The sequence below is a fragment of the Apodemus sylvaticus genome, chromosome 21 (genome assembly GCF_947179515.1).
Source record: "Apodemus sylvaticus chromosome 21, mApoSyl1.1, whole genome shotgun sequence".
NCBI classification, from domain to species: Eukaryota; Metazoa; Chordata; class Mammalia; order Rodentia; family Muridae; genus Apodemus; species Apodemus sylvaticus.
In genome coordinates this window covers 55514292-55586380 of record NC_067492.1, presented here as the reverse complement: position 1 = coordinate 55586380, position 72089 = coordinate 55514292, and the positions used below count along the sequence as shown (strand labels likewise).

The window sequence follows — 72089 nt, the reverse complement described above, 5'->3', positions numbered from 1 at the left end:
GGTGGACTGCCTCGGGCAGAGGAGCTGAGACTAGACCTGCCTATGTGTTTGCAGCCCTGAGGTCTCATGATCCACTGGGAGCCATGCAAAGCCCTTGACATGTAAAAACTCAACGGATCTGTGTGTGGGATCATTGGAACTATTCTTGATAGTTCCCCAGCTCGGGTTGGAAGCCTAGAGTTCTGTTTACAAGGGGCAGGGAGAACACACACACACACACACACACACACACACACACACACGCAGAGCACACTCACGTGTCTCCTCTCTGTGTCTACCACCTAGTCTCCCCCTCCCCACCAAGTCCATTTGGCTTCCCCAATCTTCGTTTAACTATGAAGAGTAACTAATGCTCCAGCCCTGTCCTTATCTAGCCCTCTCAGGTTTTGTTACTTTTGGCAGCGGAACACAGAGGAGTTGACATCCAGAGTAGGTTACATGCAGACAGATTCTTTCACTCGGAAGTGGGTTGCTTTCTAAAGGTCATCTCATGAAAGAAGTTGCTGGATCAGTGCAATGCCACGTCAGCTCGATTGCTGAGTCAACAGAACCTGGCAGGATAGCACACCAGAGGAGGTGGCTATCTGCCCTTGCTAGGTGACAGACCACTTGTCTTTTATGGGTTCAGTAAAGACTGCTCTCAAGGTAGTCGAAGAAAGTCATCATGGGACAATGGGCTGGCTAGAGGGTTTCATGGAGATGAGAGGAAGGAGAGGGTTTTGTAGTCATTGGTGTTTGCTTTTTGAGGCAGAGTTTCATATAGCCCAGGGTGGCCTCAAACTTGATATGTAGCTGAGGTTACCCTCGATCCTCTGATCTTCCTGCCTTCACCTCCCAAGTTTTGAAATTACAGGTATGTGGCACCACGCCTAAGCTATGTGGTGCTAGGGATGGCACTTAGCATGCTAGGCAGGCACTACCAAGTGAGCCATGCTACCAAACCTTGGTTCTTTTTTTCATTTGAAACCAGAGTTCACCTTGTTATAGGTCTGGGCTATACAAGGGCCATAGAGACAGATCCTGGTTTGTGTGGGACTGAGTACTGTCCTCCTGAGGCACAAAACATCCTGGTTTGTGTGGGAGTGAGTACTGTCCTCCTGAGGCAGGGTGGAGGGTGGAGGGTACTGGGTCAGGGACCAATAGTATGGGCTTCATATAGAGCTGTAGAAGCTGGCTCCAACTTGGGAAATGTAAGCCTGACCAGCTAGAAGGCTTGCTCCTGCTTACCATCTGCTGAAGAAGAGGCATAGACATACCACCTGGTTTCCTGGGGGAAGATAGCATCTGGGAGACAAGCTAGCTCCTCTGGGAGATGCTTGGCTTGACTCAACCATAATTTATTCAACAGCCTTAGACACCCGTACTCTGGGGCCAGTGCTAGCCTTGGCTATTATCCAGAATTCGGTTCTGGATACATGCCTGTCTGTTTATCTGACCTGGGGATGTGAGATGTGGGGCAAAGGCCATCCAGAGAAAACACCTTACCCTACCTTGAGCCGCTCGGATGAAGGTTGGAAGGGGGAGTTTGTCTTGAGTCCTAGGTAGCTCAGTATGGCCCAGCATGCACTGCATACTACAGAGGGGACAGTAGAGGACTTGGTGGCCATGAGTCCTAGCACCTGGCCTATCCCAGGACATCCTCTTTGCAAGCCTTCTAGTGGTCTCAGGACAGACTCATGATACCAGGCTCTTGACAGAGCCATTCCTGCTGAATCTTCACACCTGTAGAATGTAGAAGGCCATCACATTCCATCAGTCTAAATCAGGATCAGATACTTCAAGTAACATGCCTGAAAAACACAGATGGCATCTGAGGACATGTGCTACCTCTTCAGCTGCTCACACCCTCATATGTGGGGACATGGTCATGAGGTGGCCCAGAAGAGGGTTTCCTGCCTTGAGGACTGATCAAGGAGAAGGAAGTCACTCCATGTTCCTCCTGTGGCTAGAAGAACACAGGCTTCTTTGGTCATCTGAGCTTCAGGTCTGAGTACACACCCAGGTGGCCATGAACAGCGTTGAACTTGCTAGTCTAATGATAGTTTTGTTTACCAGGTTTTAGCATTTGACTAATGGTTGACCAGTAAGCCAGGAACTCAGCATTTGGCACAGTGGAACCTGATGCTCTTTCCTTATCACATCCGGCTCCGATGGCTTGTGTGGCAACTCCCTCCAAGTTCAGCGGCTCTGGTTTCCCTGATGATAGCAACCTTTGTGTACAGGTGCACACACACATATAAAGGCTAGAGGTAAACATCATCAATTATTCTGCACTTTGTTTTTTGAGGCAGGGTCTCCCACTTGAACATGGAGCTCAACAATTCAGCTAGACTGGTTGGCCAGAGGGCTCCAGGGGTCTGCTTGTCTCTACCTTCCAGCTCTGGGATTAGAAGTGTTCATCACCACACTAGTTTCCCTACGCAGTTTCAGTGGATCAAAACTCAGGTCCTTATGCATAGATGACAAATACTTTAGTGACTGAGCCAAGTCCCTACCTTCTTTTTTTTTTTTTTAAGCTGGTCCTAAGCCAGGCACTTTGTAGGCAGGATCTCAACAAATTGGGACAACAACATAATGAGATCAGTATTATTTTCATCTTGCAGGTGAGGAAACAGCTTGGAGAGGTTCTGTGTATATATGTGTACTTAGAGTTGTAATAGCAGGAAGCAGTGGTGCCAAGAGCCACTGCCAGGTAGTCTGTCCCCACAGCCTGGGAAGGCAGCCCTCAGCTCTGCTGCTCTATTTCTCTGCAACTCTTGCTACTAAACCACAGTCAGGACCCTGCACTTGTGAGGCTGATGGGAGGATGGGTGAGCTGTGCATGTGTCCAGGGCAGCTCACACCAAGTTGGCAGGCCCTTCATCTGCATTGGGCTTCCCAAGGCCGTTCTGACTGTAGCTCCATTATAATTTTTAATCATCAAGTAGCAGCGGTTCCTGCACAGAAGGAGGAAGGTGGCATTCCCAGCACCCAGCGTGGGCTTCATCTGGTCTTTATGTAAGAGTAACTCCGATGTCCCACTTGCCTGTGAGGCAGACATTTGAACATTTGTTTTGTGTTTATGATACAGGGGGAAAATTCAGGGCTCCCAGTGGACAGGAGGAAGCATGAGAGAAGCCAGGAGTGCCTCCGGGCCTTGTGGGCTCCATGGGGGGAGAGCAGGCTCTGGACGGGTGTCAAGATAAAGAGGAGCAGGTGGCCTCGCAGGGCTTTAGAGGCCAATGCAGGATTCCATGCCAGTGGGAGGTGGGGGAAGTCCCTTCTGTGATGAGCTGTAGGGCCTGGTGTGAGTGTGTGGGCACAGCCTCTACCCCAAGCATCCCTGTACACGGGAGACCAAGGCCTGAGGAGCTGAGGAGACTTGGCAGTGTCAGGCGTTCATATGCATAGATCTGGCCTGGGATGGTGGACTGCATCCTAAATGGGTGTGTGTGTGTGTATCCACATTTGATCCAGCTCCTGAGACATTTTTGATGAACCAGCTTCCGTAGGGATGTAGGGACACTGAAATCTAACACCCCGTTCCCCAGCTGTAGCTTCTAAACTCAAGTGTCTTACAAGTCCAACATTTCATTGTTCTGGAACTTTCACCAGGTTCCTAGAACCTGGATTGGAAGAGGCCTCAACTAGATCTCAGGCTCCTGACAATGAACTCAAGGCTTGCCTGAGGTACAGAGTGAGGACCAGGTAGGGTCAGAAATCTTAGATTATAGAAAAAAAGAAAGAAAGAAAGAAAGACAGACAGACAGACAGACAGAAAGAAAGAAAGAAAGAAAGAAAGAAAGGAAGGAAGAAAGAAAGAAAGAAACATCAGGTTCTAGTCTTATCTCTATTCTGTTTGAGATGTGACCCTAGGTAAGCAGGGCCTCACTAGGCCTAGTTTTTTTATGAAAACTATGAAACCATTTCAATCTATGAAAAGACTGGTTCTCTGGCTTTGCAAATGTTCTCATCCATTTGGCTCCCAGCGCTGACATTACAGGCATGCACTACCATACCCGCGTCTCTCTCCTGTGGAAGGAATTTCAGGCCTCCACCTCCAGTCACCACTCCCAGACCTCCTCTAGTGCTGTTTGGTAATTGAATGACTGATTGTATGGAAATAGAAGACATCTCCCACAGATAAACTGGCTCAATTCCTTGTCAGAGAGGCAAGCTGTGGCTAGGCCCATGCCCAGGTTGAGGCCATGGGCCACATGTCCTGTGGTTGGCTTCTCCTTGTCTCACCAAGTTCATTCACCTAGTTGCTTACCCACCAAACTTTCCTGGAGGCAGGTCCGATGATCTCAGAAATGTGTTATGGGAGTGGGCAGGAGCTAGGAGAAGGCCCCTGTGAAGCTTCACGGCTCACACATGCAGGCCTAATGGACTCAGCTCACCCCAGTGGGTGACATATTTATGTACTGGTCTCATCACCATTGCCGAGATGTATCACTCTTAGGGGCAAGGTAGAGGTCACCAGCTTACAAGGGATCCTTCTCCACAGTTGTTCCTGTAACAAATAGAGTGTCTCTCGTTGCCCCCATCCCGTGGCCCCTCTACATAGGGCTACACTTTTGCTGTGCCATGGAAGGTAATGAGAATCAGCAGAAGAATCACTCCAGGCTCTTGTAGCCTTGAGCAGGCCCCAGTCTCTGCTCAGAATGCATGCTAATAGTATTCTAGAAGATTAGCAGAAACCCACGGGTTTTATGTAATTTCTCTAAAATCCAGCAAGGATGCTGAGTGAGTATAGCCAAAGGAGGATTACAGGGATTATTGGGGCGCTAGAAGCAGGGAAGAGCCAAGGGGCTGAAGTTACCCCAGGACTCTTGTAAGGCAGAGCTGGCACAAAATAGCAGCAACTTGCTTGTTTGTGGTTGGTACTGGGTCAGTACTTCAGAGCAACAGTGACACTTTGTAGGACCCAACACAGAGGCACTCAGCTCCATTACTTGATTGGGCGAACTGTGTTAGTTGGTCTTACTCTAATGAAATGCCTGAGGCCATGAACTTATGAAAGGGAAAGGGTTATTTAGCTCAGAGTTTGAAGGGTATAGTCTAAGACCTGTGGCTTTGTGGCTTGAATCCTCACTCAGAGGTGGGGTATAGTGGTTCTGTGAGCAAGCACGTACTTCACGCATCAGGAAGCAGAAACCCAGTCCCAGCCACGAAGACAGTTCCACTCAGGGCCACACTGACAATAATTTAAGGACATTCTTTAATGTCCTACCACCCACAGCTCTACCACGTTCTGGTAGTGCCACCTGGGAAACCAAGCCTTTGACACTTGGGCCTCTGGGGAATTTCAACATCCTAGCCATAGCATAAGCTTTCTTTTTGACATGGGCAGCTTCAAACACCACTGTTTTCTGAGTTTCCTCTGTTCTGTGGCAGACAAGGTGAGCTACTGCTCCACATCATCACGTTAAATGTACACATAACTATGTTCAGCGGCTGGCTGGGAGATTCTGGAAGGTTCTAGAAGGTCTTCTCTCTTGAGTTTTTCTCACAATATTTTTTTCCCCCGGTTAGGACAGGTTCTTCTTGCATTCCCCATGGTGACTGGATTCGGGGGTCTCGGTCTCTCAGCCTCAACCGTGTTTTTCCCAAGGCTGTCAAGTCCAGCAGCCTCCAGGGCTCCAGGCAGAGGAAGTCAGCTCCAGCTCTCTATCAGAAGAGGAACCACAGGTGGCCATATTTGCAGATGAACATTCACAGGAAGTGGTAGGATTTGGGAACTGAGATGGGGACTGAGGTGTGAATCGCTCCAAAGCCAAGTGGCTCAGCCCAAGGGCCCTGCATGGGACCTTCCAGGGCTTCACTGCCTCCACCTGGCTTTCCCAGCACTGCCCGCCTTTTCTTCATGCAACCCCAGCAGCTGGACATCCCTTAAAGGAAAGAAACCACACCGAAGCTGAAGTCATTACCCCCAGGATCATTGGGTTCTATTTTGGGTGGATGTGAGGTCTCTGGCCTTGATCCTCACTCTTCAGCCAGCACTTGGGGCAGATTATCCTCTATGTGCTATACGCACAGGAAACCTGGTGCCAGCGAGAGAGGAACAGCGTCTGGAAGGGCAGCAAGGAACGGCCTCTGTTGGGCTGGGGTTCGTCCCCAGTGTCAGAGAAGGACTACTTGTATTGAGCATCTATGATTTACTGAGTTCTGGGCACATCTGCCCCTTGCTTTCCTTGAAGCTTCATTTTCTGGTCTCTGCTTCCCAGGCAACATGGAGGACTATGATTTTTCAAACATGCCACTTTTTCTCTTACAGCCTTTGTATGTTCTGTCGCTTGTCTCTAGTCTTGTGAACCACAAGGCCTTTCTGGCCTCTCTATCTTCTTTGCTAGATTGTGGACTCTCAGAGCTATATTTCCTTAGCTACTGCTTAGTGCTAGCCAAGTAGTCTCTGTTTGCTGACTGACTGATGGAATGAACAAGCAATTCCCATCCCAGCCCATTTGACAGATGAAATCACTGAGGCTCATAGAAAGCTCATAGAGCTTACCTAGAGCAAGGCAGGGTGAGAAGTAGAGGTTGGACTTGAACCCAGGTATGTTTGGTGATTAAGTTTATACCTTTTCTGCTAGAGGTGACTCTCAAAGATAAGAGTAAGGTCTGGAAACATTTGTCCCATTACTTCTAGGTAATGACCCTACAGGTGGGGTGAGCCTGGGGCTGGACACCAAGGCACCCACTGAGTAAGATACCACAGCCTCTCTGGAACTGAGGGCTTATGGACGCCTAGTCTGCAGATGAGGGGCAGGTCCACAGCCCAGCTGGCTAGCAGAGTTTTCAGTGCCGGGGTGTTGTTAGGTCATAAGCATTGTCTGGTTATGGGGATCTGGGAAAGATTCCATGTCAGAAACAGGCCAGGAGGCACCATGAGTCACATGGACAACAGCACGCGTGACAGCAGCACCTGTGACAGAATGCAGTTCAGCTTGTGTCCCCTCAAAGCTGTGAGCCTCAAAGTAGGGCTGCCTTTGTTCAAGCTGGGGCATTTTTTTCTGCCTTGTGCAGAAGTTACAGAGGGCCTGGAAAACATCTACATTGTTTGTAGTGGGGTTCATTCATGAAGACCAAGATAGAGCCCAGAAGCTTGTGGTCCAATATGGCTGCCGGACAGAGGCAGAAGCTGCTGGCTGACTACTTATTCAGCTATTCCTGCATGCTTACAAATAACATATACCTTCTGCTCTCAAGATGAGGTACGTGTCAGGTCATCATCTGTGTGTACAGTGACTCCAGACAGCTGGCATTCTGAGAGCAAGCTTAGGAGAACAATGCACACTGTCCCCATGTGTTTCAGGGACAAGTGACGGGGGTTCTGATGGCAAAGGTGTGCCCCAAGGTAAGGCATGCCACAAAGAGAGCTTCTCTGCACAGAGAGGGAGGAGACACTGCTCTACCAGGAGCCCTGCATGTAAAGGCCACGCGCAGAGAGCCCAGAAGTTCACAGAGAACTACCAATCAGCAGCACAGGCAGCAGGCATCAGACATGCTAGGAGGTGACAACCAGAGAGGTTAAGTAGCTGACTTAAGAGGTACACAGCCATGTTGACTTGTTGGGATCCTGATGAGTTGGAGTCTGTAGGGCCCACGAGACCCATGGGGCTGGAAAGGTTCCCTATGCAGTCAGTTGGAAGAGAGGGAGGGGTACATGCCTTTCCTGCTGCTTCCTGGTGCCAGGCACTCTACCGCCATTTTTGCTTCACTCTGGGACTGTGTGAAGGACCTACAGGCCATACAAGGCCATGCAGAGCTGGTCTGGCAGCCATTGCTTGCTGTACTGACCTTTGATCCAGAGCTGTGCTCACCAATCTATCTACCTCTGCCCAAGTTCAAAACTGCTTCATATGCCTAGCTATGAAGGCTGTCCATATGGCTGTCCAGCAAGAAGACTGTGCAGTCAGTCAGCGGGAAGGAGCGAGCACTGTCCTGGGGGTCAGCCCTGCCTGCAGGTTAGCGCTCAGCAGGTGGTGAACTGGGTTAAACTACAAATGAGGTCTTTGCAGAACAAGAAGGCTGGGCTGAGTGGCCTCCAAGGCGCTGTGGTTCTCCCTACCAGAGGTTCTCGGTCTGAGACATATATCCAAGACCCCAGGAGGGCAGGTACTTCACAGTGGGTAGGTGGATGGGGCTGGACTCGTCATCTGTAGCAAGTCACAGCTGTTCCAGGTTTCTGTATCTTAAGAAAGGCTGCTCCAGCAACCCTGGCTGTGCTGGCTATGTGCTGGGATCACTGGGGGATTTGCCCAATGCCAGAACAGCTAAATTAGCTGTGGAGCTGAAGCCAAGCTCTGCTTCATTTTAATGTTGCCAGGGTTAGGAACCACTGTTCTGCTGGGCGGTGGTGGCGCACGCCCTAGCACTTGGGAAGCAGAGGCAGGCGGATTTCTGAGTTCGAGGCCAGCCTGGTCTACAGAGTGAGTTCCAGGATAACCAGGTGGCTACACAGAGAAACCCTGTCTCAAAAAAAAAAGCCAAAAAAAACAAAAAACAAAAAACAAAAAACAAACAAAAAACAAAAAAAACCCAACCCAAACCACTGTTCTAGAAAAACATCCATGGTGTGTGTGTGTCTGTGTGTCTGCGTGTGAGTGGGAGATGGGGCATGTGTCCAAAATGTGGCATGACACTCAGTCTATAAGGAAGTCAGACTGGTGCAGACCATTCTATAGTTTATTTTCATTCAATCCCATGAAGTCACTACTATTTTAGCACCTACTCCAGAGACAAAGAAGAGAATGAATGGGTGTGGTGGTATAGCCATTAGTCCAAACATTCAGGAGGCAGAGGCAGGCAGCTCTCTGTGAGTTCTAGGCCAGCTAGGACTTCATAGAGAGACCCTGTCTTCAAAATCAATCAATCAATCAATCAATCAATCAAACCAACAAACAAACAAAACCAAAGACTCCTCCCAACCCCCTTCTCTGCTCAAGAAAATATCAGACGTTGATAGAGATGGGGTTAAGAGGACCAGGAAGTCCACACTATCAGAAATACTAGAAGAAAGCCATGTGGGAGAAACCCTTCGGGAGTCTGCTTTGAAAGATGTGTCGTGTTCAACCTTGGGAAAGTGTTATAGTGATGGCGGGGACCCATGCACACAAAGCTAGCCATAGTGACACCCTGTTTCTTTTTAGAAATATGGGAGTGATGTGATTTGTGTTGAGAACCAGGTGGAGAGCCTTAGACTTTTATATCTCAGGTAATGGGGAGCTCTTGAAAATCCTGGAACAAGGGTGGCACTTTAAGAAAAGGTTTTAGCATGGCCCACAGAACGAACTAAGCAGGGATGATAGGGGCTCACAGAGACTGGTGTGACAAGCCAGCCGTCTGCACTAGGTCCTCTGCATGCATGCTGTGGCTGTTTAGCTTGGGGTGTTTGTGGGAGTGGTGTGTCTCTGACTCTTTTGTCTGCTCTTGTGACTTTTCCTCCTGCTGGGTTAACGTGTCCAGCCTCCATATAGGGGTTTGTGCCTAGTTTTTTTATGTCATGTTTGGTTGCTATCACTGGGAGGCCTGCACTTCTCTGAAGGTAAATGGAGGAACAGTGGATCTGGGGGAGCGGAGTGATGTGGAGAAGGGGCAGAGAGGTATGGTGGGAAGGGAGGCTGTATTTGGAATGTATTGTTAAGAGAAGAATAAATAAATTTTAAAATGTAGCTGTGTTAAAAACGTTTTAGGTTTAGGGAAGATAGGGAGCCTCAGGGAGTGCAGTGGAGGGAGGCTTCAGCCAGTGGTCAACCCGGAGACGCCTGGGTGGAGGGAGGGGTAAGACATGGGGGCATGTGGGTGGGGCTCCAGGCTCCTGGATGTGGAGCATTTCTGTGCACCTGCTCCTTAGCTGAGCTTTTTTTTAACAGGCTGAAGCAGGGCCAGGTGGGTCCCCAGGGCCAGCCAACAACATGTGCATTGCCAGCCCAATGTGGATCTGGTCACTGGGGTGTGACCCACTCATCATGGAGGACTTGGGTTCCTGTGCCAGCTCAGAGCTGGCCACCTGCCACGGTCCCAAGAGGAGGGTGGAGCTGGCTTGGTGGCCTGAGCCCTCCTGGCTAGAGCCTTCCAGCTGGAGCATGCCCTCTGCCTGCCTCCTGCTGCCAAGCTCACCGCTCCGTGCACCAGGCCCAGCGCAAACTCTTCGCGCTAAAGCTAGTTCCTAGAAGTCCAGTCTGGTTTGGGAACGGGCACAGGGCTAGGATCTGCCCTTTGCTTGCTACCAGTGACCTTGGACTTGTCTCTTAGCTACACTGAAGCCTAGACTTGGGCCTTAAACACGGGCCCAAGGGGCCGACTATCTGCCTCTTCCCCGCCCCATCCCCCATCCTGTTGCAGCTTCCCTCATAGAGTATCCCTGGGGGATGTCAAGATGGTTTAAGATTTGATGGAACAAGCCATTTCCTGTGTTTTAAACCCAAAGCCATGTTAATGATTTTGTTACTATACAAACTTGGCAGTATCAATGCCCATCCAAAAATAACCCAGGCATAGTCCAGAGACTTCCACAACTGGTCCAAGGAGGAACACTTGGGTGGCGAGAGGACTGGAGCACAGAGCTCCCACTAACCCAGGCCTCCCTGCCTAGGAGACACACAGCCTCCAGAGAAGGCTGACCCACAGAGTTCATCCCCACGCCCAGGCCCCGGGACTGAAGCGTACACAGCACCTACTCCTTCCTGCTCCACATAAAGAAGTCAGTAAAAAAAAAAGTCTGCTTCGGACTGAAGAATTCCATCCCTTCCTTCCTGGATAAAGGCAGGCTCCAGCTGCAGTTCAGAGGCCTTGCTTTGTTTTCAGGCTTGTTTTATACTAACCTTCTATTTATGGCCTGGGACACAGGCTTCCCATGTAAGGCAATGACATTAATGAGACTGAAAAATGTGTTGGGGGTAGCGGGTCTTGTATTAAAGAAAACATTAAGAAATATGTGGCCAGTGGAAGCAAGAACGCCTGGTGTCTGGGTTGGTTCAAAGCGCTCCCTAGGATAGCACGCTCTGGCTCTGTCTGGGATAGGATGGGCTAGGGTCCCACCAGAGGCCAGGGGAGGTCTCTCCATAGAGTACACTCTGAGCTGCATCCATTGCCCAAGGTGATCCAGGGCCCCTCGTGGCTGCACGTGCGCCGCCCATGTGCTCCGCAGGCCAAGTGTTTGCAATGGAAGCCGCGGCCTGGCCCGGGCTCCGGGCGAACGTAGGTGGGCATCGGAGGGGGTGGGGGTCCGCTCTGGACGAGGTTGGGAGGTCAGGAGCGGATTCCCACGGCTTGGGCTGGCTTGTGGGCGAGTGCGTGCTCAGTGTCAGCCTCCCAGGCCCGTGCCATACGGTCTTCCGGTCACGGTGCGCGTGGCCGAAGCCTCGGGACATCCCTCCTCCCCCGCGGCCCCAGCCCCACGCGCCCGGGCACGCGTAGCCGCAGATTGCCGCGGCTCCCGAGACTGGGGTGGGGCGGGGGCGGGGCCTGGCCGCGGGACCCAACGCTGATTGGCCGTCCGTGGCGGGGGCGGGGTGCAGGCGACAGAGCCCTGGCGCCGGCGCTGGGCAGGTGGGCTCAGGACGCAGCGCACGTCAGGGCCCGAGGTAGGCGTAGGGAGCAGCATCGGGAGCCGGAGCTTGGGCCACCGGGAGAGGACGAGGGAGAAGCCCATCCTAAGAAACTTCTCATCCCTGGGGGAGAGGAGGCACAGTGCGGAGCGACGCGGGCTTCAGGCGAAGTTGGAGCTGCTGAGCTTTGGGGCGGCGTTCGAGGCCCCCTCCCAAACGCGCGCCGAGCTCAGCTAGCGGCGTCGGGCGAGGAGCAAGCGGCGGTTCTTTCCGCGAGGGTCTGCTACCCGACTGCGGGCAGCCGGGAAGGTCGCCGCCCGGCGCGCAAACCCCTTTACCCTGCACGCGGGTATCAGCTTTGCGGCCAGAGAAGGAGGTAACGTAAGCGGCCAGGCGGGTTCGTAGGCTGGAGACAAACACCGATCGTCACCCCCAAAGTCCCCCTGAGTCTCCGGGGTTCGTTTCTACATCCCCGGAGTCGTGCCCCCTCCCCCTAAGTGCGGAGCCCCAGGCGGGGAAACCCCGTTCTGGACGCCCCCAAACCTCTGTGCACCTGGCTCAACCGGAGTCCCCCGTGTCGGGGCAGGGCAGGGCCGCCGGCGGCGAGCCGGAGCCAGCCCAGTGCCCCAGCCCCGCCGAGCCCTCGGAGCCCACCCATGGGTCATCCCCGGCTTCGCGGGCCTCCGAGCCCTGTCGCGCTCAGCCCAGCTCTGGGCGCCGCGCGCAGGAGGATCCGTATGCAGTGACCCTGGAATCCCCGCAGACGCCGGGAGACTCGGCGGCCGGAGCGGCTGGCGGTTCCCCGCACCTCCAGGAGCTTCCAGGGAGCCCTCCAAGCCGTGCTCGGGGTCCTTCCCGCTGTTCACAGGTAAGGGAGACATCCCAGCGGAACCGGAGAGCTAGCTAGGTGGAGTGGGGCAGCCGACTCAGCAGAGGAACGCAAGCTCGGTGACGCTGGCGTTTTATGATAAAGGAAACTTAAACCGTAACCTCTATGTGCCGTAGAGAACTGAGCTCACTAGATGCCTAGCCTACATCTGATGGTCTCTAGCCTCTTTCGTAGCGTAGCAAAGTGGATTTATTGAGCTCTTGTGTGCTCCGTTTGTTCCTGGGAGCTTTCTTTTAGACCAAGAGCCAGTCCACTTTAAAAGGAGGAAACTGGGACTCAAAGAGGAAGAGGCAGTTACCCTTCCTAGATAAAACCTCCTCAAGCAAGAAAGATCAGGGGTCCTTTAACCTCTCCTAGAGCCCCTTCAGCTTCCTAGTATTTCCTGCAATGTTTCCTTGATACAAGGGTTTCCTGTACTCAGATGGCCAGTGTGTGGGGCCTCTCAGCCTCTCTCTCTCTCTGTCTCTCTGTCTCTCAGTCTCTCTCTCTCTCTCTCTCTCTCTCTCTCTCTCTTTCTCTCTCTCTCTCTCTGGCCCACCCCTGCCACCAACTCAAGGAAGGATGAGGAAGCGTATTGATAGTCCCGGACCTCCTGGGAGCTAGGCTAGCGTCTGGAGGCTTTGGAGCCTCTGATTCAGGTTCCTCCTAAGCCTCAGAGGGATAAGATAGAGTCCCCACAAGTTTCCACTGGGCTGGGAGCAGGCAGGTGGTCCACAGCTTCTCAGGGAGACTGCCCAAAGAAAAAAAAAGTCGGGTAACCTGACCGTGCTGGGTTTGTTTCTACCCGATGTTTAACAGAGGCGAGCTGAGTGCGCAGACCAGATCAGTCAGTTTCTATGCTGGCACAGAGCAGAGCTGATCACCCAGAAACAGATGCCCCTGTTCTCTGACCTCCTGACATCCCCAGGATGGGAAGGGTGGCTTTGTAAAGCCCTTGGGACACCCCAGAGTATGGGGGAGGAGTCAGGACTCCAGTGTGTCTGTCCTAAGAGGCTTGGGATGTGCACACAGGGTGACCAGTGAGGGGTGGTGTGGTGAACCTGGCTCTGGGGTGCACCCAAGGAATTCATCCTTACCCATTTGGACCTGCTCAACTCCCATCAAGCACTGGGGCAGACACAAGGGAAGGAGGTGAATGCCCCACAGTTGCACTGCCTTCGAGCTGGCTGGCAGGGTATGCAGAGTCCTGGGCAGGATGCCCGCCCCAGCTGCCTGGAGGGAGAGAGGAAACAGGACTATAACATGGACCGCAGGGTCATTCCCTGCCCACTGCCAGCTGGGTCACCACTGAGTCAGATCTGTTAGAAGACTAGTTGGAGCCACTGGAGGGGTGGGAGTGACTTTTTGAAGAGGTGAGAGGTCAGGTTTACAGCTGAGGAGCGTGCTTGTGGTTCCGTCCCGGCATATGCTGTTTGGCAGCCGCTCAGCTTTTCTGAGAACTAGAGTGCCCACCTGTCCCTGGAGGGCTTCTCAGGAATAACGAAGCCCCTGTGTGGCATGCCTGGGGATGATGGGGCCGTTTCTGGGGATGGCCCCACTCCTGTCTTTGAGGTGCCTCCCAGCATCCTGCTTAGAGATTCAGGTCTCCTCTTACATTCAGTTCTTCACTTTCTAGACCACCAGAGTTGGCTGCTGGGAAGGAGGTCCTGCCCCATGCTGTCTGTCCTGCACTCCAGGGGCCACCTCCCACCAGGCACATGCTTTTCTGCCCAGGTCACTGTGGGCTGTGTCAGCTGTGACAGTTCTTACGTGTGTGGAGTTCTGGTCCTAAGACCCTGATGTCCCCCACTGAATGTCTGTGCTTTGGGGTGGCAGTGTTGTGCATACAGAAGGTGCTCAATAACTAATCCTGAATGAGAGAAATTGCAGATGACTGCAAGCATCAGGCTCCCTCAAGCTTCCCACTCCCCTGCCCAAAGCCCCTCTCTAGAAGGCTATTAGGCCTTCTTCCTTCACCCAGTCTACCTGGCCGGCTCTCGGCTGTGCTGAGAAGGAACCACTGGAGACCTGTGGCTTAGTTTCACGCACCCAGTCCTTCTGCAGGGAGGAGGGCTGCTGAGGGCCTCTCAGTAGGTGGAGGACAAGGAGAGAGCCAGCAGTCCCCAGGGGTGCAGTGTACCTCCAGTGCCTCCTTGCCCCAGTATCTAGCCAGGCCTCCCAGTACACAGTGACTGAAAGGAGGGAGTCACAGAAACAAGGCAGAGAGTCAGAGAGAGGAGGGGGGCAGAGGCAGGAAAGAAGAGAGAAAGCAGAGGAAAACCTCTAGAGGACTCATGGAGGGAGGGGGCATAGAGTTTGAAATAAGAGCTGGAGATCAGAGAGGGGTGGAGACAGACAAGGAGAACCTAAGGCTTTCCCAGCTGACAGACCTAGTCTTTTCACATGGCTTCAACCACGTGGGGCTGTGTGAGGCACCCAGATACCTGGCAGCCAGGTGACAGGGCCTCTGTGGCTCCACCCCCACAGGAGACTGAGGGAAGCCCTGAGGCCCTGTGGGCAGAGTCTCTCCTGATGCCTGCCCATCTTACTCTGTTCCTAGCCTGACTAACCCCACCGTGGGGAAAGATAGATCCTAGCCCCCGCCCCCCTGCACCCCCAGACAGGGGTTGGGGGCAGGGCAGTGAGCGGGTTGAGTGAGCCTGAGGCTTGCAGAGTCATCTGCAATTTCTCTCATTCAGGATCAGTTATTGAGCACCTTCTGTATGCACAACGCTGCTACCCCAAAGCACAGACATTCAGTGGGGGACATCAGGGTCTTAGGACCAGAACTCCACACACGTAAGAACTGCCACAGCTGACACAGCCCACAGTGACCTGGGCAGAAAAAGCATGTGCGTGGTGGGAGGTGGCCCCTGGAGTGCAGGACAGACAGCATGGGGCAGGACCTTGGCCACTCTGCCTCAGTGACCTCGTTGTCTGCCTCCTGGGTCACTGAGGGATGGAGCAGACGTGTGCCTGGCATTCACAGCCCCGTGATCTATATCAGTTGCAAAATAAATGTCAGCAGTGTTGTTGTTCTATACTTAGCGTGCGCTTGGCATGCTGCTGGGCTTGGCCCAGGAGTGATGGTCTCGGTGCCAGGCCTGGGGTCCACAGTATGCTGAGCTGGCCCATGCATGTGTCTCTGACGTTCATTCTTGGAGGCCGTGTTTCAGGCTGGGAGCTGGGAGCATTTACATTGTGGAAATTGACAAAGGATGCCAAGCAGGGCTTTTAGGAAAAGTGTAGGGGTCTCAGGTCGGCAGGCATGAGCGGAGTCGGTGCAGCCCGAGAGACTTGCAACAGGAGGAGGTCGCTCAGCCCGAGAGGCCATCTCAGACTCTCGTCCCATGATAGTCTGATAATTAAAAAGTGGCTGGAGAATCCAGATGAGGCTGTGGCCCGAGTCTCAGTGAGTCCAGCTCCTTTGTGCATCAGCGTCGAGACCCATACGTTTCACAGACACTCTGCACTGGGATGAAGCCCCTACTTGACTATTTAAGGTGTGGTTTGTGCAGTGTCCAGCCTACACAACTTGTAGTGGCCAGCAAGAAACAGCCATGTTTCTGCAGGCCTGTATCCACATGTAGTATTGGGGTGAGCTCCACAGCTCGAGGAGAAAGGTGCTAGGGAAGCTGACGGAAGGAAAAGTGTGGAGCACAGCTCAGACTCACCTGGGCCTGAGGGATCCCAGGGTGCTGAGACCAGAGGATAGCCCTGTTGGAGCAAACTCCAGTCTTTCGAGTCTGATGCTTGAGCCCCCTTCTCACTCAAGCTCAGGCTGCTCAGAGGCAGAAGTTACTGAAGCCAGTGGTGGGCTGTATGTGAGACGGAGCCTACAATGATGCAGGCCTTGAGTCCAGGGTGCATCCTGGGAGGTCGCTAGGGAGTCGGTAGGGACGTGGCCTGGACTGCCTTTCCCTCCTTCCTATTAGAACTGCAGAACCATAGGACCCCTTAGTTTAAGTATTGTAGGCTAAGAACTGAGCCTGGCACCAGAAGCTGAGGAATGAGGAGAAGGCTGCCCCCTAGTGGTAGTTCCTGCTTTAGGAATTTCAGCTGCGTGGAGCCCTGTGCTGCAGCTGAATGGAGTCGGAAGTGAGGCTCACAGGTGTGTAGCTTCCTGCCCAGTGAGCAGCAGGGCTGTGACCCTGTGGTTGGTCCTGTGCGCAAGAGCGTGAGGATGGATACATGAGCAAGTTGAGCAAAAGAATAGAGATTAGAAGTCATGAGTGAATGAACGAATTAGAGAACAAGGGAGCGATTCCAACCTTGAGGTCCTTCAAGGACCCCAGCTAATGGCTTCTATTTTACAGTAGAAAGCATAAACCTAGACAGGGGCCAAGACCTAGAGAGGAAGCCCAAGGCCACAGGCCCCTGACTCCTGCCCTTTGCTTCCCCACAGCCCAGAGCCATGATGAAGACCTTGTCCAGTGGGAACTGCACACTCAACGTGCCTGCTAAGAACTCCTACCGCATGGTGGTGCTCGGCGCCTCCAGAGTGGGCAAGAGCTCCATTGTCTCCCGCTTCCTCAATGGCCGCTTCGAGGACCAGTACACGCCCACCATCGAGGACTTCCACCGCAAGGTGTATAACATCCACGGGGACATGTACCAGCTCGACATCCTGGACACGTCTGGCAACCACCCGTTTCCTGCCATGCGCCGGCTCTCCATCCTCACAGGTGAGCAGCTGAGGTGACGGGACAGCTGGCCTGCACCCACATTCCTCTCCCTGAGCTCGGAGGCTGGGTGCCCCCATCCAGGTGGGAGCTCATGATTGCTGAGGAGAGACCTACCCTGGGAACGGTCTGCCTTGCTAGGAGCAGCAGGGGCCACCAGGGACCTTCTGGTCATATGGCACTGGCTGTCACGGTCATTCCTTGAAGCCAGTCTTCAATTGATCGCTGTCTCTAGTGTGACCACTGTTGGCTACAGCCATGCCCTCAGCTGTATTCCCTGGATAGAAATAGGAGAAGGGAGCATAGGACTGGGAGGTAACTCAGACAGGAAAGTGTTTGCTCGTCATGAACAAGGACCAGCGCTTGATTGATCCCCAGCACACACAGCAAAAGCTGGTGTCTTGGTGAGCACCTTGTTGTCCCAGCCCTGGGAGGGTGGAGACAGGAGCGTCCCAGGGCTCACTGGCCAGGGCACCTAGCCTAATCAGCGATTTCTAGATCTGTGAAAGACTCAAAAAACAAGGTTGATGGTGCCACCGGAACAACAGGCAGTGTTGGCCAACACACACAATACACATAGACACTCACATGTACACATACACAAGTACACACATCCACACATCTACACACACAAATGACAATTTATAAAACATTTCCACATTGAGACACTCCCACCAAGAACCCCACATAGTCCCCCCTTTCTCTCATTCACCCTTTTTGTCCCAGACTGCTGTGGGACGCCCCTGATTCTGAGAGGAAACATTCTGCTTAAGGAACTCAAGGTGGGCCTGAGTTCATATCCTGACCCTGTCTCTGTAGCATAATGATGTCACTGTCAGTAGCTTTGTGAGCATGCTCCCCATGTGGCTGTGAGGACGCGACAGTGTGAGGCAGCTGCTGACAAAAGGTAAATGTCACATGGAAGAAGAGCTCTTCCTATTTGGGAGGGGACTGGATGGCCCCTGGTAGAAATATGCATATTTCAATGTTAATTTTCAATTTTAAAAGTGATACAAAGGCAAACTTACATTAAACAAGCGTATTAGGCTCACATCCCAGACTCCAGGCCTCTGATGTCTGCGTGACCACGGATCCCTGGCCAGCACCAGTGCACTGACATTCTCTGCACCCTCTGAGGGCGTGTGCTGGGGTCTGTTTTCTGTGGACTGCATCCTGAGCGTATCTGTCTGTTGCTTTATTTCTCCACCATCCCAGGCGGGGGCTCATTGTCCTGCCTGGTTCAGGGCACATGGGATGCACAGGGCTGCTCAGCCTTACCAGCTTTTCATGCAGCTGCCAACCAGGCTCTGATGCCTGGCATGTGCAGTCTCAGATTTGAACACTTGGAGGCTGCAAGTCCTTAGGGGCGAGGATTAGTTCAATGGGACAGAATGAGACTTGGCAGCAGGCATCAGGAGCTGGCAGGCAGTCGAGGTGCTGGGTCAATCGCTCATCACCCCAGCCCTTCACTGATCTCCTTGAAGACCAGTGTGTGCAGGCCCCAGAGGCCGGTGGCTGGGCTGGAATGGGATGATGTACTTCCTAGTTCATGCCGGGCGTGTGTCACTGTAGGGGACCAAAATGTGCTTGTAGAATCCAGTCTTCTCTGTGATGTTTGACTGGACCCAATGGCTGGCCCTCTACCTGTAAATCAGAACCCTAGACCACACTTAGGGCTGTAAAGTTGAGGACAGAGGTGAGAAGGGTCTCTGAGGATGGAATTGTTTCTCTGTGGTGATTGGCTTGGGACTGAGACTAGAGGCCGGTTCACATACCTACAGCCCTTCCAGGGTGCACCCTGATGACTGTGTCAGACTCAAGGCCCCATTAGTGTGTTACAGTGGATGTAGTGTGGGCCGCAGTCTGTTACTTATCCCATGGTTTGTCTTAGAATCAGAGCAGATCCTGCAGGCTGGGCATGAGCTGGGTGAGGACCATATCAGATTGCAGCCATGACCTAGCCATATTTGAGTAGTATGACCTTGAGCAAGGTTCCTTGCCCTTTCAGAGCCTTAGATGGTTCACCCATAACAGAAGAGTAATAAAATCTTCCCCATGGGGGTATTATGAGGTGCCCAGGAAACAGCAGGTGTGCCCGCTGCTCTGCTCCCAGCAGGTGCCTGTTATCGTGAGTATTACTGATGCCCGAGTGCATGCTGCGCTGCATGCATTAGCTCTAATCACCCTCCTGCAAGGCAGCCTGATTGACATGATGTGGGAGGGGAAATTGAGGAGCTCAGAGATTCCACAGACTTTCAGGTCACACAGTTACTAAGCTGAGGGAAGATGCAAACCCAAGCCCCCTCTTACCAACATTGTCTGCCACATAGAGAGACACCAGCACGTGCTGACTTCCTGCTGTGGACGAGGTACTGGTGAAGGCTCTGAGGATGTGGCGGAGTGAGGCAGGCCACACACCTCAATGTTCTCTAATAGCTGTTGTGCATCCCTACAGGGATGACTTGGTCCTCTACAGTCCTGTAAGAAAACAGGGCAGGGACTGACTGTATCTGAGTCCACCTGGGTATGCCTCACTATCCACAAACTCTGAGGACCCTTGGCTCCCTTTTTTTGGGAAGTGGAAACAGTGATAGCAGATACCCGGAAGGAACTCCAGGTCAGGGTTTGCGGCTTCCTAGGTGGTAGCTGATGGGACACCAGGCCATCCTGCCCCTTGTTCATTTGCCTCGTCCCCTCCCCAGGAGACGTCTTCATCCTGGTGTTTAGCCTGGATAGCCGGGAGTCCTTCGACGAGGTCAAGCGTCTCCAGAAACAGATCTTGGAGGTCAAGTCCTGCCTGAAGAATAAGACCAAGGAGGCCGCCGAGCTGCCGATGGTGATCTGTGGGAACAAGAACGACCACAGTGAGCTGTGCCGCCAGGTTCCTGCCGTGGAGGCCGAGCTTCTGGTGTCTGGTGACGAAAACTGCGCCTACTTCGAGGTGTCGGCCAAGAAGAACACGAACGTGAATGAGATGTTCTATGTGCTGTTCAGCATGGCCAAGCTGCCCCATGAGATGAGCCCCGCCCTGCACCATAAGATCTCTGTGCAGTACGGCGATGCCTTCCACCCCCGGCCCTTCTGCATGCGCCGCACCAAGGTCGCAGGCGCCTACGGCATGGTCTCGCCCTTCGCCCGCCGCCCCAGTGTCAACAGCGACCTCAAGTACATCAAGGCCAAGGTCCTACGGGAGGGCCAGGCCCGAGAGAGGGACAAGTGTAGCATCCAGTGAGAGGCAGGGACGTTGGGGAGGGGCCTTGGGCAGTGCCTTAAGGGAGGTGGCTGAGGCTTCCCACTGCCCACACCCCACAGAGGGCCCTAGTTGTGTACCCTGTGCCCATTCTCTTGCTTCCTGGCCACCTCCTGTGAGCTATGAATGTGGTTCCTTTGTGGGAGGACAGAGACATGTCTGGGGACATGTCAGCAGCACTCATGCTGAGACAAGCTTTCAGTGTCTTTAGAGTGTGAGGAATGCAGAAAGGCCAGGAGTCCTGTGTCAAAGCAAGATGTTCACGCAAGTCACAGAATGAGAACATCGTAGCCAGATGTCCCAGCCAGATTCCCTGGTGGCCTCTGCTCCCTCTGTGCAGATCAACTTGGTCTCTGCCCCTGGAGAAACCACCCTCCTGGGTCTTTAGTTCCTGCCCTCTGGCCCATCTGTGTAGCCCACCCCCAACTCCACAACTTAGCCCCTAGAGCCGAGAGAGAGAGAGAGAGAGAGAGAGAGAGAGAGAGAGAGAGAGAGAGAGAGAGAGAGAGAGAGAGAGCTGTGTCCCTCAGACACTGCCTTCTGGCTCTACTCCCAGGATCCTCCATATGACATTTCTCTTTGTTTTGAAGTGTGTTTCCTGTTCTGTTTGCAGTAGACATGAAGTCCTTGTACTGTAAGAGCCCAATGCCCTGTCTTTGACCAGGCTTCTCAATTCAAATTCATTGCTTTAGCTGGGGTCTCCCTCCCTGCTCCCAGGCAGGCTGTGCAGCTGGGCCCTGCCCAGTGTCCATCAGCTTATGCCGAGCCCACAGCACCGCAGTCACAGCCACATCCTCCTGAGAGGTGACTGGGTTTTGAGAAAGTGGCTCTAAACCCCTCTGCACTCCTAACTAGTTCAGGACAAGACTTTCTTCGGCTGGAGTTCTTTAAACATCTGCCGAGCACCTCCTGGGCGCTGACTCCCTTGTGTGCTAGGCACTAGAGAGCCAGGGGTCCTGGATGTCCCCAGCTCCAGCCTCCGCCCACCCATGGTGCCCTGCTGCACACACAGCTGTTGAAGGAAGTGGAGCAGCTGAGAACCAGAACCGGGTTCAGGACAGGTTGGAAGGGCATACTGTGGGACTTTTCCTAGTGTTCTGGCTGTGCTAGCTGTACGGGAGTTGGGGTGAGGAATGGCTATGACCGTGAGAACCAAAGGCACTGTTCACGAACTCTTAGTCTGTGCTTTAGTCTTATCAGTACTGCAGCTGGCCCAGTGAGATGACTCAGTGGGCAGACACCTGCTCCCAAGTTTTCAACCTGAGTTTGGTCCCGGTGTCCCATGTGGTGGCAGGAGAGAAGTAACTCTTGTAAGTAAGTCACCCTTTGACCTCCACACATGCATCACGGTACCCCTCTCCACACGCACACAACTTAGAGAAGCTGATGGTTATCAGAAGCCACAGGAATCTCCTAGTGCATCCTCACAAGGTCACTCACTGTACGCTGGATCAGCCATGGGCCTTCCACACACCATGCTGTACCCTGTCTTTGTAGAGCGCCCAGTGGCAGGGATTTGGATCATGTTACATATGCCTTCTCCAGAGCAATCATTGAATTATCTGTGGACTGTGCACACTGTTGTCCTTAACACACCCCAGACCCAGGCCCAGCCCGGACTCCGTGCACATCTCCACACTTGCCGCTCAGCACAACTGCTTTATTAGCACCTGCTTCTGCCCTGCAGTGACCCCATCCCCAGTCCTGAGTGGATACCAGGTTCTTGTCCAGGCAGGTGTCTGGCCTGGTCTGTCTGGTCAAGCTCCACACCCTGGAGCTCTGTGTACACTATCAATTAAAGTTGGTTTGTTAGCAGCGGTGCGTTTAGTGTTTCCTTCCTCTATTTCCATGGGAAGGGCCGCTCCCTGGGTCAAGGCCTTCTTGCATACAACAGTGTTTTTGAGTTCAAATTTTGGAAGATGAAACCCAAATCAGGAGATCTGGCCTGGCCTAGCAGCGTGTGTGCCCTGAGTGGTCATTCGCAGCCGTGTCTGTAATGAACATCGATTGTCAAGACTGGCTGAGGAGCCGGGCGTTGCGGCATGTGCATGTTGTCCAGCTGTGGCAGGAGGATTGCTACCGTGCTGTCTCTACATAATGGAAAAGATGGGATTGCGCCACATTTCTGCAGGGAGGGGGCGGAGAAGCCACTCATAAATCCCTCAAGAAGAAGGAAGGAGAGGGCCCTGGGTCTGAAAAGAGTTGATCCAGCATTATAGGGGAGTACCAGGATAGAGAAATGGGAAGGGGGTGATTGGGAAACGGGCAGAGGGAAGAGGGCTTATGAGACCGATGGGGAGGGGGGAACCGGGAAAGGGGAAGGCCTTCGGAATGTAAACAAAGAATATAGAAAAAAAAAAAACACAGGACAGACACTCCATAGGGATGGTGGGCAGTGTTACTTAGAAGGCCATCTTGGGGCAGGACCAGCATCTGTTAATGTGTGGCAACAGGCGGCTTTCTGAATGGGCTGTGGTTGGGGACAGCACCCGGAGGCAGGGATGCTGGATGCACCCTGAATAACCTCATGTAGAATGAAGCGTGGAAGCGACCCCTCCCTGTTGTTATAGTCACTGTCTTGGCTACACAAGAAAGTGTTCTCCCCAGTGTGTCCCCTTAGAGCCCAGCCCACTTCAACCGTCGCGTAACTTCCATGTGGGACTTTGAGTAAATCTCATCTCAACAAACACCATCCACACACAGGCAGGCAGCTGGGCCAGATGAGCACAAATTAGCAGCTCTCTCCATTGTGTAGGCCAGAACCTGCTAGTTCCATGCCCCTCTTCCCTCCCCTCCCGTGCTCCATGCTCCCTCCTCCCTCTTCCCTCTCTAGTCCTCCCTGCTCCCACAGTTCTGGCACTAGAATGAGGTTAACAGGGAGGAAGACAGTCTCCTGCAGACATCTTCTCCACCTAGTTCAGGATGGAATGAGCTGCCAGGCTGCCCTTCCGGAGAGCCTCACCCCAACCCCCTGGCCTCTAAAACGAGCCCCGAGAGTCCCACAGATTTCAGCGAGGCCCACACTCTGAACATCGAGTTCTTGTCTGTTCTGCCTCCTTGAATCTGTCACTCAGGAGAAAATCTTCAGCCTGCGTCACGGCCTGGTGGAGGCTGATGTGAGCCTGCCAGCAGCTTAACAACAAAGGCTACTGGGAGTTGGGAGGGAAGGGACCTGACTTTTGCTGAAGACCTGCTATTCACTAAGCATAGGCTGGCCTCTGACCTGTGTTCTCTCAGTGGATCTTTTCGGCAAGCATCCTAGAAGGACTTGAACTTCTTTCTGCTAGTTGAACAAATGCAGAGAGGTAGTGTCGCTTGCTTGATATTGCACAGCAAGTAACCAGGACAACTGGGTTTATGTCACCTGGTTTCAAAGCACTTTGTTCTCTAGGCTTTTGTGACTGGGGACTGAGGGTCTGCTCTCTGGAGGGGGTTGGCAGGTGTCTGCAGAGAGAGGTGATCTGCCCACCTGGCCAGGCAGAGTGCAGGCTTCTCATTTCTAGGATGCTCCATGTTCAGGGCCTCGTCATCATGTGTAAGGCGGATGCCACATTGAGCTGCCACTGGAGGGCTGGGGAAGAGAGCAGAGGGGTTGCATTCCTGCACGTTGTGTGTGTCCACTGTGCTGTAGCATGGCTCTGGCTGGGAAGGTCTTTGCCAAAAGCCCCAAACCTCTGGTGCCAATCACTGTGGATAAGGACAGAGCCCTGGGTGGCCTGCCCTTGCCCAGTGCTATAGACCCAGACCCAGAGCAAGGGCACTGTGCAGAGTCTGAGTCCCAACAAGACCTACTCAGCTCCACAGTCAGACAGTACACCCTGTTCCCTGTGGCTTAAAAACTTTTACTCTTGGTACATATGTGGGAATGTGTTCCACAGCCCATGTGTGTAGATCCAGGGGAATCACCATCCCAGACCTCAAGTTGTACTGCAGAACAATAGTGATAAAAACTGCATGGGATTGGTACAGAGACAGACACGTTGATCAATGGAATAGAATTGAAGACCTAGAAATAAAACCACACACTTATGGACACTTGATCTTTGACAAAGAAGCCAAGAGTATACAATGGAAAAAAGAAAGCATCTTCAATAAATGGTACTGGCCTAACTGGCTGTCTGTATATAGAAAAATGAAAATAGACCCATATTTGTCACCTTTCATGAAGCTCAAGTCCAAGTGGATCAAGGACCTCAACATAAAACCAGATACACTGAATCTAGTAGAAGAGAAAGTGGCAAAGAGCCTTGATCATATTGGCACAGGGGAAACTTAAACAGAACTCCAATGGCTCTTTCTCTAAGATCAAGAATTGGTAATTGGGATCCCATGAAACAGGAAAGCATCTGTAAGGCAAAGGACATAGTCAATAAGATAAATCGGTAATCTATAGATTGGGAAAATCATCACTATCTTCATGTTCGATAGAGGGATAATATCCAAAATATATAAAGAACTCAAGAAACTAATCACCAAATAAACCAAAGAACCCAATCAAAAAATGTGGTATAGAACTAAACTGAGATTTCACAACAGAGGAATCTCGAATGGCTGAGAAGCACCTAAAGAAATGTTCAAAGTCCTTAGTGCTCAGAGAAATGCAAATCAAAATGACCCTGAGATTCCACCTCACACCAATCAGAATGGCTAAGACCAAAACCACAGGTGACTACACTTGTTGGAGAGGATGTGGAAAAAGAGGAACACTCCTCCCTTGCTGGTGGGATTGCAAATTGGTACAACCACTCTGGAAATCAATCTGGAGGTTCCTCAGAAAATTGGAAATAGATCTACCTGAAGACCCAGCTGTACCACTCTTGGCAATATACCCAAAAGATGCCCCACCTTGCCACAGGGGCACATGTTCCACTATCTTCAAAGCAACCTTATTTGTGATAGGCAGAATCTGGAAAAAACCCAGATGTCCCACAACAGAAGAATGGATATAGAAAATGTGGTTCATTTACACAATGGAATACTACTCAGCTATTAAGAACGAGGGCATCCTGAGTTTTGCAGGCAAATGGAGGAACTAGAAAATATCCTGAATGAGGTAGCTCATACCCAAAAGGACATGCATATCACAAATAAGTGGATATTAGCCAAAAATAAAAATACAGAATACCCAAGATACAGTCTACAGAACTCAAAAAGGTCTACAAGCTGAATTGCCCAAGTGAGGATGCCTCGGTCCCACTTGGGAGGGAGAAGAAAGCAATCACAAGTGGGGCGGGAGAGAGGGACCTGGGAGGGAAAGTGGACGGAGGTGGGCGTGGAGGGGAGAGGGGAACCTCAAGAGACTGGAGGCCCCCCGGGAGCTTAGAGGTCAGGTGGGGTTGGGGGGTGGGGACATCCACATGAAAACAGGGTTGTGGGAGGAGGTATGGGATGTGGAACAGTCGGAGGGTGGACTAGGGTGGGGGAGAATAAAATATGGAGTGTAAAAAAGTCAATAAAAAAAAACAAACTATTTTTAAGGCAAAGTAATTGGTGTTGCAGGATATTTGATAACATTGGGAACCCCAAAATCATGAACTGGAAAAACCTTGTTGTGGTGTGGCTCAGCCTTGTACACACCTTTAATCCCCAAAGCTTTTTGTAAACAGGATTAAATAAAGTAAATGATTGGTCAAGAGGAGGGGAAGCAACCAGCTGTCAGGGCGTGAACATAGGAAAACCCAGGAAAGAGAAAGGAGACTCTGTGAGTTCAAGGGTACTTAAGACAGCATGGAGAAGAAGGAGTGCTTTCCTTCTGGGACATCTGTGGAGTCGGAAGGTCAGTCAGTACTTTCTCTCCCTCTCTGAGCTAGGAGGCTTTTGTCCTAGTATCTGGCTCCTGAGTCTCCATTGGTAAATCAAATGTTTGGGATTTTGTTATTTAAAAACAACAAATTGGTTCTTTCCTTCCAGCTTGGGGGGTTCTGGGGTTGAATGCAGGGCCATAAGGCGCGTGTGTGTGGCCAGCACCTTCGTCTGCTGAGCCATCCATCCTTTTGTTGTGGTTGCGGGTTGTACGGAGGCCAGAAGACAACGTAGGCTGTCAGGGACCACCCTATTATTTTTAAGGCAGTCTCTCACTGGCCTGGAGATCTCCATGTGGGCTTGGCTGGCTGGCCAATAAACCCCAGGAAGTCTGTCTCCATGCCTCCAGTGCTAGAATTAAATGTACGAACCACACACGGGTTGTAGAGATCCAACTCAGGGTCTTAGACTGACTTAAAATGGCAAATATTTTACTGATAGCCATCTTCTCAGCCCTTACACAGATTTTAAAAAATTTGCATGAAAACATAATATCTTAGTTCCCAAAAGAATGTTTTTCCTCTAAAGTCTGCATGGTGCAGTTGCTGCTCTTGCTTCATCTCCGCCTCCTCTGTATTCATGACTCAGTTTCCACTTCTGTGAACTACGGAGGTTATATTGCCATACCCTTGGATCTTTATGATTGAAAGAGTTAACACTTGTAAAATGCTTAATTCAGTGCTGGTGCTGAGACTAGGGCCTAGCTAGGTGCCAGTGCTTCCAACAGGGCCCATGTCTGGCCAGCATTGCTTCTAGGGGCTATGCCCATGTTGCTGCTTCTGACCTTCTGTTTCTTCCCACAGGGACTAACTTCAAAACCAATGAGAAGGTCTGGGTAGTCAAGCTGGACAGGGGCTTCACGAATACCCTGTCATGCAAGGCCACTTGGGAGATGAAGGGTGGGTGGGAAGTAGGGATTGTGAGGTCTCGAAGGAACCCACCTTCCCACCAATGACTAAGCGAGGTGATAGTTAACACATCAGTGTGGTGTGAATGCATTTTAAAAAGTGTCAGCTTTTCTCTATCCCTGGCTACCTCCCAGGATGAGACCATAAGATTTATTTGATAATCTTTACAGTTCAGTAACTGGGTAGTTTTGAGCCTTTTCTAGTTCTCTAGGCTACTCTAGCCAAAATCCCCATTATACTTGCATTTTTAGTATTGATGTGTCTCTCTGTGCTTCAGGTGATTTTCCATGATGTTTTTCCAGACCCCTTTCTTGTGGTGCAATCCTCACCCTCCCTCCTCCGCCTGGCTGGAGTTCCGTCCTAGTCTCTCTTCCCAGTTATTGGCTGGCCAGTTTTTATTGACAAACATGAGAATAAGTGGGAGCGATGTTTCCATGAGCTTGAGACAGAAGATTCTTCTTTTTTTTTTTTTTAGAGTGTTAAGATTTTTAGAAATCAAAATATTTATTCACATGATTTTAAACTAGTCAAAGCTATTTCTTTTGCGGTAATGATTTAAGTGCAAGTAAGGCTGGCTTTCGCATTGACGTCCTTCAGAGTGAAGACAGGTCAGTTGTTCTTGAGCAACTCAGTGCAGCTCTGCTACAGGGAGACGTTGTTTCTGGCGTGCCTTATTTACAGTTCAGACGTTTCGATGAGGTCCTCTGAAACGATGCCGCTCTCTCTTCCGTTTGAAGCTCGTGGGCTCTGCTTCTGCAGATTCAGAAAGCTGTTCAGACTTCTGGCAGCAGTCCTGCCAATGAGTCTCTGCCAACTTGACATCTTTGCTTTTTAACTGGGCCTTGTCCAAGGCTTTGTTTGAATTCTCATAGTCAATTAGGGCTTTTGCAGCCTCTCTGTTGAGAATATAATATCAGAGGAGCTCTGTCGGTTTTAAATCTTCATCTGATGAGACTCGACGTTCCACTTTCCTAAGTTTTTCAAATAGCTTCGCAACTTTCAACAGGTGCTTTTGATGACTGTGAGTTCTTCTAAGGCCAGGCTATGTAAGCAGGCTGCCGTGTTAATCACCAGCAGAGTGAGATCTGGTCATTTTGTCTGCTTTATCACAGGAATCCTTGATCCTGTTGTAATAGTTAATAAGGAAGTTCTTCTCTTGCTCAAAGAAGTCACCCACCTCCTTAGCCCCAGAAAAAAGGACCTCATCGGCGCTCTTCATCACACTTTTAAAAAAGCCTCCAAACATCTCCTTGGTATTCTTCCGCCTAAACATCTCCTTGGTATTCTTCCGCCTAACACTTAGATCCCGATCTTATTCCAAGAAAACATGAAAGTTGCGGTCTTTACTGAGAACAGAGTGAGAAGAAAGCGGGTGAACAAAGACTTCATGAGAGGACACAGGCTTCTTGAAGACAGCAAGATACTCAGCTTCCAGTTCTTATTCATCTTGCCAAACTCTTCTTTTGTCATAGATCTTTCCCCTTCTCCCTGTCTCTGCGTCTTCTCTCGAGGGCCATCGAAGTTTGGCTTTGTAGGAGCAGGAGGGGGATAATAAGCCCGCCATAATCCATTGTTTCAGTAAGCGTGTCATGCAGCCACACAAAGTCTTCATGTCGCCTTGTAACAGAAAACTCTGGGCTCCGAAATGTGGACAGAGTGGTCTTGGTGTGCACCTTGACCTTATCTCTCTCACTGAGTGCATCAGGTATGTCGCGCCGAAGAGATGGGTCAACATTCAGGTCCACAGACACAGATCTCAACTTGCTGTGGTCCTCCTGCTGCTGCAGCAACTCAGGGACCACAGCCATAGCGACGCAGCTTTGAGCAGGGGCCGTCTGGCCTGGCTCCTCGCCATGCATGCATACACTATCACCGGAGGGCCGGACTCCGGGACAGGGACGCTGGGTGCAAACCATCTCCCAGCGAGGTACACCTCGAGAAAAAGAGACAGGATTCTTTTTTCTTTTTTTTTTTTTTTATTTATTGACTATCATCTTCATTTACATTGCCAATGGTAAAACCTTCCACGGTTTCTCCCTCCCCAAAGACCCCCAACTCCTCCTCCCACCCCCTGCCTCCACATATATGCACCTCCACCCGGCATACTCCCACCTCCCTCCCCTTGATTTCCCTTTGTTGGGGCATTGAGCCTTTACCTGACCAAGTACGACTCCTCCCGCTGATGCCCAACAAGGCCTTCCTCTGCCACATTTTTGGCTGGAACCATGTGTACCCCTTGGTTGATAGTTTAGTCCCTGGGAATCCTGGGGTGTCTGGATGGCCGAAATTATTGTTCTTCCCATGGGGCTGTAAACCCCTTCAGCTCCTCTGGACCACCCTCCAGCTCCCCCTTTGGGGACCCCCATGCCCAATTTGGTTGACTGCTGGCATCTGCCTCTATATGTGTAAGGCTCTGGCAGGGCCCCTCTGGAGACAACCATAACAGGCTCCTTTTGGTATGCACTTCTTGTTGACAACAGTAGTGTCTGGTTTTGGTGACTATTAATAGGATGAATCCCCAGGTGGGGCAGTCTCTGGGTGGCCTTTACTTCTGTCTCTGTCCACACTTTGTCTCCCTTATTGCTCCTGTGGTGTTTTGTTCCCTTTCTCAGAGGAACCAAAGCGCCCTGACTTCAGTCCTCCTTCTTCTTGGACTCCCTGTGCTGGGTGAATTGTAACTTGTTTATTTTGAGCTTTTGGGCTAACATCCACTTATTAGTGAGTGCATACCATGTGTGTTCTTTTGTGGTTGGATTACCTTGTTCAGGATGACACTTTCTAGTTCTATCCATTTGCCTAAGAATTTTATGAATTCATTGTTTTTAGCTGAATAGTACTCCATTGTGTATATATACCACAGTTTCTATATCCATTCCTCTGTTGAGGGCCATCTGGGTTCTTTCCAGCTTCTGGCTATTATAAATAAGGCAGCTATGAACCTAGTAGAGCATGTGTCCTTATTACATGTAGGAGCATCTTCTGGGCATATGCCCAGGAGTGGTATAGTTGGGTCCTCAGGTAGTACTATGTTTAATTTTCTGAGGAATCGCCAAACTGATTTCCAGAGTGGTTTTACCAGCTTGCAATCCCACTGACAATGGAGAAGTGCTCCTTTTCCCCCACATCCTCTCCAGCATCTGCTGTCCCTGAGTTTTTCATCTTAGCCATCCAGAGGATTCTTAGAGTAAGTATTACAATGCCATGTCCCTATTGGAATTAGATATGGGGCAGAGAAATCAGCATTTGAATATAATATAATATAATATAATATAATATAATATAATATAATATAATATAATAAAATAAATATAATAAATATAATATAATATAATATAATATAATATAATATAATATAATATAATATAATATAATAGTACTGGCTAGTTCCGTGTGTCAACTTGACACAGGCTGGAATTATCACAGAGAAAGGAGTTTCAGTTGCCTCCATGAGATCCAGTTGTGGGGCATTTTCTCAATTAGTGATCAAGTGGGGAGGGCCCCTTGTGGGTGGTTCCACCTTTGGGCTGGTGCTCTTGGGTTCTATAAGAGAGCAGGCTGAGCAAGCCAGGGGAAGCAAGCCAGTAAGAAACATCCCTCCATGGTCTCTGCATCAGCTCATGCTTCCTGACCTGCTTGAGTTCCAGTCCTGACTTCCTTTAGTGATGAACTGCAGCGTGGAAGTGTAAGCTGAATAAACACTTTCCTCCCCAACTTGCTTCTTGGTCATGATGTTTGTGCAGGAATAGAAATCCTGACTAAGACAATAATATAATATAATAATATAATATAATATAATATAATATAATATAATATAATATAATATAATATAATATAATATAATATAATATAAAATAGGGATAATCTTTACACACTGCACAAAAATAGTAAGCCTACAACATGGCCTCTGGCCACCAGGTTCTCTCAGCATCACAAAGCACCTGCTACAGAATCCTGGCTCCTCTCGGCCCTTCTCACCCCACCCACTGCCCTAAGTCTCTCTAGCCCTCGGGCTTCATTCCTCCCCCCACCCCCCACATCTCTTTCCTATGGAGCTCAGCTGTTTTGCCTATGTGTTTTCTTGGCTTTGCTCTTGGGTTCTTGGTGTCTCTTTGCCCTTTTGGTCTCCCCCTCTCTTCTCGTCCTCTCTCCCTTCTCATGACCCAGTCCTTTCTGCTGGCCACGTGAGTCTGGACTCAACTAGATGCCTCTGGCTGTTCTCTCCCTTCTCTATATAATAAAAACCTTCTCAACCATACAAAGGAGCAATCATGACATGCTAGACCTGGGAGTTCCCTTCCAAAGGACATGGCCTCTCTGAACCAAGGTGCTGATTTACCTCTTCTAAGGTTTGTGTAGATTATCTGCTGGCCTCAGCCACCCACCAAATTTGACTCCAAATTCTAGAGTCCACCTCTTCAGCTGCTTCTTCCCTCTACCTGCTCTAACCATTGTGTCTCCTCATCTACTCCGTAAGTGTCTGTCTAGCTCCCAAAGCCTCCTGGGCCCCCTGCTACACCCCCCATGTGGACATCTCTCTAAGACAGGGATGCTTCTCCCTCTAATGGAACCCGTCTCTTTCCCCAAAGCCTTTCTCAGTCTGCCTCTTCAGCTGCTCTCTCTCCTCTCCTCTGCTAAGGATAAATGTCATCCTGGAGCTTCCCTTCTTAACTAAGTCACACCTCTGTGCGGGAGGCTCCTTTCACAGTGGGGCCCTGTGACATGGGAAGGGATGCCTCTCTTCTGTGGTTTGGGACATTTCTCTTAGTCTGCACTTTGTCCCAGGGTTCTCGGGGAGCTTCCTGGCCTCCCCACAGGAGCTGCTTGCTAAGTCCTGCAGCTCCTCCCTGCCCCCTGGGTCTCAATGATTTTGGGGTCCTCAGGAGGAATTCTTGTCTACCATCCTGCTTTTTCTCTCTCTTGGAACTTATAAGAACCGTTTTAAGGAGTTCTGTCTTGTGGCTCTCTTTTCTCCCTGGACTCAGAGATTTTCTTCAGGCTGCACTGTCTTTCTGCAAACAGCTTGGTCTCAGTACAGCTCAATGGCAAAAATCAACACATTTGATTTCCAATTTTGTCATGTGGTAACAACTTCTGCCACTGCACAAGCAGGTGATCCCAAAGTCTTGCATATCTAAATTTTCTCTATTCTACATTCCACAAAGTCTCTTATCTCTAAGGTTTTTCTATTTTCCACTTTTAAAAATCTTTCATCTCTATGATTTTTTTCTCTGCTCTAAAAAAATCAAGACTCTTAGAACTATATTGTAAATTATCTCAGGATTTGTAAGTTCATTGGGTATAGTTTAAAAAAAAAAGATCTCTAAAATCTGTAACCAAAAGTTATCTTAAAACTTGTAACCAAGGTTGATAATTTAAAAATCTATACATAGGTAGTATTAGTTAGCTATGATATATTATATATGTGATTCAACTCTTGTTTAATCAAATAGATATTTTTAAATAGCAAACACATGGTTCACCTCCATCTTGGCTGATGACCTAATCAGGATAGAAGCAACCATGTGGTTGGCAGTTCTCGGGTTAGAAGAGTAATACATAAGGTTTATGAATTCTTAAAGTTATAAATATATAAGCACAACTGATGTAGAGATGTATATATTACCACTTATGTCTTTGCTAATTGCTCAACATCAAGCCTCTAAAAAGTTTAAATAAGGAACATTTTAAAAAACAGAACTATTGCTACAGTGTCATATATATAAAATAAATAAAATCTTTAAAAAAAAAACAGAACTATTTATTTATTTATTTATTTATTTTTGATTTTGGTTTTTTCAAGACAGGGTTTCTATGTATAGCCCTGGCTGTCCTGGAACTCACTTTGTAGACCAGGCTGGCCTCGAACTCAGAAATCTGCCTGCCTCTGCCTCCCAGAGTGCTGGGATTACAGGCGTGCGCCACCACTGCCTGGCTATTTATTTATTTTATATCTATGAGTGCACTATAGATATCTTCAGGCACATCAAAGAGGGCATCAGATCCCATTACAGATAGTTGTGAGCCACCATATAGTTACTAGAAATTGAACTCAGGACCTCTGGAAGATCAGCCAGTGCTCTTAACCACTGAGCCATCTCTCCAGCCTGGAACATGTTTGATGAATAAGATTTATGAATTCCTAAGGTCAACTGAGGTTCACAGTAATGACTTGAAGATGTATGTCTAGCCCCTTTGTTCTGCTGACTTTGCTAAGCTTTAGCTACGTGGAGAAGTGGACACATGCCTCATTTTTAACTCAGAAGCTATCTCCAACTGAGAACCAATTACAAATGAAAATTTAGTTTTCTCCAAGGGAGTCTCACTGAGGAAACAAAGTATTCTTATTTTTTCTTACATAATTTTTATTGATTCTTTGTGAATTTCATATTATGTACCCCAATTCCATTCATTTTCCAGTCCTTCCATATATGTCCTCCACCAAGAAAGAAAATAGAAAATAAAAATTAAAAAATTCAAACGTCTCCATGGAAGTTGCAGTGTATCATGGTGTGTAATGCAGTACACTCCTCTGTCCACACAGGTTTACTGCAAATGCTTGTTACAACGTTTATTCCATTGGTCTGGTTCCAGGCCTGCGCGTCTGCTACATTGTCAACACTGGATCCTCACTGAGGTTCCTCCTGGACAACCTGCTGTTGCCTTCAGTCATGGAGGCTTTGGTTCTGCAGGACCAGCCACTTCATGTGCTCCAGCATCCCATAGATGGGGTAAATGTTGGTATAGGCAAAGTCAAAGCCCTGGATCTGGGCCTGGGTGGCATCTGAATTGGTCAGCCCACCAATTCTCCTATGCAGTGTGGTCAGTGAGGAGTAGGGCCAGCTCCATGTAGCCCTCAGACATCAACATAGCTTCAGGCAACAGCCCAGACCACAGACATCGGCATGGCCTTTGGTGGTAACATGGGCCACGGACATTGGCACAGACTCCTGTTGTGGCAGGGTCATGGCTGAAGACGTGGTCCTTGTGGCAGCATGGCTTGGACATCACTGTGGCCTCAGGTGACAGCACAGGCCTCTCACATCAAGTTGTTCTCACATCTGTGGTATCTCCAGCTCTGTCTCTTCACAGAGCACAACCCATTCTGCTTCTCTTTCTCTCCCAACTCTCCATCACATACTTATTCATTGTAGTGGTGCCCACGGTGGTAGGCAGGCCTCTGTAACAAACTAATCTTGTGGGTTAGTTTGTTATGGGCTGCTGCCTCATGCCCAGCAGTAGACAGCCAACAGGAAATGAACTCAGTGGTGTCTTTGGAGGTTCCCTGTCTGATAATGTTGAGTCTGGGCTTTTCTTTCTACATTTTATGTTTATTTTTTATTTTATTTAAATTAGAAAATGTCTTTCTTTCTTTACTTCCTTTTTTTTCTTTACCCTACAGGTTCTTTGCGTATAGATTGTGGCTCCTCTACCCCTTTGGGGATTCCTGAGTGTGTGAATGAGTTTGCCTCTACATCTGTATCTGTCTTTTGTGCCTTTTCTTTCTTTAGGTTAGGAACGTTTTCTTCTATAATTTGGTTGAAGATGTTTGCTGTACCTTTGAGTTGCGAATCATCACTCTCTTCTATACCTATTCTTCTCAGGTTGGGTCTTTTCATTGTGTCCTGGATTTCTTGAATGTTTTGAGATAGCAGCTTTTTGCTTTTTATATTTTCTTTGACTGTTGTGTGTATTCTGCTGCTGAGAGTCTCTCTTCTATCTCTTACATCCATTGACGATGCTTGCATTTGTGACTCTTGTTCTCTTTCCTAGGTTTTCCATCCCCAGGACTGTCTCCCTTTGAGTTTTCTTTAATGACTCTGTTTCCACTATTAGATCCTGGATAGTTTTGCTCAATTCCTTCACTTGTTTGATTGCACTATCCTGTATTTATTTAAGGGATTTATGCATTTCCTTGTTAAGGGCTTCTACTTGTTTTCTTGTGTTCTTCTGAATTTCTTTTTTTAAAATAATTTTTTATTTTCAATATTCTTTGTTTACATTCAAAACGATTTTCCCTTTCCCAGTTCCTCCCTCCCCATAAATTCCCTAAGCCCTCTTCCCTCTGCCCATTCTCCTATCAACCCCCTCCTACTTCTCTGTCCTCATGCTCCCCTACAATGCTGGAACAAGCCTTTTCAGGATCCGGGACCTCTCCTTCCTTCTTCTTGGGAGTCTTTTGATATGTGAATTGTGTCTTGGATATTCAGAGTTTCTGAGCAAATATCCACTTATCAGTGACGGTATTCCAAGTGTGTTCTTTTGTGATTGGGCTACCTCACTTAGGATGATATTTTCTGAATCCAACCATTTGCTTAAGAATTTCATGAATTCATTGTCTTCTGCATTTCTTTAAAGGAGTTATTATGTCCTTCTTAAAGTCCTCTATCTTGTTCATGAAATGAGAGTTTAGACCTGAATCTTCTTTTAAGGGTGTGTTTGGGCATACAGGACTTACTGTGGTGGGAGAACTGGTTTCTGATGTTGCCAAGTCAAACGGGTATCTGTTGCTTGTGTTCTTATGCTTTCCTCTCACCATCTGGTTATCTCTGATGTAATCTGGCCTCCCTGTCTCTGACTGGTGCCTGCCCTTCCTGTGATCCTGTGAGTTGAGCTGCAACTGGGGGGTCGGCCTGCCACTGGTATGTGTGCTGTGTGGGATCAGGTCTCTGCTCCTGATGGGCACAGGTGGGACCCAGCACATGCTGGGTCTCTGGGTGGGGTTCAAGATCTCACCTGTGAAGAATACCTGGGGGCTTGAGCTGCAACTGGGGTAGGTGCTGTGAGGGATTGGGTCCAGCGCCAGGTCCATGTTTTAACTCTTAAATAGGCATCATGCCCATGGGCTACTCTTCTAAAAGTACAAGGTTTAATCCCAGTCCTTTTAATAGCTGTTATTACAAACTGTTTAGGAAAATTAGTAATGTAGATTAACAGTCAGTCAACTAAACTCATGGTCTTGTCAGATACTAGTCTGCATTATCACAGAAATAAATATCCTAGGTTCTACAGACAACAGAGACAGGCAACATTTGCTCATTTGGATATGCTATGAATAGATAGATGGTCTTTAAAACTCAGAGACTCACAAAATACAGCATTTAAAGATGTTTTCTACTAATTTAAGGCTTTTCTTACATTGAGACATGTCAGTTCCTGGCAGCAGCCCCATCCAACTTGGAAGAGAATGGTGAGCATCAAATAAGTTGCTAAGATAAAAAATGCAGATGACAGCAGATGTTGGCGAGGATGTGGAGAAAGAGGAACATTCCTCCATTGTTGGTGGGATTGCAAGCAACCACTCTGGAAATTAGTCTGGCAGTTCTTCAGAAAATTGGATATAGTATTTCCTGAGGACCCAGCTATACTACTCCTGGACATATACCCAAAAGGTGCTCCAACATAAAACAAGGGCACATGTTCCACTATGTTCATAGTAGCCTTATTTATAATAGCCAGAAGCAGGAAACAACCCAGATGTTCCTCCACATGAGAATGGACACAGAAAATGTGGTATATATACACAGTGGAGTACTACAGGTGATTAAAAACAATGATTTCATGAAATTCACATACAATGGAAGTAGAAAATATCATCCTGAGTGGGGTAACCCAGACACAAAAGAACACACATGGTAGGTACTCATTAATAAGTGGATACTAACCCAAAAGCTCACAATGCCTATGATACAACCTGAAGACCATGGAGCATGGAAGGAAGAAAGACCGCGGAGTAGATGCTTCAGTCTTGCACTGAGAGAGAAATAGGATGATTGTGGGAGGTGGAAGGAAAGGGAGGCAAGGGAGGGACAAAGGGGCAGGAGGAAGTATGGGTGGCGGTATCAGAATCTGGAAGAGACATGAGAGAGGTACAGGGGGTCAGGAAATCAAATGATTTAGGTAGCAGGGGACATGAAGAACTGGGGATAGCTACGGGAGGGTCCTAGATACCAGAGAAATGTGAGACTCCCAGGACCCAATGGGAATGATTTTAGCTGTAATGAGCAAAGAAGGGGGAGATAGAATCCATGGAGACCACCTCCGATAGATAGGCACATCCCCTGGTCGAGGGATATAACTATCCACCCATCTCAGTTTTTTAACCCAGAAATGTTCCTGTCAAAGGAAGAACAGGGACAAAATAATGGAACAGAGACTGAAGGAAGGGACAACCAGGGGATACATCACGTCTGCAGACACCAAACCCAACACTGTTGCTATGGTCGAGAGGTGCTTGTGGACGGGCATCAAGTGTGGCAGTTCCTGAGGAGGTCTGGCCAGCAACTGACCAATGCACATGCAGATGCTTGGAGCCATCCTTCAGGCTGAACTCAGGGAACCTGGTCGGGGACCTGGTAGAAGGACTAGAGTGGAGGGGGACTGCACCTCCATTGGAAGAGCAACATAGGCTAGCTTGACCATCCAGTTCTTCCAGAGACTAGACCACTAACCAAGGAGTGTACCTAAAAGGGTCTTTGGCTCCAGATACATAAGTAACAGAGGATGGCCTTGCCCAAGAGCAATGGGAGGAGTGGCCCTTGGTCCCAGGGACGTTTGATGCCCCAGAGCAGGGGGATGCTGGAGTGGTGGGGCAGGAGAGTGTGGGTGAATGAGGGATGGCTCTTATACAGGAAAAAGGGAGGGGAGAGGGCAGATGTGGGATGGGGGGGTGGCAGAGGGGTAACCGGGAAGTGGGATATCATGGGATGGGGAGTTAGTGGAGAGGGTAACTGGGAAGTGGGATATCATTTGAGATATAAATGAATGGAATGATTATTAATAATAAAATAAAAAAGAAAAAATAATCAAGAAAGACTTTTAAAAAGGAGTTGAAATATACATTTATTATGTTGTAACAAACAATCTTAAATTTTACCCAGAAGATGCTCCTACATGTAATAAGGACACATGCTCCACTATGTTCATAGCAGCCTTATTTATAATAGCCAGAAGCTGGAAAGAACCCAGATGTCCCTTAACAGAGGAATGGATACAGAAACTATGGTATATCTACACAATGGAGTACTATTCAGCTATTAAAAACAATGAATTCGTGAAATTCTTAGTCATATGGATGGAACTAGAATGTGTCATCCTGAGCGAGGTAACCCAGTCACAAAAGAACGCACATGGTATGCACTCACTAATAGGTGGATGTTAGCCCAAAAGCTCAAAATAAACAAGTTACAATTCACCCAGCACAGGAAGCTCAAGAAGTAGGACTTAAGTGAGGGTGCTATGGTTCCTCTGAGAAAGGGAACAAAATACTCACAGGAGCAATAAGGGAGACAATGTGTGGAGCAGAGACTGAAGTAAAGGCCACCCAGAGACTGCCCTACCTGGGCATTCATTCTATAAACAGACACCAAACCCCAACACTTTTATGGATGACAAGAAGTGCATGCCAAAAGGAGCATGCCATGGTTGTCTTCAGAGGGGCCCTTCCAGAGCCTAACAAATACAGAGGCAGATGCTAGCAACAAACTATTGGACTGGGCATGGGGTCCCCAATGGAGGAGCTGGAGGATGGTCCAGAGGAGCTGAAGGAGTCTACAGCCCCATGGGAAGAACAATGATTTCGGTCACCCAGATGCCCCAAGACTCCCAGGGACTGAACCATCAACCAAGGGGTACACATGGTTCCAGCCAAAAATGTGGCAGAGGAAGGCCTTGTTGGGCATCAGTGGGAGGAATGATCCTTGGTCAGGTAAAGGCTCAACAGAGGCCCCAGTAAAGGGAAGCCAAGTCGGGGGAGGTGGGAGTGTGTTGGGTGGAGGGGCATATACATGGAGGCAGGGGGAAGGAGGAAGGGGAGGGGTTGGGAGTCTTAGGGGAGGGGGATATTGGGAGAGGTTTTACCATTGGCAATGTAAATGAAGATGATATTCAATAAAAAAAAAGAAAAAAATTATCTCAATATACAAAGATTTAGGCCAATGAAAACCTTAAACCTGTATCAATACACACAATTCTGTACCAATTCAACAAAATACAACCTTATTTTTAATCAATATACAAAATTTTGTACCAGTGAAAGATTATGGCTATAAAACTCCTCTGTTTTAAGAGTAGATTCAATAATCTATCCTTATTTGTCTAATTTTTTAATAATATTTCTATATCTCTCCTGTCAACTCCCTTTCCCTTACCTAGAAATAAAGAAAAATAGAAATCTATGAGAGCTTAGGTTCTCTATTTTTGTTTCCTCTCTATTAAAACCATAATTATTTATAATCATCCCTTAAAGTGACAACACATCTATAATTCATAAAGTGACAAAAACCACCCGCCCCAATTTTAAGGGACTGGGATGACGATTTTTTTTATAATTGCTTCCTGATGATTTGGGGCAAAGAATTCCTTTTTGTCGGGGGTCCTAGATAATTATAAAAATGGTTAGTCTTAAGAAAGCTAGCTGTAGGGCATATACCCAGAGGATTCCCCACCATGTAATAAGGATACATGCTCTACTATGTTCATAGCAGCCCTATTTATAATTGCCAGATGCTGGAAAGAACCCAGGTATCCCTCAACAGAAGAGTGGATACAAAAAATGTGGTATATCTACACAATGGAGTACTATTCAGCCATTAGAAACAATGAATTCATGAAATTCTTAGGCAAATGGATGGAGCTAGAGAACATCATACTAAGTGAGGTAACCCAGACTCAAAAGGTGAATCATGGTATGCACTCACTAATAAGTGGTTATTAACCTAGAAAACTGGAAGACCCAAAACATAATCCACACATCAAATGAGATACAAGAAGAAAGCAGGAGTGGTCCCTGGTTCTGGAAAGACTCAGTGAAACAGTATTTGGCAAAACCAGAACGGGGAACTGGGAAGGGGTGGGAGGGAGGACAGGGGAAGAGAAGGGGGCTTACGGGACTTTCGGGGAGTGGGGGGGGCTAGAAAAGGGGAAATCATTTGAAATGTAAATAAATTATATCGAATAAAAAAAAAAAGAAAAAAAAAAAAAGAAAGCTAGCTGTAAGAATGGAGGAGTAGCCCCTTGTTCTGGAAAGACTCAGTGAAGCAGTATAGGGCAAAACCAGAACAGGGAAGTGGGAAGGGTGGGGGGAGGGAAGGGGGCTGATGGGACTTTCGGGGAGTGGGGGTCTAGAAAAGGGGAAATCATTTGAAATGTAAATAAAAAATTTATCGAATAAAAAAAAAGAAAAGAAAAAAAAAAAAAGAAAGAAAGCTAGCTGTAGCATTTGTTGTCGAGTCTCTGTATGCTGAGAAAGTACAGGTGTAGTCCTGTAGTCCTGATTGGAGCAGTCTGAAAGGCTGGACCAAGTAAGCTAGCTGTTCTGAAAATGTCCTGGAGGCAAGTCTTCAGAGGAAACAGCTCTGATGCAGTTGAGGTAAGATCAAGCAGAGAGCTGGAACAGCTGGTATCAGCATCTCATCATCCCGGAGAGTGGGGCCTGTCAGGGCTGCTGTCCTGGTCTTCTCTTCTGCAACTCATCACAAACTGTACAAGCAATACCTAAGCTCTGTAAAGACATTTGTGTGGAATATGCAGTCTGCACAGATCAATTAAGGATGATTTTCCTGCTTTTTGTTTGGGCAGGTGAAAAACAAACTTTCTTCAGAAATTAGTTTGATTATATAATCAAACTGCAATATAAATCTCCATTCATGCCATATGAAAGGATGATATACAATAATAAGTCTGAGAATTTTGTAGTCAACAAGACTTATTGGCCATGTAAGCTAAAGTTCTGGCTGGAGACGTTTATAAGTTCCAATCAGTTTCAGAATTGTTTTAATGGAGGGTTTGGCATTGTACATTACTGGTTTGTTTAATCCTTTTAAATTGTTTCTTTTTTTCCCCCAGAAGTTCAATGAGTGACTTTTATTCCTTTGCTTTGAAAAGTTGTGTGTGTGATACTTAACCAAGGAAAGTGACTACACCAACAGGGTTTTGAGACCTTAAATTTTAAAAGCACAAACAAACCAGGCACCCATCAGACTTGCTCAGACACAGCAGACTTGGTGGTTATGTAGGAAAAGTAAAGATGGTTAAAGTGTGAGATGGCATCCATTGCCACCCTTGGTAAGTAGGGCAGTACAAACACTTTATACCTCGACTATTGGCAGCAGTCTCAATGGGGCCAAGGTAAGTGTGGAGTGGAGATGTTCTTATCACGGCTAGGACTCAATAAATCTAATACACTAAAATCATGATTACATTTTGAAAGAAAATGTTCAAAACCAAACAGCAGCTTTTGAGATCTTTTTCATTTGAAGGTAATCTTAATGCTATTGAATTCACAAATATGCTATTTTTTATTACCCAGTTCTAATGATCTAAAACACACACTGCAATCATACAAATATCTATTCTCTCCACATGTCAGCGCCCATTCATCATTGTTTTGGAAATGGGGAGAATAGAGTCCCCTTAAATTGCAAGTCAGTAGGTGTTTCTTTACAGTTAACTTTAGCAAAATTCATACAAAATAGTAATTAACAATGATCTTCTTTACTTGTTAACTCACAAGGAAATACCTTCAGGCTTGGGGCACCTGAGCGGCGGTTTTACCTCCATTTTGAGACTGGACTCGCCTTTTCCAACTCCAGTTCAATATGGGCCCTTTTGAAATTTTTCTTGACTATAGCTGAGATCTTTCCTGATATGCAGACAATTCGGAAGGAGCACATATCTCTTCTTTTTATTGTTTTTTCCTGTGGAAATATGGGCATAACTTCCTCCCCAGTGTAACACATTTTCTGTTTTTCATTCTGAGGTTGGGACGACTTTAAAATAAACAAATTGGGTTAGTTCAGCAGTCCTCCCCCCCCCCCCGCGCCCCCAATTCAATGTCTCTTTGCAACTGTAGTTCTTTAGTTTCCTAACATTCAAAAAATTTAAAGAATATGTCTCTGGGGGTCTTTGTTACCCTTTTTTCATGTTAAGCATGTCTTTTAAAGTACAGTTGGATCTCTCTATGATTGCTTGTCCTGAAGGATTGTGTAGTATATCTGTAGTATGTTTTATATCATAATATGTAAAAAATCATTTCATTTTATTATAGACATATGCTGGAGCATTGTCAGTCTTAATTTGTTTAGGTATACCCAAATGGCCATAACTTCTAATAAATTACAATATCAGCCTTTTCAGAAGTTAAAGCAGTTACCTGAAATCTTGAATATGTGTCTATAATATGAAATGGTGCAATATTTCAGTTTACCAAAACTTTGTAAAATGAAACCACCCATTTGTCAAAGTTCATTTCTTTGAGCTGCTCTCTGTAGATAATAGCGTTTGATTATATCTAGAACAAGTAGGATATGTCTTAAAATTTCCTTGGCTTGTTGCCAAGTGATAGAAAATTCCTTTTTTAAATCATTACTGTTAACATGGTGTTTTTTTTGAAGCCTCTATTACATTTTCAATCAATAGCTCATCAATTTCATCATTGCCTTGTGCTAGAAGGTCTGATGTCACATATGGGATCTGGCATGTGTTATACACAATGGATGATTTCTATTTCTGAGTGATTAAATGTGGCACCATGAAGGAAATCTCTGTGCTTTTCTTGTAAAGGGATTGTGAAAAAACAAAAAACAAAACTAATCTTTAGATCACTCACTATGATAGGCCATTTCTTTTTTTTCTTTTTCTCATGTTGAACTTTCATTTTTATTTTTATTTTTTATAATGAAAAGGGAAGTAAAAACACTTTATGATAAAATTAAAGATTTACATGGAAAATATTTCAGATAAACATGTTAAAATTGACAATTTTCATGGAAAATTAAAGAGTAAAATGGTAGACATGTAAAACATTGCTAAATTAATTGAAATGTGGAATAGGAACATTTTATGATAGAATTGAAGATTTACATGGAAAATATTTCTGATAAAATTGTAGAAAAATGTAGAAAAATATGTTAAAATTGAAGATTATCATGGAAAATTTTATATAGATACAATAATGGTAGGCAAAAAAGTATTCCTAAGTTGATTGAAAGTGGTATTATAAATATTTTCTGATAAACTTGAAGATTTACATGGAAAATATTTCCGATAAAATTGAAGAAATATATAGAAAAACATGTTAAAATTAAAGATTATCATGGAAATTATATAGATAAAACGATAGGCATAAAGTTAATTCTAAGTTGATTGAAGGTGGATTTATAAACATTTTCAGAAAAAAATTGAAGTTTTACATGGAAAATATTTCTGGTAAAATTCAAGAAATAAATAGACAAACATGTTAAAACAGACTATTTCATGGAAAATTTTACATATAAAATGGCATATATAAAAAGTCTTTCTAAATTGATTGAAGGTGGAATTAGAAACGTTTGTGATAAAATCAAAGATTTACATTGAAAACATTTCTGATAAAATAGAGGAAATATATAGAGAGACATATTAAAATTGAAGATTATCATGAAAAATAATGCAGATAAAATGGTAGACATAAAAAATTACTAAATGAATTAAAAGGGGAATTACAAATATTTTCTGATAAAATTGAAGATTTACACGAGAAATATTTCTGTTGGTCTATGTCTTTTTATTGGGGAGTTGAGTCCATTGTTGTTAAGAGATATTAGGTAATAGTGATTGTTGCTTCCTGTTATTTTTGATATTATTTCTATATTTGTGTGGGTTTCTTCTTTTGGGATTGTTGGAAGAAAATTACTTTCTTGCTTTTTCTAGGGTGTAGTTTCCCTCCTTGTGTTGGCATTTTCCATCAATTATCCTTTGTAGGGCTGGATTTGTGGACAGATATTGTGTAAATTTGGTTTTATCATGGAATATCTTGGTTTCTCCATCTATGATGATTGAGAATTTTGCTGGGTATAGTAGCCTGGGCTGGCATTTGTGTTCTCTTAGGGTCTATATGGGGTCTGCCCAGGATCTTCTAGCTTTCATCGTCTCTGGTAAGCAGTCTGGTGTAATTCTGATAGGTCTGCCTATATAGGTTACTTTCCCTTTTTCCCTTAATGCTTTTAATATTCTTTCTTTGTTTAGTGAATTTGGCATTTTGATTATTATGTGCTGGGAGGAGTTTCTGTTCTGGTCCAATCTGTTTAGAGTTCTGAAGGTTTCTTGTATGTTCATGGGCATCTCTTTCTCTAGGTTAGGGAAGTTTTCTTCTACAATTTTGTTGAAGATATTCACTGGGCCTTTAAGATGTAAATCCTCGCTCTGATCTATACCTATAATCCTTAGGTTTGGTCTGCTTATTGTGTCCTGGAGTTCCTGGATTTTTTGGGTTACCAGCTTTATGCAATTTGTATTTTCTTTGACTGTTGAGTCAATGTTTTCTATGGTATCTTCAGCACCTGAGGTTCTTTCTTCTATCTCTTGTATTCTGATATTGATGCTTGCATCTATGATTCCTTAATTCCTTCCAAGGTTTTCTATCTCCAGAGATGTTTCACTTTGTGATTTCTTTATTGTTTCTACTTCCACTTTTAGATTCTGGATTGTTTTGTTCAGTTCCTTCACTTGATTGTTTGTGTTTTCCTGTAATTCTTTAAGGGATTTCTGTGTTTCTTCTTTAAGGGCTTCTACCTGTTGACCCAGGATCTGTATTTCTTTAACGGATTTTTGTGTTTCCTCTTTAAGGGCTTTTGCCTGTTGATGGATGTTCTCCTGTATTTCTTTAAGGGAGTTATTTAAGTCTTTCTTGAAGCCATCTATCAGCATCATGAGATATGATTTTAAATCCAACTCTTGTTTTTCTGGTGTGTTGGGGTATTCAGGACTTGCTGTGGTGGGAGAACTGGGTTCTGATGTTGCCATGTGGCCTTGGTTTCTGTTGGTAGGGTTCTTGTGCTTGCCTTTTGCCATCTGGTTTTCTCTGGTGCTAGTTGTTATTGTTGTCTCTGGCTGGAGTTTGTTCCTCCTGTGGGCCTGTAAGCCTGTGTCCTTACTCCTTTGAGCTCAAAAGTGAAAGCCCTACTGGGAGATCTCTCTCTCCTGGCCGGCTATGCACAGAAGGCTGTGGAGTTTCCAGGTTCCCTGGTGCCAATGGCGGCAGGAAGACTTCTGTCCCAGCTGCTCCACTGATCTTAGGCCCTGAGTGCTCCTAGCTGGTACCCTCCAGAGAGAAGGTGGCGATCTCACCTCTGTGTTCAGAAGTGCATGCGCTGCTGGGAGATCACTCTCTCTTGGTGTGCTGTGCACAGAAGGCTGCAGAGTTTCCCAGTTCCCTGGAGCAAATGGCCTAATAGGCCATTCCTTAGGTAACAAGGAAAACAATGAGATTCTATGCTACTAGGAACCCACTGGTTGAATAATTTTATTGATTGCTCTCAGATTTGTTAACACCCTCCATTTGCTGGATTTCTTTTTTATAATCCTTCATTTATTTATTTTATGTATTTGAGTACACTGTTACTCTCTTCAGACACACCAGAAGAAGGCATCAGATCCCATTATAGATGGTTGTGAGCCACATGGTAATGTGGTTGCTGGGAATTGACCTCAGGACCTCTGGAAGAGAAGTCAGTACTCTTAACCACTGAGCCATCTCTCCAACCCCCACCAGATTTCTTTTTAGTGAGCAATACATGAGAGTTCTAAGAGCTGTTGGGTTCTTCTACATGTTTAGCCTCCAGCTGTTCTTGGACTAGCTCTTCTAGTGTCTATAATTTTTCCTTTGCCATAGGCCATTGCTCAATTCAAATGGATTGGTCAGTCAACTCCATTAGTGGTAAAGCTGTTGCTGTCTTATTAGCAGTGGTTTCCTCAACCAAGATTGAAGAGTTAGTCTCTGCTGAACTCTGTCTATTGATACTCTGGAGAATCTGCAACTGTCTCTGATAACATCCTCTTTTTTTTTTTTTTTTTTTTTTTTTTAATTCAGAAACACCTCCATCCTATGGCCCATCTTTAGTTGTAGGAATGCTAATTGGTGTTTCCTATTGTTTCAGTAGATCTCTTCCCCATAAGTTTATGGCTATATCTGCCACAGGTAGACTTAACCTTCCTATTTGTCCTCTGGTCCTATACATTTAATTCATTTAAGTCTTTGTTGTACCTGAGATAATATTCCAACCCCTAGGAGCTGAGTAGATACTCTTTGAAGCAGCCAAACCAGATTCCAGGAATCTTAAGGTTACATCTGCACCAGTATCTTTAAGTCCTTCTATCTCAATTCCATTTAACCGTAATTTTAACTTTGGTCTCTTATCATTTATAGTAGTCTGCCCAAATATCTGTTTTTCTTTTTTTTTCTTTTTTTTTGTTGTTTTTTTTTTTAATTTTTTTTATTCGATATAATTTATTTACATTTCAAATGATTTCCCCTTTTCTAGCCCCCCCCCCCACTCCCCGAAAGTCCTGTAAGCCCCCTTCTCTTCCCCTGTCCTCCCTCCCACCCCTTCCCAGTTCCCCGTTCTGGTTTTGCCGAATACTGTTTCACTGAGTCTTTCCAGAACCAGGGACCGCTCCTCCTTTCTTCTTGTATCTCATTTGATGTGTGGATTATGTTTTGGGTATTCCAGTTTTCTAGCTTAATAACCACTTATTAGTGAGTGCATACCATGATTCACCTTTTGAGTCTGGGTTACCTCACTTAGTATGATGTTCTCTAGCTCCATCCATTTGCCTAAGAATTTCATGAATTCGTTGTTTCTAATGGCTGAATAGTACTCCATTGTGTAGATATACCACATTTTTTGCATCCACTCTTCTGTTGAGGGATACCTGGGTTCTTTCCAGCATCTGGCAATTATAAATAGGGCTGCTATGAACATAGTAGAGCATGTATCCTTATTACATGGTGGGGAATCCTCTGGGTATATGCCCAGGAGTGGTATAGCAATATCTGTTTTTCTGTATCCTTAGAATCCTTTGTTTTATCTTTAGGGGCTTCTTGATTTTTGTTAAGTGGTTTAATCATGTTTTGAGCAGCTCTGTCCTATCAGACCTTGAAATTTTAAATTGATTTTCAGAAATATCTTTCTTTAGCAGACAGGAGACGAATGACTCATGTTGTTTGTTGCTGGGCCTTGAGAAAAGTCCCTTAGTTTTCTCAAATTAAGGAATTTCCTCGTATATCTTTGGATGGCTTACATTCATGTTTCAACCACATCTTCTACGTAGCACAGGAAACTCTCTTCCAGAATTATTACTACTGTAAGGATTTATCCTTAGGGGTTGTTTGGTTACTATCACTTGAGAAATGATTGGATCTTTGACAGCCACAGCCATGGGTATCTTGTTTTCCTTCATCTCCTGTAATTGTTTGTCCAACCATAATTGGATTGTGAGTATTTGCCTCTATATCAGTAGTAGTTTTAATCTATTCATAAAGAGGTGCAGATCTTGCTAGTAATGGTTTAATAACACATTTGCATTAATCATTAGCATTTTCAAAAGCTAAAGATTCAATTAAGATTTCTGTAGTGCTTGGATCTGATATTGTTCTAGTTAGAGCTGTGGTTAGTCTTTGTAAAAAGTCTGTGAAAGGTTCATTTGAACCCTGGGTTATCTTTGTAAATGAAACAGTTCATCTCTGTTCAACCTGTCCCAAGCATTTAAGGCTATTGTGAGACATTGCTCTAGGACAGAATCCTCAAGCTCAGTCTGTACTTCTAATTCAGAATACGGGCCTTTACCTAGTAACTGATCCTTGACAATATCAATGTCTCTAGTCCTATTTCAATGTTCCACAACAAAATCACATCTTTCCACCACGGCAGCCATTATAACTAGGACCAGGCTCTAGGATGGCTGTCATCAAATCTCTCAGGCTTTGGGGGTTATGTGATTCTGTATGGCCCAGTTATTGGGTATCTGTTTGACATATGGTGAATGTAAGTCAGAGCTCATTATTGCTTTCTCAAACCTTTTAAAATCCTGTCTTTCTATAGCTTTCCATTTGAATTCTTGATAACCTTGTGGAATTTCTTCATCTCCTTCCAATTCCCTTATCTTAGTGTATACTTATAATCTTTTGTAATTTTTTCTAAGACTTCTCTCCAATTTTTACTATTTTCTTTTTCTTCTTTATTTATTATCTTAATCCCCCCTGAATTTTGCTTACATCTCTAAATTTTCCTGTTCTTTTTTTTGTATACTTATTACATATGAGCATCTTCCACAATTTTGTTCATAAATGTCTCTAAACATTTTTCTAACATTTGCTTCCATATTTCATCTTTTTCCTTTTCCTGTTTCTCAGGCATCTGAACAGTCTCCTATTCTGATTTATAATTTTCAGTACTCTCCCCTTCAATGCTTTGACATTGTTTTCATTCTGATTTATAAAAGTTTTTAATCCTTTTTCTAAGGCTTGTAATTTTTTTTCTAAGGCCCCGTTTATTGAAAAGACACAGCAAACTAAAATGCTTATCAGGACAAGAGTGAAGCTCAACAATGTAATAATTATAACTGGCAAGGTGTCAATTTCCTTTAGATCCATCTCTTTTGAGCTGTTTGAAATTTTTAGACTTTTACTTAAAGTCTGAAAGGTCTTATCAACTTTATGTGTCTATTTTTTCCCAAATACCAATTTCAAACCCTATTACCTGTTCTGAAGCTTCCTGTGCCTTTGTCTCATTTGGTGTTAGAATCAGGATTCTGCAGTGGCTTCTAATTCTTTTATTCATAGGGATGGGCTGATTGTAGGAAAAACTTGTGGCTATTGTGTTCCTGAAGTGGTGTTGTTTGAAAATAAATTTACATCGTTGTGGGTATTGATGGACACATATATGGCTCCCTGCTCCTGTCTTCCCACGTGCCTGGGAATCAGGCTGGAGTTGAGAAACTACTTCTATCTTCATAAATGTGTAAGAAGAAAAAACTCCCACCTCTGTGTCTCTTCAGAGACCCTGGCATGCTGGTATGCATCTCTTTGTCTTTTCATGGTGTTAACAACCCTCTTGATAAATTCTTAACAGATTGTCTCAGAGTTCCTCTTTAAAAAAGATTTATTTATTTTTTATTTATTAATATTTTATCTATTTGTGCCATATGATGCATGCAGTGTGCCAGAGGCCAGAAGAGGGCACCAGATCCATTGCAAGTGGAATTAGAGATATTGTGAGGCACAGTGTGGGAGAGTACTGGCAAGAGCTACAAGTGCTCTTTAAAGTAGTTAAGAGTCATTTCTCCAGACTCTGCAGTGTCCATCTTGAGCCCACATCTGCAACCTTTCACTTCCCTCCCCAGTGAACTGATTGATATCTAGTTCCATATACAGTTCTGAATTCCCCTTTGGGTTTCTGTGTTCTATGAAGATCTCATTAGGGGTTTCTCCTGTCTTTCGTCTGTCTGTCTGTTTTGTTTTTTAATTTTACCAGACATAGTTTATCTGGGTAGTTCTACCTGTCCTGTAACACACTATGCAGATCAGGCTCTTGCCTCTGAGATGCTGAGATTACAGGTGGGCTAGCTTTTCCTGTCTATGAGATGGACTGAAAGTGCTCTGCCCTCACCTGATGGATATGCATCTTTCAGGTTCTTGTTTTGACTGAAGAGCTGGAGACTGGCTTTAGAACCCCAACTTGCAAAGAAGAAAGGCTGTGACTGTGTGTCGTCCATGCCAACAGTTGCTACTCTGAGTTTTCACCAACAGAACTTGTCATTAAGCCTGTGTGGAGCAGGCATTTTTAGATTTTTGCTTATTCAAAGAATTGAAAAAAAAACCCAGCCAGATATGGTGTGGCACATCTTTAATTCCAGAGCTAGGGATGCAGAAACAGGAGGATCTCAGTGAGTTTGAGGCCAGCCTGCTCTATACAAGTAGGCTCAGGCAAGCCAGGGCTGCATAGTGAGACCACGCTCTAAAAATCAAAGCAAAGAATTGAAAAAAAGGAATTCCCCCTATCTTCTGAATCCTCTGGGCATGCCTAGCTGTTGTGAGCAGCCTGTTGTCTACTGGACCTCCACTGTCCTGCCACCTCTCTAACACCCCATGTCCCCCAATTCCCTTTCTCTTGTGTCCTCAGGGGCACACCTAACTGCTGGAAGACTTGCACTGCCCCCTGAGTCCCATTGCTCAGCCCAAGGATACCCATCAGAAGCCTACTACACTAGATCATGGAGGTTAGGCCCCTCCCAATACCTGTTACAACAGGAACATCCAGGGACAACCAGATGACTAAAGGAAAAAAAGAAAAAGGAAAAAAAAAACCCAACCAAAACAAATGAACCAAACAAAAACAAAAATAAAACAAAACCAAACACCCCAAAAACAACAACAACAATAAACCAAACCACAACCAAAAGAAACCAGGACAGCATGACACCTTCAGAGCACAGTTATACTACCACAGCAAGCCCGGGATAGCCTAACACAACTGAAGCACAGGAAAATGACCTTAAATCCAATCTTATAAAGATGACAGAGGCCTTTAAAGAAGAAATGAACACATTTCTTAAAGAAATACAGGAAAATACAATCAAACATGTAAAGGCCTTTATAGAAGAACAAATAAACCCCTTAAAGATATACAGGGAAATAATAAACAAGCAAACAAACAAACAAACAAATCTGGCCCTTTTTGGCTGGTCCTTCTTGCTGGGGCAGATTGCTAACTAGTCTGCTCCCCTGAAGACACACAGCCTGAGGGCAACTGACACCACAGCCTGAAGACCTCCTGGGGGCTCTGCAGCATGCAGGGCAACTGACCCAACAGACTGAAAGCCTCCCTGGAATTCTGCTGCACACAGGGAAACAGAAACTACAGTCCATAGTTGTCCCCCAGCCCCTCTGGAGAACAGCTTCACACAGAACAACAGCTTGACTGCTCCTCTGAAGACCCCACAGTCAGAAGGCCCCACAGGAGGTCTGCTACAACCAGGGCCGTAGGCCTACCAGGAGACCTGAAGCAACCCGGGGACAAAAGAGGCAGGTTCCAGACAGTCACCCAGACCAGCAAACACTAGGGATAGCCAGATGTTGAGATGCGAAGCACAAGACCATAAGCAAAAGAAGCCAATTTACTTGGAATCCAGTTCTCCCACCACAGCAAGTCCTAAATACACCAACACACCTGAAAATCAAGAAACTGACCTAAAATCTTATCTCATGAAAATAATAGAGTCTGTTAAGGAATGTATCAATAACTTACTGAAAGAAATACAGGAAAACACAGGTAAATAGGTGAAGGAACTGAATAAAGCCATCCAAGACCTACAAGTGGAAGTAGAAACAATAAAGAAAATTGAAATGGAAGCAAACCTGGAAATGCAAAACCTAGGAAAGAAGTCAGGAATTAACAGATGTAAGTATCACCAACAGAATACAAGAGATTGAAGAGAGAATCTCAGGTGTAGAAGACACCATAGAAGATGTTGACACAACTGTCAAAGAAAATTCAAAACACAAAAACCTCCTAACCCAAAGCATCCAAGAAAATCAGAATGAAAAGACCAAATCTAAGAATAATTGGGATAGAGGAAAGCAAAGATTCCCAGCTCAAAGAACCTGAAAATTTCTTCAACAGACTCATAGAAGAAAACTTCCCTAACCTAAAGAAAGAGATGGCCATAAAGTTATATGAAGCCCATAGAACACCAAATAAATGGGACCAGAAAAGAAAAGCCTCTCACCATATAATAATCAAAACACTAAACACACAGAACAAAGAAAGAATATTAAAAGCTGTGAGGGAAAAGGGCCAAGTAACATACAAAGGTAGACCGATCAGATTTAAACCAGACTCCTCAACAGAGACACTAAAGTCAGAAGATTCTGGACAGAGGCCATGCAGACCCTAAGAGAACACAAAAGCCAGCCCAGGCTATTATATCCAGCAAAACTCTCAATCAGCATAGATGGAGAAACCAAAATATTCCAGGACAAAATCAAATTCCAACAGTATCTATCTACCAAACCAGCCCTACAGAGGATTCTAGAAGGAAAACTCCAACACAAGGAGGATATCTACAAAGAAAAGACAAGATATTAATCATCTCACAGCAAAGCCAAAAGGAAAGAACCACATGCACATAATGCCACCTACACAAATAAACATAACAGGAACTAACAATCATCTGTCTTTAATATCTCTCAATAGTAATGCACTCAACTCACCTATAAAAATATAAGCTAATAGACTGGATATGCAAACAGGATTCAGCATTCTGCTGCATACACACCTCAATAGCAAAGACATACACTATCTCAGAGTAAAAAGCTGTAAAAAAGGTCTTCCAAGCAAATGGTTCCAGGAAAACAAGCAGGAGCTGCCATCCTAATATCCAATAAAATAGACTTTGCACCAAAAATTATCAAGCAAGATGAGTAAGGACACTTCATATTCATCAAGAGAAAAATCCACCAAGAGAAAGTCTCAATTTTGAACATTTATGCCCCAAACGCAAGAGCACACACATCATAAAAGACACTTGGCTAAAGCTCAAAACACACATTGAACCTCATATAATTGTAAGACTCAAAGTGAGCCTTAGCTACCAGGAGATCCCCAAATGAGACTTGAGAATGGAGTTTGATGCAAAAGCAAGAGGTTTATTGTTCCAGTGTGCTGGGGTCATCCTGCATCCAGTGGAGAGGCAACCCCTTCTCTTTCTTTTATAAGCCTTTTATACAATTTTTGAGGGCAAATTATAGCAACAGCAATGAGGCACATAATGATTGGTGGTTCTGGTGACCTTTACACTAATTGGCTGGGCAGGGAGGGGGACTCAGGGACCTTCCCTATCTCCAGGTGGCTAGATAATTATCTGGGCAGGGGCAGGAGGGGGGCGGACTCAGGGGTCTTCTCTAAGGCTTGGTGGGGAAGTTCCAAGTCAGGGCTCTGTCATTACCCTTTTCTTGTGAGTATTTCAATCTTGAAGCAAATAACCACGTCCTGTTAACTCATAAGTAGGAACATTGAGAAGTATATCTTCATCCTGTTGTCTAAATATCATCAGCTGTACTGTATGAATGTGTTCTCTAAAAAAAGTAACTAAGGGATTTAAAATGCAGGGTCCAAAGGTTAGCAGCAAAAGTAGGATAATCAAGGGTCCAGCTAGGGTCAACACTCAGGTAGTTAACCATGGAGAAGAATTAAATAGTGAGTGGTATTAACTTTTGGAATTTTCTCATACTCTCTGGTGTCTGTCTGTCTGTCTATCTATCTAACTAACTAACTTTGACTAATGATTCTCTAATAACTCTAGAATGGTTGAACATAGAAGGAGCATTTCTCATGTAAGGTGGCATATAGTTCTACTTATAGGTAGATTAAATCTAATCCCTGCCTGTTTTGTAACACCACTTCAGCCAGAAAATATATGATATACTCCAGGTGTGGGAATGAACCTTTCTAGGCACTGGATATCTTTATCTATGTCTGTCTTTAAACTGTTATAGTCCTTTTTTTTTTATAATATTAGCACAGTTATCCCAGTGCCGACCAGGGTTAGCTCTGCTCTTAGAATTAATGTTAAAGTAAGAGAGAGAGAGAGAGAGAGAGAGAGAGAGAGAGAGAGAGAGAGAGAGAGAGAGAGAGAGAGAGAGAGAGAGAGAGATAAGTTCTCTCCTTTGTCTTGTAAGGTCTACCTCAATTTGTCTTACTAAGGCTCTTAATACCATTTTTTTCTTAATACCATTTTTTGAATAATAGGTTATGTGGGTAACTATTGAACCAAAATACAGAACTCATCTGGGGTGAAAGAATTAGGAACCACTCCATTCATGAAAGGGGTCAGTCATGAAGTGGGGCTGTTGAATAGGCCTGCCATGCCTGTTCTTGGGGAATAATTTATTTGGGATGAACTATGGGAACAGTCCGATTGCAGAGGTATTGATGTTACAAGGGGAACGTCCCCAGACAGATACCCTGTTCCAATATGTTCTGGAGGGTTAAAACTGGACCTTCCTGTGACCATTGATATGTAGAAACATTAAATTCAACTGTTAACTCAATGCCTTCATAAAAAAGGAGGGAATGTAAGACACACAGTACATATAGTTAGCAGAGATAACAGTCTCAGAATTGAGACTAAGTCAACTTTAACTTGAGGGGGTTGGTGTGCTTTTGAACCCTCCATTTTGGTACAGCTGGAGGCAGGTAGTCTTAGCAGGTCTGATGTGAGTGTAGTGCACCCAGGTGGTGATTTCATCCACTTTGATGGTAGTTGGCATGGTCAACAGGATGATGTACTGTCCTTTTCACTTGGGTTTAAGTGCACCTTGGTGAAATCTCACAATGATTGAGTGGAAAGTCCAGGTCAGGATCAGGTAGGAGAGTTGCAGTGTTCAGGGAAACAGGCAACTGGAAAATAACTCAGTCAGGGTTGATTAGTAAAGTCTGATAATGAATCATGTAGGCATTACTGAGCCATCAATCAGAAGGCTGCTTGAGTACCCCTCCAATTTCATGGGGGGTAGTTGCAATCAAATTCTGTCTCAAAGTTAATTTATGTTTACCTTTAACCAACAGTGCTATGGCTATAATAATACACAGGCAAGGTGGCCATTCTGCTACAACTAGGCCTGGTTTCTTTGATAAATAAGTCTCTGGCCACTTGCATGGTTCTAGAGTTTGGGTCAAGACCCCATTTGTTACTCCTCTTCCAGCAATCTGTTGAAGCTTGGCATTTCTTTCTCTTGGATCTGAGGCTTTGTTGGCTAGAAAGAGTCTAAACTAATCTCCATTCAATCTCTTTTCCTGTTTGATAGGTACTCTTCAGCACTCTCTCTCTGCAACTTCCACTAGATCCCTCAATGTCTTTTCTCTTAATCTTTCTTGAATCTGTAACTTCTTCCTAATGTCCAGCACTAACTAATTGATGAAAGCTAGGGCTACCATGCTAGAATTCTCTGTTTTCTTAGGGTCTGTGTGTGCATAGCCTTATACATATAGTCTTTATGACCTATTCAAGAAATGCTGCTGGACTTTTATCAAGTTACGGTCTAATATCATATCTAAACCTTGGTCAAATTATTGTTGAGATCTGCTGAAAAAGCCTGGTGGTAAATCTGGAGATTTTTTTTCCCTACTTTCCACCATGTTGAAGTCCCAATCTGGGTTTCCATGGGGCTAGGAGCCAGTTTCTTGGCCTCTCTCTGTGGTGAAGAGAACCTGTAAGAGCTTTGGGGGGGGTAGGTATCTGCACTGAGTGCCATAAGGTGCATGGCAGGGAGAAGCTGTTGCTCCTCAGTGGGCTAGGTGTGGCAGGATAGTGTCAGTACAACAGAAAGCCCACATACACATGGAAACTGAACAATGCTCTACTCAATGATAACTTAGTCAAGGAAGAAATAAAGAAATTAAAGACTCCCTGGAATTCACTGAAAATGTAGACACAAACCACTCAAACTTATAGGACACAAAGCAGTGCTAAGAGGAAAATTTATAGCACTAAGTGACCTGGTAAAGAAACTGGAGAGATCTTACATTAGTCAAACTCAGGACCCAAATCAACCAAAGAGAAACAAAGAGAACAATACAAAGAATCAACAAAACCAAAAGCTGGCTCTTTGAGAAAATTAACAAGATAGATAAACCCCCAGCCAAACTAACTACAGGGCCCAGAGTCAGTATCCAAATAAACAAAAGCATAAATGAAAAGGGAGACATAACAACAGAAATGGAGAAAATTAAAAAAAAAAACCAGCAGATCCTACTACTAAAAGCTATACTCAACAAAACTGGAAAATCTAGATGAAATGGATGGTTTTCTAGATAGACACCACATACCAAACTTAAATCAAGAGCAGATAAATGATCTAAACAGGCCCATATCCCATAAGGAATTAGAAGAAGTCATTAAAAACCTCCCAACCAGAAAAAAAAGGTGCAGGGCCAGATGGCTTTAGTGCAGAATTCTACCAGATCTTTAAAGAAGACCTAATATCAATATTCCCCAAACAATTCCATATAATAGAAACAGAAGGAACACTACCTAATTCATTCTATGAAGCCACAATTACTTTGCTACCTAAATCACACAAAGACATAACCAAAAAAGAGAACTTCAGATAAATTTCACACTTATGAATATTGATGCAGAAATACTCAATGAAATTATTTTTTAAAAGATTTATTTTATTTGTATGAGTACACTGTAGCTCTCTTCAGACACATCAGAAGAGGGCATCATATCCCATTACAGATGGTTGTGAGCCACCATGTGGTTGCTGGGAACTGAATTTAGGACCTCTGGAAGAGCAGTCAATGCTCTTAACCACTGAGCCATCTCTCCAGCCCTCAATAAAATTCTTGCAAAGAGAATCCAAGAACACATCAAAACCATCATTCACCACTTTCAAGTAGGCTTCAACCCAGGGAAGCAAGGTTGGCTCAAGATACAAAAATCCATTAATGTAATCCATTATAGAAACAAACTCAAAGAAAAAAAATCACACGATCATCTCCTTAGATGCAGAAAAAGTATTTGACAAAATATAACATCCCTTCATGTTAACTGTATTGGAGAGATCAGGAATTCAAGGCCCATACCTAAACATAATAAAAACCTTTTATTGTAAACCAACAGCCAATATCAAAGTAAATGGAGAGATACTTGAAGAAATCCCACTAAAGTCAGGGAGAAGAAAAGGATGCCCACTCTCCCCATATCTATTCAATAGGGTGCTCAAAGTACTAGCTAGAGCAATAAGACAACAAAAAGAGATCAAGGGGATACAAATTGGCAAAGAAGAAATAAAGGTATCACTATTTGCAGATGATATGATAGTATACATAAGTGACCTCAAAAATTCTACCAGAGAACTTCTCAAGCTGATAAACAACTTTAGCATAGTGGTTGGATATAAAATTAACCCAAATAAATCAGTAGTCTTCCTTTATATAAATGATAAACAGGCTGAGAAAGAAATTAGGGAAACAACTCCCTTTACAGTAGCCACAAATAATATAAAATACCTTGGGGTAACTCTAACAGAACAAGTGAAAGATCTGTATGAAAATAACTTCAAGTCTCTCAAGAAAGAAATCAAAGAAAATCTCAGAAAGTGGAGGGATCTCCCATGCTCATAGATTGACAGAATCAACATAGTAAAAATGGCCATCCTACCAAAGGCAATATACAGATTCAATGCAATCCCCATCAAAATCTCAACACAATTTTTCAAAGACATGCAAACAGAAATTCTCAAATTCATCTGGAAAGGCAAAAAACCAAAACCCAGAATAGTAAAAACAATTCTTAACAATAAAAGAACTTCATGGGGAATCACAATCCCTGACCTCAAAGTATACTACAGAGCAATGGTGATAAAAACTGCATGGTATTTGTACTGAGATAGACAGGTTGATCAATGGAATAGAATTGAACACTCAGAAATAAAACCACACACGTATGAACACTTGATCTTTCACAAAGAAGCCAAAAATATACAATGGAAAAAAAGAAATCATCTTCAATAAGTGGTGCTGGTCTAACTGGCTGTCTGTATATCGAAAAATGAAAATAGATCTATATTTGTCAACTTGAGCACAAAGCTCAAGTTCAAGTGGATCAAGGAACTTAACATAAAACCAGATACACTGAATCTAATAGAAGAGAAAGTGGGAAAGAGCCTTGACCTCATTGGCACAGGGGGAAATTTCCTAAACAGAACTCCAATGGCCCATTCTCTAAGATCAAGAATTGATAAATGGGACCCCACTAAACAGGAGAGTTTCTGTAAGGCAAAGGACATAGTCAATAGAACAAGTTGGCAACCTACAGATTGGGAAAAAAAAAAAACTTCACTAACCCCACATCTGATAGAGGGCTAATATCCAAAATATATAAAGAACTCAAAAAGCTAATCACCAAAAAACCAAACAATTCAATCAAAAAACAGGGTATTGAATTAAACAGAGATTTCATAACAGAGGAATCTCGAATGGCTGAGAAGCACCTAAAGAAATGTTCAAAGTCCTTAGTGATCAGGGAAATGCAAATCAAAATGACCCCGAGATTCCACCTTACACCAATCAGAATAGCTAAGATTAAAACCACAGATGACAGCACATATTGTTGAGGATGTGGAGAAAGAGGAACACTCCTCCATTGCTAGTGGGGTTGCAAACTGTTACAACCACGCTGGAAATCAATCTGGTGGTTTCTCAGAAAATTGGAAATAGATCTACCTGAAGACTCAGCTGTACCACTCTTGGGAATATACTCAAAAAATGCCCCGCCATGCCACAGGGGCACATATTCCACTATGTTCATAGCAGCCTTATGTGTGATAGCCAGAAGCTGGAAACAACCCAGATGTCCCATGACAGAAGAATGGATACAGAAAATGTGGTTCATTTACACAATGGAATACTACTCAGCTCTTGAGAATGAGGACATCCTGAGTTTTGTAGACAAATGGATGGAAGTAGAAAATACAATCCTGAATGAGGTAATTCAGACCCCAAAGGACATGTATGGTATGTTTCACTTACTAATAAGTGGATATTAGCCCCCCCCCCAAATATACAGAATAGCCAAGATACAGTCCACAGAACTCAAAAAGGTGAATGAGCTGAAGGGCTCAAGTGTGGACACCTCAATTCCACTTTGGAGGGAGAAGAAAGCAATCACAAAGGGAGGAGAGAGGGAGGAACGTGGGTGGAAAAGGGAAAAGGGAGGGGAAGAGTGGGACATGATCAGGTATTAGATGGAGGAAAAGAACTGAAGCCCAGAGGGTCAGCAGAATAAATGGGAACAGGCAACCTTGGGAGGTAGGAAGTAGGAGGACACTCCAGAATGTACCAGAGACCTGGGATGTGAAAGACTATCAGGATTCTAAGGGAGGGACCTTAGATAAATGCCCTACAGTGGGGAGAGGCAATTTGTAGAGCCCACCTCCATCAGAAAAGCTGGGCATCAAGTGAGCAATTATGGCTCACAGTCAAGACTCTGAGCCATAATTGTTCCTATCTGAAGGAACTGCAGGGACAAAAATGGAGAAGTGCCTGAGGAAAAGGAGGTCCAGCAACAGGCCCAAAGTGTGATCCAGCTCAAGGGAAGGCCCCAAGGCCTGACACTATTACTGAGGCTACGGAGTGTTCACAAAAAGGGACCTATCATGAAAGCCCCCTGAAAGACTCAAGAAGCAGGTAATAAAGTCAGATGCAGATATTTACACTCAACCAATGGGCAGAAGCTGCTGACCCCTGTGGTTGAATTAGGGAAAAGCTGGAAGAAGTTGAGGAGGGTGACCCTATAGGAGGACCAGGCTCAATTAGACTCTGGACAATCTGGACTCCCAAGATCTCTCAGACACTGAAGCACCAACCAGGCAACATACTACACCAGTTGATATGAGGCCTCCAACACATATACAGCAGACTACTGCCCGGTCTGGGTTCAGTCAGAGAAGATGCATAAAATCCTCAAGAGACTAGGCCCCAGGGAGTAGAGAGGTCTGGTGGGGTCAGGGGTGGGGACATCCATGTGGAGACAGGGGTATGGGGAGGAGGTATGGGATGGGGAACAGTCAAAGGGTGGGCAAGGAGGGGGGGATAAACTCTGGAGTGTAAAAAAAAGATGAAGTAAAATTAAAGAACCAACTTCTTCAAGACCTGAAAATGGAAGTAGAAGCAATAAAGAAAACACAAATTGAGGGAATCCTGGAGATGGAAAACCAAGAGAACAAAAGCCACAGACAGAAGTATCATCAGCAGAATACAAGAGATAGAAGAGAGAATTTCAGGTGTAGAAGATAAAATGGAAGAAATTGATACATCAGTCAAAGAAAATGTTAAATCTAAAAAATTCCTGACACAATACATCCAGGGATATCATGAAAAGTCCTAACCTAAGAATAATAGGAATAGAAGAACAGATCAAAAGTCCCAACTTCAAGGACCAGAAAGTGTCTTCAACAAAATCCTGGAAGAAAATATTCCCAATATAAAGAAAGAGATGCATATAAACACACAAGAAGCCTATAGAACACCAATTAGACTGGACCAGAAAAGAAGATTCTCCCATTACATAATAATCAAATTGCTAAATATACAGAACAAAGAAAGATTATCAAAAGCTGCAAGGGAAAAAGGCCAGGTAACAAGCAAAGGCAGACCTATCAGAATTACACCTGACTTCTCAACAGAGGCTCTAAAAGCTAGAAACGTCTGGAGATATAGCTTGCAACCTCTTAAAAACCCATAGATGCCAGTCTGGATAACTATACCCAGCCAAACCGCTCAATTATCATAGATGGAGAAAACAAGATAATTCAAGACAAAACCAAATTGAAATAATATCTATCCAAAAATCCATCCCTACAGAAAATATTAGAAGAAAAACTGCAACCCAAGGTAGATAACTACACTCAAGAATACACAGGAAAAAAAGTAATTCCATACCAACAAAACCAAAATAAGGGACACACACACACACACACACACACACACACTAAAACATCACCAACATCAAAATAACAGGTATTAGCAATCATTGGTCATTAATATCTGTCAACATTAATGGACTTAATTTCCCAATAAAAGACAGTGTAAACAGAATCCACCATTTTGCTGTATACAATAAGCACACCTTAGCCATAAAGATAGACATTACCTCAGATTAAAGGGAAGGAAAGAAGTTTTCCAAGAAAACAGGCTCAAGAACCAAAGCTTGAGTAGCCATTCTAATATCTAATAAGATAGACTTTCAACCAAACTTAATTACAAGAGACAGGGGAGGGCATTTCATACTCATCAAAGGAAAAAAGTTACAAAAATGGTATCTCAGTTCTGAACATCTATGTTCCAAACACTAGGGCATTCACATTTGTAAAAATAAACATTGCTAAAGCTTAAATTGCACACCAAACCCCATACGTTAATAGTGGGAGTCTTCAACACACCATTCTCACCAATCAATAGGTCATCCAGACAAAAAGTAAATAGAGAATGAAACCAACAGACATTATGAAGCGAATGGACCTAACAGACATCTATAGACTATTTCACCCAAACATAAAAGAATATACCTTCTCTGCAGCACCTCATGGAGCCTTCTCCAAAACTGACTATATAGTCAGTCACAAAGGAAGCCAAAACAGATACAAGAAAATTGAAATAACTTCTTGTATCTTATCAGACTACCATGGATTAAAGCTGGACTTCAACAACAACAACAACAACAACAACAACAACAACAACAACAACAGACACATCAGCAAGTCTACACACTCATGGAAACTGAACAACTCTCTACTAAATGACCACTGGGTCAGGGAAGAAGTAAAGAAAGAAATTAAAGACATTCTAGAATTCAATGAACATGAAGGCATAACATACTCAAATTTATGGCACACAATGAAAGCAATACTAAGAGGAAAGTTCATAGTACTAAATGCCTCCATAAAGAAATTAGAAACATCTCTTACCAGGAATGTAGAAGTACATATGAAAGCTCTAGGAAAAAAAGAAGCAAACACAGTCAAGAGGAGTAGAAGACAGGAAATAATAAAAATCAGGGCTGAAATCAGTCAATTAGAAATAAAGAAAACAATATAAAGAATCAAGAAATCCAGAACTGGTTCTTTGAGAAAATTAACAAGGTAGACAAACCCTTAGCCAAACTAAGTAAAAGACAGACACTATCCAAATAAAATTAGAAATAAAAAGGGAGACGTAACAACAGACAATGAGGAGATTCAAAGAATCGTTAGGTTTTACATAAAAAACTTGTACTCCACAAAATGGGAAAATCTTAACGAAATGGATGATTTTCTACCAAATAAAATCAGAAATAAAAAGGGAGACGTAACAACAGACAATGAGGAGATTCAAAGAATCATTAGGTTTTACATAAAAAACCTGTACTCCACAAAATGGGAAAATCTTAACGAAATGGATGATTTTCTAAACAGATACCAATTACCAAGTTAAGCTTAGGGAAACTATTTAAAGAGCCCTACAAGCCCTAAGAAAATAAAGGCAATCATTAAAAGTCTCCCAGCAGAAAAAAGCTCAGGGTCAATCCTGGAAAAAATCCAATAGTCAGATGGTTTTAGTGCAGAATTCTTCCAGACTTTCAAAGAAGAACTAATACCAATACTCCTCAAACTACTCCACAAAATAAAGACAGAAGGCACATTGCTAAACTCATTCTATGAGGCTAAAGTCACCTTTATATCTAAACCATACAAAAATTCAACAAAGAAAGAAAATTTCAGACAGTTTCTCTTATGAACATTAATGCAGAAACACTCAAGAAAATACTCTCAGACCTAATCCAGGAACATAAAAAATATCATTCACCATGGTCAAGTAGACTTCATACCAGGAACACAATGATGGATCAATATGAAAATCCTTTAATGTAACCCACCATATTAAAAAAAAAACACATGACCATCTCATTAGATGCTGAAAAGCCTTTGACAAAATCCAAACCCCTTCATGTTAAAAGTATTAGAGATATCAGGGATAAAAGGTGAATATCTAAATATACTAAAAGCAATATACAGCAATCCAATAGCCAAAATCAAATTTAATGGAGAGAAATTTAAATTAGTTCTACTAAAATCAGGAACAAAAATGGTTGCCCAGTCTTTCTATATCTACCCAACATAGCTCTTTAAGTTCTAGCTAGATTAATTAGACAACTAAAGGAGATCAAGGAAATACAAATTGGAAAGGAAGAATTCAAATTATAACTATTCTTTGATGATATGATAGTATACATAAATGATCCAAAAAAGTCTACTAGAGAACTCCTACAGATGATAAACACCTTCAGCAAAGTGGCTGGATAAAAAATTAACTAAAAAAATCAATAGTGCTCCTTTATACAAATGATAATTGCGCTGAGAAAGAAATTAGGGAAATGACACTCTTTAAAATGGCTACGAATAATATAAAATATCCTAGAGTAACTCTAATCAAGCAAGTGAACGATATGAATGACAAAATCTTCAAGTCTCAAGAAATTGAGGAAGGTATCAGAAGATAGGAAGATCTCCCATGCTCACAGATCAGTAGGACTAACATAGTGAAAATGGCCATTTTTACTAAAAGCAATATACAGATTCAATGCAATTCCCATTGAAATTCCAACACAATTCTTTATAGACCTTGAAGGAGTAATTCTCAACTTCATATGGAAAAAGAAAAAAAATCCAGGACAGCCAGAACAATCCTGAATAATAAAAGAACTTCTGGAAGTATCACCATCTCTGACCTCAAGCTGTATTACAGAGCAATAGGGATAAAAACTGCATGGTATTGGTACAGGAACAGACATGTTGATCAATAGAATTGAATCAAAGACCCCAGAGTAAACCCACATACCTACAGACACTCGATATTTGATAAAGAAGGCAAAAATTATACAATGGAAAAAAGAAAGCATCTTCAACAAATCATGTTGGTTTAACTCTATGTCAACATGTAGAAGAATGAAAATTGATACATATCGATCATCCTGCTTAAAACTCAAGTCTAAATCAAAGACCTCAACATAAAATGGGATACACTAGATCTATTTGAACAGAAAGTTGGGAATAGCCTTGAACATACTGGTACAGGACAACGTCATGAACAGAAAGTATCCATGGCTCAGGCTCTAAGATCAACAATTGATAAGTGGTACCTCATGAAACTGAAAAGCTTCTGTAAGGCAAAGGACATTGTCAATAGGACAAAATGGCAGCCTACAGATTGGGAAAGGATCTTTACCAACCCTACATCTGGATATTAGAGGGCTAATTTAAGAGGAACTCAAGAAATTAGACACTAACCAAATCCAAATAAGTCAATTAGAATGGGGTACAGAGCTAAACAGAGAATTCTCAACAGAAGAATCTTGACTCAATGGAAGAATAATGACTAATAATATTCTTAGTCATTAGGGAAATGCAAATCAAAACAACTATGAGGCTCCATCTTACACTCATCAGAATGGCTAAGGTAAAAAACTCAAGTGACAGCACATGCTGGCAAAGATTTGGAGCGAAGAGAAAACTCCTCCCTTGCTGGTGGGAGTGCAAATTTCTATAACCACTTTGGAACTCAATTTGACAATTTCTCATTAAACTGGGAATATAGTTCTACCTCAAGACCCAGCTATACCACTCCTGGGTATATACCCAAAAGATTCCCCACTATACCATAGTTCATATGTTCATAGCAGCTTTATTTTTTTTTATTCGATATAATTTATTTACATTTCAAATGATTTCCCCTTTTCTAGCCCTCCCCCACTCCCCGAAAGTCCCGTAAGCCCCCTTCTCTTCCCCTGTCCTCCCATCCACCCCTTCCCACTTCCCCGTTCTGGTTTTGCTGAATACTGTTTCACTGAGTCTTTCCAGAACCAGGGGCCACTCCTCCTTTCTTCTTGTACCTCATTTGATGTGTGGATTATGTTTTGGGTATTCCAGTTTTCTAGGTTAATATCCACTTATTAGTGAGTGCATACCATGATTCACCTTTTGAGTCTGGGTTACCTCACTGAGTATGATATTCTCTAGCTCCATCCATTTGCCTAAGAATTTCATGAATTCATTGTTTCTAATGGCTGAATAGTACTCCATTGTGTAGATATACCACATTTTTTGCATCCACTCTTCTGTTGAGGGATACCTGGGTTCTTTCCAGCATCTGGCAATTATAAATAGGGCTGCTCATAGCAGCTTTATTAGTAATAGTCAGATACTGGAAACAATGTAGAAGTTTCTCCACTGAAGAATGGATACAGAAAATGTGGTACATCTACAAGTGGAATACTATTCATCTATTAAAAACAAAGATAACACCTATTTTTGCAGGCAAATGGATGGAATTTGAGAATATCATCCTGAGTGAGGTAACCCAGGGCCAGAAAGACTTGTATGGTATGTATTCACTCATAAGTGGACATTAGCCATAAAGTGCAGGGTAATCATGCTACAATCCGCAGACCCAAAGAAACTGCATTATTAGGAGGTTCTAAAAAGCATGCACAAATATCACTCAGGAAGGGAACCTAAGTAGTCATTGAATGGAGGTAAAGAAGGGAATGATATGGCGATCAAGTGTAGGGAGAGGCAGGGCGAGAGCGGCCTGAGAGTGAGAATGGAAATTGGTGTTGGGAGTGGCATCTCTGGGACTAGCTGGAGTCCTGGGATGGGAGAGGAGATGGGGAATCTATGAGCATGACCCTAGCTTAGATTCCTACCAGAGGGGGATATATAAAGAGGGATATATGCCACCTCCTTAGCCAGGAAAGACAGCCAGAAAAAGGAGGGAGGCATTGGTCTACCCACAAAATGGGTTGAAATTCAACGTAAAATGTTCATGCCTACAAGATGCATAGGGATAAAGATGGAGCAGAGACTGAGGGAACAGCCAACCAATGACTGCCCCAGCTTGAGATAGATGCCATGTGGGAGAGCCAACCCCTGACACTATTAATGATACTGTGCTATGCTTGCATACAGGGACCTAGTATATCTGTCTCTTGAGAGCATCATCCAGCAGGGATGGAGGCAGATGCCGAGGACCATGGCCTAACATCAGGCTGAGCCCAGGGAGTCTTGTGGAAGAGTGGGGGATAGAAGTGGGCAAGATGGAGGGGTCAAGGACACCACAAGAATACCTTCAGAGTCAATTAACCTGTGACCATGGGGCCTCACAGAGCCTGGGCCACCAATCAGGGAGCATGCAGGAGCTAGACCCAGATTCCCTACACATCTGTAGCAAATGTGCAGCTTGGTGTTCACGTGGTTCCTCTAACAAGTGGAATGGGCTGTCTCAGTCTGTGTTCCCTGCTATTGGATTCCCTTCCTCTTACATGGTTGGGCCTCAGTGGGAGAGGATGTGCCTAGATTTGGTGGGACTAGAAGCCCCAGGGTGGGGTGATCCCATGGAGGGTGAAAGGGTAGAGGCATTGGGGGAAAGGATTTGTCAGGGTGGGACTGTGAAGAGAGGAGGGAGGGTAGCTGTGATGTAAAGTGAATAAAAATTAAAATAAAAAAGAATAGAAAAATCACACAAATATCAAAATAATAAGTCTTATTTACAGCGACAGTACAGGATAGATTGTACGTGAGCAGCAAGTTCAAGAGACTTGCCTGTTTGAGGCTTTTTTTTTTTTTTTACAGTTCTTTTTTTTTGCTTGCAATTTTATTTTTATTTTAATTTTTTTATTTATTGGGAAGGAAAGTAAAGGGAAGTAAAAACACTTTATGATAAAATTAAAGATTTACATGGAAAATATTTCAGATAAACACGTTAAAATTGACAGTTTTTATGGACAATTAAAGAGTAAAGTGGTAGACATGTAAAACTTTGCTAAATTAATTGAAATATGGGATAGAAACATTTTATAATAGAATTGAAGATTTACGTGGAAAATATTTCTGATAAAATTGTAGAAAAATGTAGAAAGACATGTTAGAATTGAAGATCATTATGGAAAATTTTATATAGATATAATAATGATAGGTATAAAAGTATTCCTAAATTGATTGAAAGTAGAATTATAAGCATTTTTTAATAAACTTGAAGATTTACATGGAAAATATTTCTGATAAAATTGAAGAAATATATATATATATATATATATATATATATATATATATATATATATAAACATGTTAAAATTAAAGATTATCATGGAAATTATATAGATAAAATGGTAGGCATAAAGATAATTCTAAGTCAATTGAAGGTGGAATTATAAACATTTTCAGATAACCTTGAAGATTTACATGGAAGATATTTCTGGTAAAATTCAAGAAATAAATAGACAAACACGTTAAAACTGACTATTTCATGGAAAATTTTACATATAAAATGGTTGATGTAAAAACTTTCTAAACTAATTGAAGGTGAAATTAGAAACATCTGTGATAAAATCAGAGATTTACATTGAAAATATTTCTGATAAAGTATATAGAAAGATATTAAAATTGAAGATTAGCATGAAAAATAATGTAGATAAAATGGTAGACATAAAAGAAATTGCTAAATTAATTAAAAGGAGAATTACAAATATTTTCTGATAAAATTGAATATTTACATGAGAAATATGTCGTTAGTCTATGTCTTTTTATTGGGGGTGGTCCATTGTTGCTAAGAGATATTAGGGAATAGTGATTGTTGCTTCCTGTCATTTTTAATGTTATTTTTATGTTTGTGTGGGTATCTTCTTTTGGGTTTGTTGGAAGATTACTTTCTTGCTTTTTCTAGGGTGTAGTTTCCCTCCTTGTGTTGGCATTTTCCATCAATTATTCTTTGTAGGACTGGATTTGTGGACAGATATTGTGCAAATTTGGTTTTATCATGGAATATCTTGGTTTCTCCATCTATGTTGACTGAGAGTTTTGCTGGGTATAGTAGCCTGGACTGGCATTTGTGTTCTCTTAGGGTTTGTATGAGGTCTGCCCAGGATCTTCTAGCTTTCATTGTCTCTGGTAAGAAGTCTGGTGTAATTCTGATAGGTCTGCCTTTATAAGTTACTTGCCCTTTTTCCTTTACTGCTTTTAATATTCTTTCTTTCTTTTTTTTTTTTTTTAGTGAATTTGGCGTTTTGATTATTATGTGCCAGGAGGAGTTTCTGTTCTGGTCCAGTCTGTTTGGAGTTCTGAAAGCTTCTTGTATGTTCATGGGCATCTCTAGGTTAGGGAAGTTTTCTTCTACAATTTTGTTGAAGATATTTACTGGGCCTTTAAGATGTAAATCCTCACTCTGGTCTATACCTATAATCCTTAGGTTTGGTTTGCTTATTGCGTCCTGGAGTTCCTGGATGTTTTGGGTTACCAGCTTTATGCATTTTGCATTTTCTTTGACCGTTGAGTCAATGTTTTCTATGGTATCTTCAGCACCTGAGGTTCTTTCTTCCATCTCTTGTATTCTGTTGTTGATGCTTGCATCTATGACTCCTGAATTCTTTCCAAGGTTTTCTATCTCCCGAGATGTCTCACTTATTGATTTCTTTATTGTTTCTACTTCCACTTTTAGATCCTGAATGGTTTTGTTCAGTTCCTTCACTTGATTGTTTGTGTTTTCCTGTAATTCTTTAAGGGATTTTTGTGTTTCTTCCTTAAGGGCTTCTGCCTGTTGACCCATGATCTCCTGTATTTCTTTAAGGGATTTTTGTCTTTCCTCTTTAAGGGCTTTTACCTGTTGACTGATGTTCTCCTGTATTTCTTTAAGGGAGTTATTTAAGTCTTTCTTGAAACTGTCTATCAGCATCATGAGATATGAGTTTAAATCCAACTCTGGTTTTTCTAGTGTGTTGGGGTATCTGGGACTTGCTGTGGTGGGAGAACTGGGTTCTGATGTTGCCATGTGGCCTTGGTTTCTGTTGGTAGGGTCCTTGTGCTTGCCTTTTGCCATCTGGTTATCTCTGGTGCTGGTTGGTATTGTTGTCTCTGGCTGGAGTTTGTTCCTCCTGTAGGCCTGTAAGCCTGTGTCTTTACTCCTCTGAGCTCAAAAGTGAAAGCCCTGCTGGGATATTTCTCTCTCCTGGAGGGCTATGCACAGAAGGCTGTAGAGTTTCCTGGTGCAAATGGAGGTGGTAAGACTTCTGTCCCAGCTGCTCCACTGATCTTAGGCCCTGTGTGCTCCTAGCTGGTTCCCTCCAGAGAGAAGGTGGAGATCTCACCTGTGCGCTCAGAAGTGCAAGTGCTCTCTCCTGGCAGGCTATGCACAGAAGGCCTTGGAGTCTCCTTGAGGCTTTCTTAAGTCCAGGTCAGGAGGATAGTTTTCTATTTTGATTGATAGACTTCTGTTATGTTCTATAAGCTTTTCCCAGGATAGATCTGATTTTAACTATACACATGTCCAATGATGTGTATGAATAAGAGTAAATTTGCAATTTCTGCCTTAAAAGTTCACTCAGAGGAGAAAAATCTTACCTCACTGCTTCAGCATGCAACGAGCCTGGCATTTGCAGATATGCTCAGGGCCATGCTAGAATGTGAACTAATCACAGAGGGGAAGTACTGAAGGGTTTCTCGGGGAGATGTGGGCTGTTGCATTGCTTGGAGCAGAGTGTATGTGCATCAGTAATTTAAGTGGGTCTGAGGCTGCTAAGTGTACTGCTAAGAAATGGTGTGTGTATAGCTAATGTCAAGAACTGTGCCCATTGCTAAGAAATTCCCTGTGATAGATCCAAAGTGAACCCCTGAATTGGCCCCACTTCTGACTGTCCTAAATGATGGACTGGGCCCAATCCACACAGGGCTCTGACAGAGTCAATCAAAGAATTATTATCAGGTAAATAGAAATATAAATTCAGCATTCCTCAGGAATCTTGTGAAGCAGTTTTTCTTTACCAGGAAAGCCATTACATCATCCAGTCCCAGTAGTCTGCTGCCTTGGCAAAGAGCACCTAGTTCCTGATTAAGCCAAACAGCCCGTGCTAAGTCCCAGGCTACTCTGGCCTGCATCCTTTCTCTGTCTTTCTCCCTGACCTTATGAAATTGACAAGGCTTTTGCTGCCAAGAAAATAATCCAAAGAGCCTGCCTTGCTGTGGAGTCATCTTGTTCAATAGGTTCACTGTACCTTCCTTTACTTGTGCTTGCCTGGTTTACAGTGACTTGATTGCCTGGTATATGGGACATATTGTCACCATGTGGCCTACCTCATCGATGGTTGAGCATGTATAGGAGTTGCAGAAATCCCACCTGGCTATTTGGTGTGGATATATCTGTTGTAGCATTTGAATCCACTGGGAGAAACCAGAGGTTTAGACTCAATTAAAATTTAGGTTAAATGAATTAATTCTTGCTGCTAGCAGAAGGATGGCAGCCTTAGTGCCAAATGTTATACTGTTGGGGAAGGGCGGGGCTTACGACGTCCTTTAAGCAGATACCAGAAAGGTGAATATTACAGCTATCCACAACTGGACAGGAAAATTGTTTTATTTCCTCTAGTTGTTTCTTACTTTCCCACTATATAGTAATAAACAGACCATCTCATCCTTTCCCACAACCGTAAGTAGGTTTCCATAAGCAAAGGCAGATGTTAAGGCCGTATAGCCCATTATCCTCTTCTTACCTTACCTGTGGAAACTCCCAGGCATTCCAGAACAAAAGGTCAACAGGCCCTGAAAGGATGCCGGGCTCCATATTAGGTTTTGTTAGGAGAGCCCTGTGTAAATTATACCCAGGCCTGAGCACTCTGTTGACTGGGAGAGAGCAGCTCGTTTCTGGGCAGGGAAAAGCACAATGGCATCCTGTCAGGGATGCCTACTGCATCCCCACATCTCTCTCTAGTTTTCCTGGGCCTAGCATATGGTTGTGGTCTCTTCTACTGACTACTATTCCCTATGGCCTTATTTAGGTGTGAACCTTAACCAAAAAAAAAATTGAGGGCACGGGAGGGCCAACAATGTTGCTAGAGAAACACCAATCTTTAAGCTCCATTGTTATTGCTTCACCATAAAGAATTTCTTTTTGTGAGTAAACAGTAAGGTGGATCTACGAAATGTATTGTTCAGGTTTAGGGATGAGGAGGAGTGTGCTGTGGGGAAACTCAAGTCCAGACACATTTGGCCCTTAGCCAGCACAGTGGTCGATTTCAACATTCTTGTTTGCCATACATTTAGGAAAGCATGCATTATTCCTGTAGTCAAGTCTGGCGACATCAATACAGTTTGAAGTTTCTTGATTCTGTGAGAAGGAAAGTCAAAGTTGATCCCAGGACAGAGGGCTACTCTCTCTTCCTGTGTTCCCACCAGTTTCTGTCTTTTTATCTTGTCGCAGTCTCAGCTGACAGAAGATTCCTAATGTGAGAGCGCACTGCACTGCCCCAGGTGCTGCTGTCTGTCTCAGGCTGCTCACAACAGGCTGATCCTCTTCATGTTCACATCCTCAGTTTTTTACTTCTTTACTGCTTTGCTTCTTTTTCTCTTCCATCTGTCCATCACATATTTGCACAACATAGAGGCTCCTGCTGCTATTCTGTGACTGGCTAGCCTCTGAGTGTCTATCCCCATCTGAGCTGTGTGGTATGGCCTGTAAGGCATTTCTTAATTAGTGATTGATGGATAAAGGTCCAGCCCATAGTGAGTAGAGCCATTCCTGGGCTTTGGTCATGGGTTCAATAAGAAGCAGGCTGAATAAGCCATGGGAAGCAAGCCAGTAAGCAGCTCTCCTCCATGCCTCTGCATCAGCTCCTGCCTCCAGGTTCCTGTCCTGTTTAATTTCCTGGTTTGACTTCCCTCAATGATGGACTGTTACTTGGAAGAATAAGCTGAAATAAAATCTTTTCCTCCTTAGGTTTCTTTGTTCATGACGTTTCATCACAGCAACTAGGACAGAAGTTGTACTAGGAGTGGAGGATTGCTGTGCCACACTTAACCATATTGTTTTGGGAAGGATTTTGTGGAATTATTGTTTTTTTTGTTTTTGTTTTGGAGACAAGGTTTCTCTGTGTAGCCCTGTCTATCCTGAAACTCACTCTGTAGACCAGGCTTGTCACAAACTTAGAGCTCTTTATGTCTCTGCCTCTTGTGTGCTGTGATTAAAGGCATGTGCCACTACTGCCTGGCCAGATTATGGAATTTATAACTTGGGGCTAGAAAAGCCACTGAATGTTGAGAGCTCAGAAGACTGTTTTGTAGGAGCTTGCAAGATAAGAATGTTGAGAACAGTGCAGACAGCAGAGGACTGGCTTGTGAAGTTTCAGAGGGAAACTTAGGGTAGTGGTTCTCAGACTGTGGGCAGAGACCACTTTGGGGGGGGGGTTCAATGACTCTTTCACAGGGGTAACCTGAGACCATCAGAAAACACAGATATTTACATAATGATTCATAACAGTAACAACATTATGGTTATGAAGTAGCCACAAAAATAATTTTGTGTTTTGGAGTCACCACAACACAAGGAACTGTATTAAAGGGTCTTAGCATTAGGAAGGCTGAGAACTAAGATTAGGAAGGTTTAGGGGGATCAATCTCAGGTTTCCAGGCTTGCAGAGTAAGTGCTTTTTGCTGCCAAGCCTTCCAAGTCGTCATTACTTTAATCATCAGCATGACCCAGAACCCCACGGTAGTTCATCAACATTGGCAACTTATCAGCTGTTTTGATTTTGAGTCATATTTGTGCTTGCCCTATTGTGCGACTTGTGGCTTAAACACTCATTCAGCTTTGTCCCCTTTGTCACAGTGGTTTTGTATTGCTTCCTCTGCTTTAAACTGGGCAGAGATTCTAGAGA

General features: G+C 44.5%; 1 protein-coding gene and 1 pseudogene across 1 annotated transcript; one reads left to right on the top strand and one right to left on the bottom strand.

Annotated features, from left to right (window-relative positions):
• Positions 1-12273: 12273 nt before the first annotated feature.
• On the top strand, positions 12274-20785 carry Rasd2 (RASD family member 2). Its single transcript, XM_052166638.1, has 3 exons — positions 12274-12399; positions 16805-17084; positions 19784-20785. The coding sequence occupies exons 2-3, from the start codon at positions 16814-16816 to the stop codon at positions 20311-20313; spliced, it is 801 nt and encodes a 266-aa protein (XP_052022598.1). The 5' UTR covers positions 12274-12399; positions 16805-16813; the 3' UTR covers positions 20314-20785.
• Positions 20786-27650: 6865 nt separating this feature from the next.
• On the bottom strand, positions 27651-28849 carry LOC127671988 (sorting nexin-5-like; annotated as a pseudogene).
• Between the last annotated feature and the right edge of the window lie 43240 nt (positions 28850-72089).

Coding starts and splice junctions, on each gene's coding strand:
- Rasd2 (XM_052166638.1), top strand. CDS start 16,814: ATGATGAAGACCTTGTCCAGTGGGAACTGCACACTCAACGTGCCTGCT. Junction 17,085..19,783: donor CCGGCTCTCCATCCTCACAG/GTGAGCAGCTGA, acceptor TCCCCTCCCCAG/GAGACGTCTTCATCCTGGTG.